The 71,897-nt window shown below is 45.5% G+C and overlaps 2 protein-coding genes across 2 annotated transcripts; one reads left to right on the forward strand and one right to left on the reverse strand.

Moving 5' to 3' along the window:
* The first annotated feature begins 2,592 nt into the window (after positions 1–2,592).
* Positions 2,593–6,358, forward strand: NUDT15 (nudix hydrolase 15). Its single transcript, XM_032788142.2, has 3 exons — positions 2,593–2,772; positions 2,951–3,147; positions 3,978–6,358. The coding sequence occupies exons 1-3, from the start codon at positions 2,621–2,623 to the stop codon at positions 4,115–4,117; spliced, it is 489 nt and encodes a 162-aa protein (XP_032644033.2). The 5' UTR covers positions 2,593–2,620; the 3' UTR covers positions 4,118–6,358.
* An 11,679-nt stretch (positions 6,359–18,037) lies between these two features.
* Positions 18,038–43,774, reverse strand: MED4 (mediator complex subunit 4). The gene is made up of 7 exons (XM_032788143.2): positions 43,679–43,774; positions 28,449–28,515; positions 24,365–24,535; positions 23,567–23,624; positions 21,325–21,411; positions 20,297–20,428; positions 18,038–18,815 (listed from the first exon to the last, which is right to left on the reverse strand). Exons 1-7 carry the CDS (start codon positions 43,753–43,755, stop codon positions 18,643–18,645), a joined length of 765 nt encoding a protein of 254 aa, XP_032644034.1. The 5' UTR covers positions 43,756–43,774; the 3' UTR covers positions 18,038–18,642.
* Between the last annotated feature and the right edge of the window lie 28,123 nt (positions 43,775–71,897).

Below are 71,897 nucleotides of genomic sequence, written 5' to 3' on the forward strand. Positions count from 1 at the left end.
AGGTGGGAGATCTGAGTTCAAGGGTCAACTGAGAGGTAGGAGACTTGGGTTCAAGTTAGGGTGGCCAATGACCTGTTCCTGCAGTACCAGACAGTCCAACACTTTCAAGAATGGCGTGGGTCTGCCCCTGCCAACGTGACTTCCTATGAATGGTGCAAGCAAGCTCATGCCACTTGGGGGATGCTATTTTCATAAGTGCACTCTTGCCCCAACCACCAGCCTGACCTTGCATGCATCATGTGAATGAAGTCATGCTGGTGGGGGCAGAGTGGCGTGTTGTTCAAAATGGCCCCCGTGCACACACACCCTACCATTTAGTGTGTTAACAATAGCTCATTGGCTTCAAATAATCTCATGATGTGGGGAGCCTGGTTCCCTCCTTGGGGCTAGCAGCCCTGCAGCAGGAGCCGCCCTAGCACTCCCTTCTCCAGTTTGTACCAGGAGACATCTGGTCACTGAGCAAGTAGGGCTGCCACCTTTCTAATAGCTGGTAACTGGACCCCAGAGGCCTCACTCCCTTTCTCCTCTTCTTTCCCCAGTCCCCAGCCTGTTCTCTGCTGTTTCCCCTCAAGGCCCCTACTCCTGCTCTGCCTGTTCCCCCTAAGACCACACCCCTATCGCTCACTCCTCTCCCTGTCTCTCGCTGGATTGTCTCCACCTTCCTCTCCCGTCCCAGCTGGGCTCCCTCTGCTCCAGGGCTGGGACAGGAGCAGGCTGACAAGGAGCCTCCTGCAGGTAGGAGGTGTCCCCAGATGAGCAGGGGCTGCTGTGAGTTAATGACCTGGGACCTTCCCTCACCCCGCAGCAACCAGACTTTTGGGGTCTGGTCAGTACATCTGACTTCCCGGTTGAAAACCGGGCACCTGGCAATCCTATGAGCACTGGGCCGGCACCTGTACTTGCTCAATGGCAGAGGGGGGCTGCACTGGGAGTGGCGGAGTGGAAGATTCTGGCCTGGGCGCTAGTTGTGTCCTGCCCCACTGACCTCAGTAACAGTAGGCCTTGCACCATCTCCTACAGTTGCCAACTTTCTAATCACACAAACTCAAACACACTTGCCCCTCTCCTTCCCTGAGGCCATGCCCCAGTCCTGCTCCTTCTCTGAGGCCCTACCCCCCACTCACTCTATCCCCCCTCCCTCCATCGCTTGCTCTTCCCCACCCTCACTCACTTTCACTTGGTTGGAGAAGAGGGTTGGGGTGCAGGAGGGGACGAGAGCTCCAGCACGGAGTACAGGCTCCAGGGTGGGGCCAGAAAAGAGGTTTTCTGGATGTGGGAGCAGGGCTCTGGGCTGGGACAGGGCTTGGGGTGCAGGTGGTGGCTCCTGGAAGTGGCCAGCGTGTCCAGCTCCCAGGGCAGAGGCATGAGCAGGGGGTCTGCACGCTGCCCCAGTTCTCAGGCACCACCCCCACAGCTATAGGCTGAGACTCCATGGATGCTCCAGGGGTGGAGCACCCATGGGGAGAAATTAGTGGGTCCTCTGCACCCACCAGCAACCAACTCACCTCACCTCCTACTCCCCCTGAGTGTAGTGTGTCCCCGCTCCTCTATTTTCCAGTGCTTCCCACCACGAAACAGCTGTTTGGCGGTAGGGCCGGCTCTAGGCCTATTCCACCAATTCCCCCGAATCGGGCCCCGCGCCTAAGAGGGCCCCACACCCAGCAAGAATCCCTTCCCTGGTTAGAGGTGCCTTTTTAATTTTTACTCACCTGGCGGCGTTTCAGGTCTTCAGTGGCACTTTGGCTGCAGGTCCTTCAGTGCCGCTGAAGACCTGGAGTGAGTGAAGGACCCGCTGCCAAAGACTCAGAGCACCGCCTGGTGAGTACAAGCCACACTTTTTTTTTAAGTCATCCCTGCCGGGGCCCCACCGAAACTGTTCAAATTGGGCCCCGCACTTCCTAAAGCCGGCCCTGTTTGGCGGCACTTAGGACTTTCCAGGATGAAGGGGGGAGGAGCAAGGACATGGCACAGTCAAGGGAGGAGGCAGAGAAGAGGTGGTGCAGGGGCGGGGCCCAGCACTCACCAGGAACAGTGGAAGTCGGCGCCTATTCCTGCAGCTCCCACTGACTGCGGTTCCTGACCAATGGGCGCTGCAGACTTGGTGCTCAGGGCAGCAATGTGCATGCAGAGACCCGCCCTGGCCATGCCTCCACCTGGGAGCTGGACATGCCAGTCAGCTCCTGGAGGCACAGGGAGCCTGCCTTATCTCTCCTGCGCAGCCGACCGGACTTTTACTGGACTGTTAAAATCTCCCGGTTTGGTTTGATTAGCCACCAGGAGATCGATACCGATACTGGGAGACTCCCGGCCAACCCGGGAGGCTTGGCAACCGTGCCCTATCCCACAGCCGTCGCCTGTAGCTTTGCGCTGCCACTATTGCGCATGCACTAGGACACAGCCGCCACGAGCGCTTCAGTCAATAACTGACTGCCGAACTCGTTCTCCGCGCATGCGCGGCTTCGAAACTGCCGGCAAATTCCGACGGCGGCATCGGGGCCTTCTGGATTGGCGGAGTCTCGCTGTAGGTCACTTCCTGACTGCTCGCCATAGGCTCCGAGCGGGGAACCGCATGGGGGGGGCGTGTCCCTCCGGTCACGTGGCCGTGATCGCCGGCGACAGCATGGAGGGTGTCCCGGTGCAAGCGCGTCCCGGGGTCGGCGTGGCGGTAGTGATTACCAGCCCCGCCCACCCCAAGTGCGTCCTCCTGGGCAAGAGGAAAGGCGCCGTCGGCGCCGGCACCTACCAGCTTCCCGGAGGACACCTGGAATTCGGGTAGGAGCCGCGCGCCGTCCTGCCCTTCCTCTTTCCGCCAGCGCGCGCGCGTGCGCTTCCCGGCGTCCCGCAGCGTCGGCGGTCGCGCGCCAGGCGAGCGGCGAGGTGAGCGCGACGCTGCGGGGAGGGAGGCTCTGTTGTGTCCGCGCTCACTGCCCCCTCCCCCCCCCGCTCGCAGGGAGAGCCTGGCGCAGTGCGCGCGGAGGGAGACCCTGGAGGAGGCCGCGCTGCACCTGAAGAACGTGCGCTTCGCCTCGGTGATGAACGCGGTCAGCGCCCCGGACCGGTACCACTATGTCACCATCCTCATGAAGGGGGACGTGGACACGGAGCGCGAGCCCGAGCCGAGGAACCGCGAGCCCGAGAAAAACGAGAGTAAGAGGGGCCAGGCCGGGAGCAGGGCAGCGCCCCAACCCCGCCCCCCAGCAGTAGGGGAAACGCTCCGCGCACCCACCGCTGAACCCAAGTGTTCAGAGCCCGGCCCGGTGTTAGCGCCGTTAGCCTCCCCGGGGAGACCCTTATACCGGGTCCTTCCCGCGCAGCCATGAAAGGGGTAAATCCTCTGCTCCATTTCCACCGCAAACACCAGAGCCAAGGGGCAGCCGCGTACATAAATAGATCCTGAAACGGATACTCCCAGGGTATCTGAGATCCTGAGCAGGAGGGAGCTCATCAGCTGAAAGGGAAACAAAGTCTCCTGCTGTGATCCATCTCAGTAGCTTCCCTGCCACTGGAGAATTGGATTCTGTCAGCTGAAGTAGGAGCACTGTAGCCTGGGTGGGCAGGCTGCCTACTGAGAGAGTCCCCATCTTCGTCCCAAAATCTATATACAAATCGCAGCTCTAGTTTTAGGAGATCTGCATTTAAGATCATATCCAAAGCAAGGCTCCCCATCTCATCTCACTTTGTGTTGAAGTATAAGCCCTAACAGAGAACTGTGCCAACATAGGCCCTGCAGGAGGGAGAGTGGGTAAATTATATCCACCCTGAATCACTTTCTTTGAATAAAGGACTAGATACACATCTCAGAAAATGTTGTGGATTTCTTGTGCCATTTTTTCTGATTGTTATAGTGCAGGATGTTACATTTATGTTGCAGATGTAATTTCTGCACTAGCACTGTCCTTGTAAATGTATTGGGATGGTATTGCCCCTCTCTAGTTGTTTTACAGGCTCTGACACTTTTTCCTCTTTCTTTTGTACAGGTTGGGAATGGGTTAAATGGGAAGAATTTCCTCCAGCAGATCAACTATTCTGGTCTTTACGCTGTTTAAAGGAACAAGGTTATAGTCCTTTTACAGAAGACTTGAATCATCTCAGGGGATACACAGGAAATCACCACTAGATGGTACAGTAAATTCATTGTATAGTGTGTAAAAGACAGGGATATCTTGTGCCCTCCCCCAGCATTCTGTCAATGCCAAAGTCAGAAAGATGTTGCAGTGCTTTATAATCTTTAACATCTGGAGTCTCTGTCACAGTCACCCTCCTTGTATCCCAGGAATATATGAGACTCTTTTTGGAGCCATTCAATGTTAAACATGTTCTCAAAGTAAAAAGATTAAATGTGCTATCTTATTTTACAGGATCATATGTATTTGTTAGCACTCTAGTGTCTTATCCCATCAGCTTTTATTTATGTCCCGTTGATGTCTGTGGAACTACTCATATAAAACTATTCATAAGGGAAGGGTGTACAGGAGCAAGCCCAGGAGAAACTTAGTTTCCTTTTCATTCAGCTTCTTGTTTTTTCGTTTTAAAGGAAAGAAGGCTTGTTTGGTGCCACTCTGCTGTCATAGTTGTGAGAACAACTTCTAGACCTTGACTGTAGCCTCACATCAGCCTGTATTATTTTAGTTGATGCCACCAGCCGCCACATGGAAAGTTTTTTTTGTTTGTGGGGGGAGGGTGTCATACTGAGTGTCTTGTACTGGCTGCAGAAGCATGCTAAGTGCTGAAGAGAAAAGCAGGAATAGAATGGGTGGGGAAAAGATATCCTAGCTTACAGGAATGGGGAAAAGTTCTAGGACCCCACATGATGGGAAGTCTTTTTGGTATGAAGCCTGATTTGTTAGTAAGCGTTCACTCTACTGTAAAATGTTAACACACAAACGAATTTTATATCATGCTAATCTCCCTTTGATGCCCATGCATTTAATATCTTTCTCACAAAGGAAAGTTGTGTGTATAAAAAGGCAAATAGAATATGTTAATGTTGCTAAACACATTGACCTCAAAATATTTATCACATTTAGCATGAGAATAAAATAAGCAAGGCATAGTGGCAGCAGACATGACTTTCTTTTGAGTCTTAATTCTGGTTCTAACATGGGAACTTTTCAGCACAGCGCGCTTAGTGTTTGTTGTGAATTATGTTGCTGTATATTTTAACTCTTTGAAGTGCTTGAATGCTATAGCCGACTGACACCATAAAACTTCTAAATCTTGTTCATGATCACTCCTACTGGGTAGACTGTTAATAATTCACTCTTTGGATAAGGAGTGCAGCCACCATTAAACTGGTCAGAAAGCTATGGCCCCTATGATTACACGGTGGTCAGATAACTCCTAATCACCAAACCATTTGACACTGAAAATTTACATGAATTGGCAGCATGTAACACTGCAAAAGGCAAAGATTTCATATGCACTGAGTTAAAGATTTCCATTCTATTTTACCCGTAAATAAGAATTCAGACTGGGCCAAATCCTGATCCCACTGAAATCAGTGGGAGTTTTTCCATTGACTGTGCATTTTTCAGAATTAATTATGATTTTAAATATCTGTTGGATAAAACTTCATAGAACTAGTTCAGTTTTTCCTCTTCAAGCATCGTCTTTAACAGTATATTTTGTAGCCACAAAATACATTTCAGAAAGAGGGATGGGGAAAGGGCGATAATATTGGTTGTACCACTTGCATAGAATGCCTGTAGAGGAAGAATGACAAATGCATTGATAATCATTTTCAGGTAAAACTCAATTTTAAAATGAACAGTGTTAAAGTATGCGAGTCACTTGCATACTTTATATGCAAAGCAAAGTCAGGTCCATTTACTTAGAAGATTCTTACTGCTTCTACTACTAAGTTGATGGCATGTGATTGGAAGGTGTTAAGGCACAATGGATTATAAGTAATCTCCCACTGGGAAATATTTTTTTTAATGTGCTGCTTAACTATATGTAACCTCTTGTAGAAAAAATGTTCATTCCATCAAGTGGTAAGATTATTTATTGCTAAAAATAGTTTTGCAATTTAAGACTCACTGAAACTTATCTTACTGTAGTGTATTTATGTATGAGTTATTTTCCTTTGCAGAAAGTTATTTAAGGTTATCTTCCTGATGGCAACACTTCATGTACACTGTGTAGGCAGTTTGAAATTATCTCATCCAGATGTTAAAAAACAAGGCTGTCAGAAGAGGTGACAGATGTCCTGTCCATCAGTCTAAAGGGTAATAAAGGAAGAGATTAAATTAAATTATTCAGTACTAACTTAGTTTCTGGAAGACACTGATCACTAATGTGAAGGGACAGGCCTAATTTAAAAATTGTTTTATGTTGCAATAAATGTTTTATACCTATGGATTAATTCATCAGGGATTAATTTTTTGTCTGCATTGCTAATGAGCAGAGAGCTACATGGTAAAATGTTGGGCACAAAATAACACATGTCCAGTTGAAATGTGTCAGAACTGTCCTATTGCATTCAGACTCACACAACATACAGAGTATGTAGACCAGGGGTTCCCAACACGGTGCCCACAGGGGCATCTAAATGCGCCCGCATCCTGGCCGGCGGTGGAGCATCCGCCGAAATGCCGCTGAATTTCTGCGGTGACGCCTCTTGATGATGTCACATGGCGGCAAGTGATGTCATCAAGAGGCATTGCCGCCAAAATGCTGCAGAAATTCAGTGGCATTTCGGCGGATGCTCCACCACCGCCACGGTCCTTTATCTGAAGAGGTTGGGGACCACTGATGTAGACCATCTAGTTCAGGGACTTTCAGGACAAAATTTTGGTGGCCTAAGAGTGTGGCCCCCAATGCTTTCTGGTGGCTGCTTTCACACTTTTTCCTAATATATTTGATTAGCTTTAGGAAAAACAAATAAATATGCACATGTACATGTCCAAATCATTGTAATTTATTTATTGTTAGCTAGTAAAGTGATATAAACAAATGTACAACTCTCACTTTTCACAGCATACTTACTCAGTCCCAGGAAAGCTGGGGACAAATTAAACCCTGGATGGATGGGTCGGGGGAGACAGTAGGAGCTAGGGATGATTGGGGTGGGGGGGTCCAGAGAAGACAGTGGGGAGCTAGAGCCTGATGTCTAAAGCCTGGTGGCCAGGAGATGGAGCCTGAAACTGCATAGCCAGATGCTGGGGCCTGCCGCCATGCAGCCAGACCCCAGGGCTGGAGCCTAAAGCCCAACAGCCAGAGCTTGCCACCTCAGGCGGGAAACACCAAAGCCTGAGACCCATCGCTCCTCAAAGGTGAGGAACTCACCAGCTGCCTGCTCTTCCAGCATTGTGCCCCAGCTGTCTCCGGAGAGGTCAGTGTCTGACCCAGAGGTTGGCAAACTATGACCTGAGGGACCATCCTGCCAGCCCCTGAGCTTCTGGCCAGGGAGGCTAGCCCCCAGCCCCTCCCCTGCTGTCCCCTTTCCCCTGCAGAGTCACACTGCTGTGTGGGCAGCAGCACTCTGGGCGGCAGAGTTGTGTGCTCCTGCAAAGCAGAGTGACAGCGTGTCTGGCTCTGGCCAGCACGGCAGCCAGACATGCTGGTCTGCATGTTCTGCTCGGCGTGGTAAGGGGGCTGGGGGGTTGTATAAGGGGCAGGGTGCCCTGGGAGGCAGTCAGGGGACAGGGAGCAGGGGATGGTTGGATGGGGTGGAAGTTTGTGGGAGGTGGGGCGGTCAGGGGACAGGGAAGGTTGGATAGGTGTGGGATCCCAGGGGGCTTGTGAGGGGATGGGGACAGTCAGAGGACTGGGAGTGGGGCAGGACAAGGAGCAGGGGCGGGGGTTGGCTGGGGCGGGGGCCAGGCTGTTTTGGGAGGCACAGCCTTCCCTCGCCAGCCCTCCATCCAGTTTTGCAACACCAATGTGACCCTCAGGCCAAAAAGTTTGCCTGCCCCTGGCCTGACCTCTACTTGCAGCCCTAGCAGCCAACACCTCCAGAAGCAACAGGGAAGGGCTGCTGCTTTGCGCCCCCCCCCCCCCCCCATATCAGAGTGCAGGAGGCTGTGGCTGCAAGAAAAGCCCCTGGTGTATTTGAAGAATGCTAATCTAGTTCCTTCTTTGCCTAGTTTTACTCTACCTTTCGCTGGCTAAACTGGTGTCTATCTCCCACCTTAGTCTTGGAGCAGGTGTAAATCTGTGGGTAAGTTAATGATAGAAAGGTAAGGCAGCCGTTACTAGTTTAGTAAAAATCTACTGAATCATAACTTCAGTAGTATCACTCTCTGCAGCATGGAGGGGGGGGGGGGGGGGGAATCATTGCACCACCTGGCTCCCAGCTCCATGTCGTCTGGTTGGCGGAAATTTTGATAATAAAGTGTCATTGGAAGTGGGTCAAGGTGGATATAATTCAGAAGCCCTTTCTTCCACAAACACAGTGGTACAAACATGACAAACTTAGAACAATTTTATGTAAATATATATATTTGAGAATGTTTAAAAGTTGTTTTTAATTATATTAAACAAAGGCATGTCAAACATGCTGCCCTTACAAAGTTAAATTTAGCCCTCGACTGACATACTTTTATCAGTTAGTGATCAGCGCGTGATACTGAATTAATTTTTTTAATGTTATACATTTGTATAAAGGGAAGGGTGTGCTTCACGTTGATTTGCCATCACTGACAAAAAAAAGTAGCTGTTGAGTGGTATTATCACCTTTGTTTATTAAGCCAAAAGTGTTTTAATGAGGTGCTGGTTGAGACATTCTTTAGTTAGAAATTACTGGAATCCACCCCCAAATGGTAAGCCTATAGTTACACAATATACCTTACATAACAATTAATTACTATCCCCAAGTAACTTATTACAACATCCTGATTTTACTCCTGGGGGACTTATGCACCACTTCGCAGTGCAGAATTTGCACAGAATTCCATGTTTCCCCCACAGAAGTGGGGCTGCAGAACTGCTGGCCACTAGTAGGGGCCACTGGACTCTGCAGAGCCCAGCTTGCAGTGAGTGGAGTGCTCAGCCCAGCCGGGATAGAGGATCTGCACATTCTGGCTGTTGGGCTTCATCATTTTCCCGGGGACAGGAGAGGGCTGGGGAGATCCTGCTCTGGCAAAGGTTGAGAAAGGGCATGGCCAGGCCGCACCACATCATGTTCCCCAACAGGACAGCAAGGAAGCTGGGTGGAGTAAAGGCTCTGGGGTTGCAGGTGTCTGGGCTGGGAGGATGGAGATGTACCGCAGCTGGGCTCTGGGGGGGCTGCCCTATAGCTGTGTTCTGAGAGGACAGGTGTGGGTGTCTTGGGTGTCCTGTGGCTGGGCTCTGGACGTGCCCCATGGCTGGGCCTCACAGGTGGCCTTTGGGGGGAGGGGAGTGCAGGTGTCTGGGGGCCCCATGAAGCACCCCCCCAACTGGAACTGGGTTGTCATAGGGGATTCCCTAACTCTCTACTCCTGGAGGAATCTTTGTTATTGTGTGTATTGTTTACATACTTGTTGACAGGTATTTTAAAATAAATTACTCAAAATGATTGAAACTGGAGTGATTATACTGTTATTTTGACAAAAATATAAAGGATTTTAAAATATCGTGTGCAGAACTTTTAATTTTTTGGTGCAGAATTCCTCCAGGAATATTATTTTTACTTTGGTCTTCGTCATTTTTAAGCATCAATGAGGAAATGAAGATACAAACTAGCAGCAACTGAATCTTTGGAGAATACCACAGAGGACCGGCACCTTACATGCTCTAAGAAGTGCACCCATAAACTGAATGTGGCAAGGTTGGAGATATCAGTAAAAAACTGATGCTGGGACAAGTGCCAGCTGTGAGCAAGATTCACCTTATATGAGGCCCCCTGGCATGTGTTTTGAAAAAACACCTGCTGCTTTTGGGGTAAGCTGGAAGCCCAAAGGCATCCATTAACTACAGTTTCAATACTTGAGACAGGAGAGAAACTGTATGAAGCGGTCACTGTTAGCGAGAACGTTGCATGAAAAGTAAAATGAAGTAGGTGTATTGTCCCAAAAGACCTCCACGCACACGACCCTGTGTATCACATTGAATGTTATAGCAGGAATGTATGTAATGTGTCAAAATGTAAAAGCAATGGAAACAAATACTGATTTTACTCCTGCAAGCTGTGCAAGTCAGCTGGAGTTTGTTCATAAATTGCCTCGCTGAGGCCCTAATGCAGGGGTTGGCAACCTTTCAGAAGTGCTGTGCTGAGTGAGTCTTCATTTATTCACTCTAATTTAAGGTTTTGCATGACAGTAATACATTTTAACGTTTTTAGAAGGTCTCTTTCTATAAGTCTATACTATATAACTAAACGATTGTTGTATGTAAAGTAAATAAGGTTTTTAAAATGTTTAAGAAGCTTCATTTAAAATTAAAATGTAGAGCCCCCCAGACCGGTGGCCAGGACCCAGGCAGTGTGAGTGCCACTGAAAATCAGCTTGCATGCCGCCTTCAGCACACATGCCATAAGTTGCCTACCCCTGCTCTAATGGATGGGAAAATAGTAGCAATGGCTGATGCAGAGGCTAAGTACAAGAAATATGTGCTTTGGATTGGACTGAAGAACAACATATGCTTAGCAGAAAGGCTCTCAAAGCACATGTTGAAGATTAGTGTGGGATATGGATGTAGTTTTTAGCAATCCTAGCTGCAGAAAAACCGCAAAAGATGTGGTGCTATCAAATGCCAAAGAAAGTGCTGACATCAACAGCAATATAAAGACCTTGCAGCTGCTACATTTTTAGGGTAAAACATTTTGTCCAGCAGTACATGAGTGTTTCAGGGATCCACAGCTGATGCCTAACCTGAAAAAACAATACCTCATGACTGTACTAGTGCTTTAAGAAGTGCATTGGTGCTTGCAGTGACTTTAGCACCAGAAAGTGAGACCGTAAGCAAATGTGGCACAAGGCTGCCATTTTATCAGAAAGCCTCATGTACAAATATGTGAATGAAAGGCAGGTTTCCAACACATACGTGACAACTGTAGGGCATATACTTAATGTACCATTACCAGTAGCTGTTTAACAGTTCATTCCAAAACCTGCAGTAAATTCCTCATGCAGATTATGCACAGCATTGGCTTCTCCACAGATTACAACAAAGTACTCCCCCTGGAGACTGCAGTTGCCACTGTGGTTCTCCACCACATAGAACGGATTTCCCCCAAGCCTCCTCAAGGGTAGGTTTATAGTTTGTGCTGCCAATATCTTAAGAGTTCTCTGAAGAAACAGCAGGCTGCAAAAGTACCTAAAGTTACACCTGCTATTATGACAAGGATTAGTCTGATATGTCTAGTAGTGGTGCCCAGGACAGAGACTACACTAATGGTAATACTGATGAATAAATATTTTCAGTTCTACATGTCAAGGCTAGTTTCCCTAGGATTACTAAAGCTCAGTCTTTTATATAAGCAATGCATTTGTGCAGGGGCAGCTCTAGACATCTTGCCACCCCAAGCACGGCGTCATGCCGCAGGGCGCGTTCTGCTGCTCACTGGTCCTGCGGCTCCAGTGGACCTCCTGCAGGCATGCCTGCGGAGGGTCTGCTGTTCCTGTGGCTTCGGTGGTCCCGGCGACCGGCAGAGTGCCCCCCGCGGCATGCCGCCCCAAGCACGTGCTTGGCGTGCTGGGGCCTGGAGCCGCCCCTGCATCTATGTTAGATTATAAAAAGTTAATTTTTAAACATTTTCTCAAATATATATGTACATAACTGTTCTAGGTTTGTCAAATTTGGTACCACTGCAGTGATGGGAGAAAGTGGCTTTCAAATGATACATAACTTGACCCATTTCTGATGCCACTGCATTATTAAAAGACTGAGCTGGGAGCCAGTGAGTCCCTGCTTACAAGATAGTTCAGCTGGTCTTAGTCACACTAGCAGCCCGCATAGAAACCAGCCCCTCAAATAGTCAGCTCTTCTGCATTTTCCCTACTGTGTGTTACCCAGACAGGAACACAGTATATGTGGTAGTTGTCCCTGCATGACCAAGGGAAGCTTTTGTTAACTGGATAAGTGATTGCCTACTTAGGTTCTTTACCCCATATCCACATTTTCTACTGAAACCTTCAGATTCTGGCCCAGATAGCCTACCATAGGTGAAGTTAGCTCTCTGGGAAGAAGTCTGAAAAGGTCAGCAACATTATTTCCAGAGACCTGGTATAGCCATAGTTTACTAGATGATTTGGAAGTAGGGGGTAGTGTAATTTCTGGGCATGTTCCCATCAATAAATTATTAGGATTTTCTGCTCAAGGCTTTAATGTGATACACTATCCAGGTTACATGCAACACTATGTGACAAGTTTATGCTTCTATCCTCACCTAGGATTTCCCCCTCCTATATGCCACTGAAGGGTATGTCTTCACTGCTAAGTTAGCTCAGGTGATCAGCACCCAGGTTAGCCTACCTCTGCTGTGAGCATTCCCCACTGCAAAACTGTACCTGGATAAATGCACTCACTGTTTCTGCATTCACTCGTGTGTCTGGGGACATATCTCTGTGCTGAGATGCTCTAGGATTCTTTCCCAAAGGGTGGGAGAATTTGAGAGACAAGGTGGGTCAGGTAATCTCTTTTAAAGGAGCAACTTGTGTTGGTGGGTGAGGCAAGATTTCAAGCTACAGAGCTCTTCTTCAGCTCTGGGAAAAGTACTCACAGGTAAACACAAGATTAAACAGTTTAGTGCAGGGGTTCTCAAACTGGGGGTCGGGACCCCTTAGGGGGTCATGAGGTTATTATATGGGGGGGGATCGCAAGCTGTCAACCTCTACCCCAAACCCCGCTTTGCCTCAAGCATTTATAATGGTGTTAAATATACTAAAAAGTGTGTTTATTGAGAGGGTCGCACTCAAAGGCTTGCTGTGTGAAAGGGTTGCCAGTAAAAAAGTTTGAGACCCACTGGTTTAGCATAAGGAGTTAGAATATGTGGTAAGTATCAGAGGGGTAGCCGTGTTAGTCTGGATTTAAGAAGCAAGCAAGATCCCTAGTGTACCTTTATACGATCATACAGACATTGGAGTCGTGAGCTTTCGTGGGTGATACCATTCGTCAGACCAGGTAGTTGAGAAATTCCAGGTAGGTTTTAGCTAGCAAGTCAAGCTAGAGATTAACGCGGTTAGTTTCAATCAGGGAGATGGGGCCTGTTTATGCGATGAGGTTGAAAACCAAGGGAAGGATGAACTGGTTTGTATTGGAAGCCATCTACAGTCTTTGTCAGTCGAGCTGATGGTCCATTTTGCAGATGAACTGAACGCTCAGCAGTTTCTTTGAAATGTTCTGGTCCTGAACGCTCTTTTTGCTGCAGGATGGCCATTAAGGTCTGTATAGTGGCAGTGTGTGCTGACAGGTGAGGTTTGGAAGTGCTCGATACCCCCTACCAGGCTATTAGTTTGTATAGTCAGCCATTGCCCCCTAGATTTGACATTTGTGTCTGCATCCGGTAACATTATTCTATACTCCGCGTTACGTGACTGTCGAGGTGGCCGAAGTATGTACATATACAATTAGCAGAGGTTGACGCATACTGATGCGATATTAATTGGTGACAGCTGTGCAGGGATCGAAACTAACGATCCCTTCTATGCGACTTCCTGCTATAAACTTCTCAAATACTCCTCCTTTCAAAAAGACTCGTTCTTCTGACTTTCAAAGTTCCCTATACAGTCTAAAAATGATGCTCCGTCCCATTTGATACATGATTTACCTCTAAAGAACTGAAAGACTTATTGGAAGCCATGTCTTACTCAAACTAATTGGGCAAATCCTACAGCTTTTTAATTTTCTTGTATAAAAATTCAATATCCCCATCTTTGGGGTTGTTCCAGCACATGCCACACGCTGCAGCGACCACAAATTCAGCCCTTGATGGCAGAAGAGCTATACGCTGCAATTCCCTGCTATGGGGGCCCCAGGTCTGAACGGGAGGGTTGGCCCAGAATGCAGCTCAATCAGCCCCTGTGCAGTAAAGGCCGCCTCAGGCGAGCGCATAAATTCGAATGGATAGCCTTGATGACTGCTCTGAATTGGTGCTGGAAAGTTGAAGCTGGCCCTCAGTTTGCTCTGAGGATGGCAGGAGGTGGCAAAAGTGACGGGTTCCAGGCACACATGGGGAATCAGGGCCCGATCGTCTGTTCTGCTCATCCAGCCGTATTTCCTGTATAAGGGAATTAGGGATAAGCGATGCATTGGTAAGCAGATTTTAAAGAGAAAAGGGTTAAACTGAAAAGTCATTGCAAAATGAATAGAAAGAGATTAGTCTACATTATTTTTCTTACACTCACTATATAAAAATGTCCCAAGAGTTTGCCCGCGTCGGACAGCACAACACATCGCGGCATGTCCCCGCCAGTGATGGTGTGGGCTGATCGGGTTAAAGGTCCGTATGGTGTAGATATGTGGGCAGAGTTGGCATCGAGGTTTGTTGCATGGATTGGTTCCTGAGGAAGAGTTACTATGGTACGGTGTGCAGTTGCTGGTGAGAATACGTTTCAGGTTGGCAGGTTGTCTGTGGGCAAGGATTGGCCTCCCACCCAAGACCTGTGATGTGGTAAGAGACCATTCACCTTGCTAACTACGATGCTAAACTATCTGTTTGATCTTGTATTTCACTGTGAGACTCTGAGGCTATGTCTACACTAGTACTTTTGTCAGTAATAACTTGTCACTCAGCAGTGTGAAAAAAACCACCCTCCCAAGCAACATAAGTTACACTGACAGAAGAACTGGTATGGACAGCACTATGTTGGTGGGAGATGCTCTCTCACTGACATAGCTACTGCCAGTTATTCGAGGTGGTTTAATTATGTCAACGGGAGAGCTCTCTCCCATCAGCATAGAGCGGCTACACTAGAGATCTTACAGCAGTGCAGCTCAATCGGTTCAGTGGTGCCACTGTAAACTCTCTAGTGTAGACGTGGCCTGATTTTCCCAGACCTGAAGATGAGCTCTGCGTAGCCCAAAAGCTTCTCTCTCACCAAGAGAAGTTGGTTCAATAAAAGATACTACCTCACTCACCTTGTCTAATATCCTGGGACAGACACAGCTACAACAACATTGCAAACGGAGAACTTGTTTGTCCTTCAGGGAGAATTACAGGAAGGGCATTGGAAGACTGTCAGCACTCGAGTGATTTAGCCTGCATCTTCACTGAGAAGTGGGCAGATTCAGCCTGAGTTAAAGCGGAGCTGAGGCTCTAATCTACACCCCCAGCCGAGTCAGCTATCATTGGCTGAAATCACCTTTAAACAGGGGGTGGGGTAGGCTAAAACTCATTAAGAGCTCAGCCTAACTGTACAGTGAAGATATATCCTAAGTATGTTTGTCCTGGTTGCTCCCTGTGTCTTTTTCCCATTCTCAGCTTCACACCTCTTCAAGCAATCCTTTTAAAGTCTTGTCTGTGCTATTTTCCCTGGAGAATGTTATGGAAAACTAGAAGGGACTGACATAAGTATCAAGAAAATTAAACCTGGGCAGCTGAAGGCAGGGAAATTGTAGTCAGGATGTTGAAATAGAGTTAATAGGTACCTCTTTCTGGGCAAAGAGTTGTTTGGGCTTCAAAGTCACTTCTACTTCCCTCCCACAATACATCAGCTGCTGAGAGCATTCTAAAAGCAAGATGTTCAGTCTCTGGAATACAAGCAGCAAATAACTTAGGCCACGTCTACACTACAGGATAATATCGAATTAGCTAAAATCGGTTTTATAAAACTGATATTATAAATTCGATTTTATGCGGCCACATTAGGCACAGTAATTCGGCGTTGTGCGTCCATGGTCCGAGGCTAACGTCCATTTCTGAAGCTACTGCCGGAGTAAACTGGCAATGAAATGACGGTTATCTCTCCCCCTCTGTACTGTCCGCTGCTATCATGAGTGCCCCTGGCTGAAATCGGCGGGGGCGCAACGCAAAAGCAAAATTGGGATTGACTCCCCGAGTCAATCCCTCCCTTATGGTTTCTAAAAATAGAGTCAGTCCTGCCTAGAATAAGGGGCAAGTGTATTAGAGGACCAGTGTATCAGAGAGCACAGCTGCTCCGTGTCAGTATTCACAGGGGGTGCCCCTGCAACAACCCCACCCCGTTGCTTCCCTTCTCCCCCAACCTTCCTGGGCTACCGTGGCAGTGTCCTGCCCATTTGTGTCATGAAGTAATAAAGAATGCAGGAATAAGAAACACTGATTAGTGACATAAATGAGGGGGAGGCAGCCTCCCGGCGCGATGATAGTCCAGGCAGGACATTAAGCGGTGTGGGGGAGAGGAGCACAGCATGCTGCTGCTATGACAGTCCAGGCAGTACAGAATCTTTTCTTTACACAGGAAAGGGAGGGGGCTGATTGAAGCTCAGCCCCCAGTTGCTATGATGAAGACTGTTATTAGCCGTTCTGTCCTATCTACTGGGAGTAACCAGGAATCATTCCTTTTTCCCAAGGCCCTCATGTCAACCAGCATTGAGCATCATGAAGGGTTCATGAGCGACGATGGTTACTCAGTCCTATTGCACCGTCTACCACCGGGGAGGGGAGAGAGAGGAGCGGATACTGCTCTTCACTGCTGCAGCATCGCGTCTACCAGCAGCATTCAGTACACATAGGGTGACATTGAAAGAAGTCAAGAAATGATTTCTTTCCCCTTTTCTTTCATGGTGGTGGGGGGGAGAAACTGAGGAGCTATTCCCTGAACCACGCCAGACACTGTGTTTGAACCTACAGACATTGGGAGCTCAGCCAAGAATGCAAATACTTTTCAGAGACTGCTGTGGACTGTGGATAGCTGGAGTCCTCAGTACCCCCTCCATCCATGAGCGTCCATTTGATTCTCTGGCTTCCCGTTACACTTGTCCAATGCAGCGCTGTGTATCCTGGAGATTTTTTTCAAAACGCTTTGGGCATTTCGTGTTCTGTAACGGAGCTCTGATACAACCAGATTTGTCTCCCCATACCAAGCGATCAGATCCAGTATCTCCCGTACGGTCCATGCTGGAGCTCTTTTTGGATTTGTGGACTGCATTGCCACCCGTGCTGATCAGAGCTCCACGCTGGGCAAACAGGAAATGTAATTCAAAAGTTCACGGGGCTTTTCCTGTTTACCTGCCCGCTGCATCCAAGTTCAGATTGCTGTCCAGAGCGTCAGTCAGTGGTGCACTGTGGGATACCGCCTGGAGGCCAATAATGTCGATTTCCGTCCACACTAACCGTAATCTGATATGTTAATATCGAATTTAGCGCTACTCCTCTTGTCGGGGAGTAGTACAGAAATCGATTTAAAGAGCCCTTTATATCGATATAAAGGGCGTTGTAGTGTGGACGGGTACAGCGTTAAATCGATTTAACGCTCTTTAAATCGATTTAAACGCGTAGTGTAGACCAGGCCTTAATAATCAAGATGTTAGAGTACACTGCAGGCTCAGGTGGGAGGAGTAAGTGAAAACGTCTGTCGGGGCTGGCTTTCCTCATGAAATTAGTGGTTTGAGTTTGAAAATCAGATGATGAAGTTATATTCGTGACAGAGAATGAAGAAGAGAAAACTTTTTTTAAATTGTACCTAAATATTTTCGTTAAGAATGACTTTCATTTAATACACTCATGCCAGTGAAAGAAAATTTTGTACTTTTTGGCTTATTTTTTGCACCTCTACCATTGCTTTACTTACCTTCCTATTTCCCTAGTGCCTATTGTAAAATTGAATTAGGGAAGAGGAAAGTGGATTACAAATATGCTTAGAATGATCATTGTCAAAATTACATCATATTTCATAGTGAGTAGTCTAAGTCACTCAGACTAGGGTCTGGGGAGTATCAGTTTTCAGCCCTGAAATGTTTTGAGATGCCTAAATGTTGGGGAGGAATGACTGAGCAAAGGGGAATTCTAACAGGAATACGCAGAATGGGGCAGGTTTAGTCAAAACTTTAGAAAACCATGAGTGAGGGTGAATGGAAACTGCAGAAACTACTTGTTCTGTGGTAACAACTGCATGGGGGTTTCCTACCGCGGAGACATGGTAGGCAGAGAAGTTAGTCAGTCCAAGATTAAATTCTGCAAATTGAAATGTAAAAGTACATCAAAGTTGAGTTTTTTATTTATAACAAATTCACTATATATTACAATAATTACAAAAATATTTTTGTATAACAGCTTATGGTCACATCACATTTTCGTTCTCATAACACATAAGATGACCAAACACTTGAGCTTTGGCAGTAGCTAACAAAGCAGCCAACTTTTAAAATCTACACAGCTGTACACATTTTTTGTGCCTTAACAGAAAGGCTATTATCAAAAGAGTGAAGTTATTAACAAACATCCAAGGGGATTCCCCTTACAGCTTCTTTTCCAGAAACTTATTTTGTCTAATGCATAGTAAAAAAAATATACAATTTACAAAAAACAGTCACTGGAAAACTGGCAAAGCTCTCCCCAGCAGAAAGTTATCACCAATTTTTGCTTGTTTTAATTGAGCATCTAGTGGATAATATCTAGAGCAACGAAGAGTTCACCATTTTAAAATCACCATTCTAGATCTAAACAGGCTGTGTCTTCTCACTGCACAATGAAGCCAACGTATCAGGCTGGTATTGCAGCTTTTGATGAACAGTGTTCAACTTGCCTTCACCAGAGGAAATAAAAGTCTATTTGGTTGGGATGTTGTCCCTTTTCGGTACTTAATCTGAGTCACTACTGCTGCTTGAGGAGTCTGTTGACATAACTTCTACATCATCTTCATTTTCTTTATTGTGTCCTGGAGGCTCCAACATAAAGTCATTGCTATGATTAGGAGGTAGCATGTTCATTGAGATATCACTTGACTGCCAGGGATATTGAGGAGCAAGCACATCTGAAAAATAAATACAATGATTTGGTAGCATAATCATTAGCTCAATATCTGCCTTTTAAATGGAGAAGCCCATGCATCTGAAAACAGGCACAGCTGCATGTCCTGTTAAAAACATTTTCAAAAGTTTTGTTTTCAGTGCCAAACTATTCTCCCAATCCTCATTCTTGAATTTTTAAACAAGTCAGCTGAAGTCACTTATAAATGAGCCATTTTAACACTGTAAGGCCTGTTCCATCAGAGGTATTACTTTGATAGAACAGAATCCACCCTTCTCTGCAGTGATCACACTAATTTAAAAATATCAAAATAATGTTTGCACAGTGCTTTATAGCTTCACAGCCTGTTCAAACATTAATTAACCTTCACAAGACTGCTGAGAAATAAGTGAATGTTATCACCTGCATTTCACCTTTCAGGACACAGGCCAAGTGACTTGCCCAAGACTTCACAGCCAGGAGCAGAACTGAATTTCTGGTTTCCAGCCCAGTATTTATACAAACACAGTTTCTTTAGAACACCTACAATAACACTATTGGTTTTAGAGGTGTCCCACGGTAACTATCTTAACTTTTGAAAATAAATTGTTCATTACTACAAATGGTTAGACAGACAGGAACCAAAAGATCTTTTTAACTTCAATATAGACATTTTGTTCTTTAGTCAACTCCTGGAAAAGTAAAGACCACCGATCACCTAGCATAACCGTATTCTTAGTTCACTAGTAATATTTTTAAACCAGAATATAGTTTAGCAATCATGACTGAATCCAAGTAAGATCACTGTTACTGGCCATTTCAATAATCAAGTATTAAGGAATTAATCCTTAATTCATACATACAAAACACCACAGTATTTAAATTGGTTTTGTCAATAAGAATTTATCTTAAGTGGTAAATATTAGTTCACCAGTTCTAGATCTGGAACTTCTAAACACATTTGTTATTCTATTGATATAGACTACAAATTAAAGAAGGGGAAAAAGTCTTCTGACTTCATACATATCTGAACTTCCCTTCCATGACTCAAGACAATATATTTGTTTTCACTGCTAAGAAAGTAGTAATTTGCTCTGAAAGTTTTCCATATTTTAATGTGTGATTTTAAAATAATCAGTTTACTAGAAATTACACAGAAATGGATCGGAAGCTGAAAGCCTACATATTTCTCCTTTCGTGAGTGAAATTTTTTCCACTGGTTTGCCAATATGATCCAGTTATCTCAATAAGATTTAGCAGTGGGACAAATAGAATACATTTTCTCTTGCTCTTCTACATCACCGTGCCAACTTTTCAAACTGCTTACTTTGTTACTAATCCCTTAATGCCAGGGAACTAATCCACTGCGCGTCAGCCAGAATTTGTAGCTGTTTTAGTTCTGTCTTGCCAACACTGAGGGACACTTTGGAGTGAATTAAATTCCTAATTGCTATGGTTATGACATTTCTTTTATTCATTGCATAAACATCTGAGTAGTTCCATCACCTGGCAGTCTGCCTGCTGCAAGTGCATCCCCTGGCAAGTGTCCATTAACTCCATTAGTGGATGGGTTGTTCATCTGACCCAAAAGGCCACTCCTCATCTCCAAATCTGTAGGATATGGCCTGCGTGGGTCCCCTTAAAAACAAATAGTTTTTTATATGATTAAAACAAAGCTAACATCTGCAAGATAACTACCAGCTATTTAGTGCTAGTCTTTTTCTTCAATGCTTTTTAACAGAAAACTGTGTTGATTGTTCATATCAGCAATGGGAAGCACACATGTTCTGTGAGAAATTAAACCCAAATACATTCTCCATTTACAATCTTCATTTACTCAAGGTTGGCAAAAAGAAGTACACAAAAAACTCACTGTAGCAGAAGATATCTCTCTGTTCTCATTGCTACTATTAGCAAGACTTCATTTCTGTTCTTCGCCTTGCTCTTTAGCTAAATAAATATTCTGATCTGCTGCAGGAGGACAGGGAGAGGATCTGCTGCAGGGGGGCTAGGACCCATCACTGAACATTCCTTGCCCCTGGCTCCCAATAATTTCTATTCACATCGTTTCCAAATCCCTGATGAGTGCAGTGGTGTCAGAGGAATGTGAATGAAGAGACAGTCCTTAATATAACCTGGTTCTGACCCATTAATGGCTTTAATTAGGACCAAGACCTTGAATTGGACCCCACACAAAACAAGGATTCAATGGAGGACATATAGTCCCAACTTATTAAAGGAGTCCAGGAGCTGTGAGTTTTGTAGCTATTTAAAGCCACATACAAAATTTCCACAAAATTTTACTCCAAGGTATTCAACAAGGAAAAAAATAAGTATCTCAAGAGGAAAAAAACTTTTTTTAATATTGGAAAGCTATATAAAATCCAAGCAAAATACCATTTGTCATGACACAAATACTAAATGGTGGTGTTTAATTATTGCTCCTATATTAACATGAAAGCACATTTCCATGTCATGCCATCAATGAAAGTACAACAAACTCATATAGCTTATTTGTCAAACATGAAATTTACCTGGTACCCATGTCAGAGGAGCACAAACAGCGTTGCTGGCACTAATCCTGTGGGCATATTTAATTATTTCTTCAGATGAAATAGCACCTGTGAAAGGGGAAAAGAAGTTAACAAGGGAAATGCGCCCTGATGGGCATACTCTCAAGAGATTGCCTGATTTGATAGTTTTAGATTATTTAACACTTTGATATTCCAAATAGAGATCAACAATGTAAAATTTTAACAGAACTTCAAGGGTATCCTCAATATGCAGGCATTGCAGAGGACAGTGTCACAGTTCAGGGCAAATGCACCTGTATTTCCCCTCTGTGGCCCAGCAAGGGCAACCAACTCAAGACTTCATGCTCCTCTGGCCATCACCTCTTGAGTGGAGATACCCTGGTCAGAAGGGAGAGAGATGAGTATGTCCAGGCTGAACAGTTCCCTGCCTTTACGGTATTATTCCCAGCAGAGAGACAGGTTGCCTAAGCTGGCCTGCTGGCTTTCTTTTCAGATACTAACAGAGTAATTGCCCACAGTTTTAAGGTATCACAGAGTTCTTCCTATGCAAGCCTATTTTATTCTTGTTAAAAGTACTACAGAGAAAACAACCACAACCATAAAAGAACCTACGCACATGGCAATAAGCTTACCAGATCATCCGAACCCTAACAAGGGCTCTGATAGGAGCAGTCCTTCAGTACCCAACCCAAGGGTTTCCTTGTGGTTTCAAGTTCATCAGGGCTTCAGCTCAGAACAAGCACACTGTCTTATGGGGCCTCAGCAGGCTAAGTCTTTTCAATCCATCCCTAAGGAATGGGGCCCTCCATACAGCAGAGGTCCTGTCCATCTGCTGGCTCAGGAAGAAGGCTATAAGCCTATTTTAAACCAGGCTCTTTATCCAAAAACCCTTTCTTTGTCTGTTGGTCCCCAGAGAATCCAGTTTGAACTAGTACATGTGCACCTCTCCAGGGGGTGGCTTCATAGGGCTGATAACCTGAAGAATTGCATTATCATCCCCCTCCTTCTCCTAGAGGAGCTACATACAATTCCACAATAACACACACACACACACTTGCGTTTTTAATACATTGGATCCCAAAGGTATTAAACCTAATTCAATAAGGTTTAACCTAATTCAATAAAGTTTATCTTAATTCCAGGAAGTTTGTCCAGGACATTACAGGATACTGTCAGTCTGTCACAAACAGCTTAACAGAAGGACCTGGTTTGCAATATATTGACTCCAAAACTACAGATTCAAATATCACAAAAGTCAGCTAAGTTTTTCAGCCTTGTGAGGTAGACTGATTTCCACGCAGTCTACTCTGTAAAGTACACTGAGATCTTCTGATTAAAAAAGTCTGTATAAGAGCTAGGTGGATCTTTCATAGGAGACTTTTAGTACCCATACAGAAGCTGGTTGTAAGATGCCATAGCATTTTTTGTTATAGTAGGGACTTGCCCCCTAGTATACTTAATAAACTTCTCTCTCCTTTTCTCCTACTGTCATGCAGTGTACACGTTCCAGATGGCAGTCACTCTCTACTCCATAAGGGACTACATTTCAAGCAATGTATAATTTGTGAAATGCCCTGAGATCATTTTAAATGAAAAAGTCACAAATAACTATAAAGATATTATAAATACCTATAAAATACCTTCCCACCTATTTTGTAAAAACGACTAGCTTAGCTGTGCAAGTACTACAGGTTTACTGCAAGTACTATACAAGTACTGAGGCAAGACACAGATTTTAGTAAGTAATATTGTTCATATTTATTTAAAAAAAACAAAACAAAACGCCATGCTCTCCCCTCCCCCTCCAAAAAAAGACTGGATACAAACTGTAGACCAGCATATTAGGGGAAGTGCCTTGTGTGACAAACTAAGCTAACCATATGCATTACTACTAAAGCAAAACGAGCACAGAAATTTATACTACGTGGAAATGTATTTGAGCTACACCTTAAAACTATGATATAACGTTTCCACACCACACACACACACACACACACCCCCTTTCAAAATAAAACCTCACACAACTCCAGCCTTTCAAAATCCTCTAAGATTTAGAGGTTCCAAACTGAATGGAAAACTCTTACACACATGCAACATTTTACACAGATTTTAAGTCTTAAACTATTATGTGATACAATTAAAAGAAAACAACCTACATGCTTACATAGAACTCCAGATAAATTACTTACAGCTATATCGTTTTCAAAGCATCAGAATATTGTAATAAACTATTGATACTCACCCTTTCTTGCTTTTTCTATTGATTTTAGTTTTTCCTTTGCTTGATAAACAGCTGTTGCCTAGTTATTAAAGAAAAAATGCTTCATTAATTTGTAACCTTAAGCTCAAAGGGGCCCTGTGAATTTGTCCACTTATCCTATTAAAAACTACCTCTAAAACAAAGATCAGATCAACATCTTATTATACAGTGAATGTTTTCAAAATATACCAGTGTTTTAAATAAAGTTCTTCTTACTATGTGAGCACATAGCACAGTAATGCCTCTAGAATGTCAGATAAATTAAATAACTACCATCCTCTATCAGTTGTGATGCTCACAGATATCCAGGAAGGGCTCCTATTGCTTTCACTAGTCCAAGTTGCTCAAAGGGTCGCCTATTTTCTCAAGGGATTAGGCCAAAATGTGAAGTCCAAAATTCATCTGCTCCTTCTATTCTTTCCTCATTTAATCAGCACTCATCTTCAGTGGTTTGATTTTCCACACTTCACCTATTATTTACAATAACTGTTATTTTCACTACAAATCTTTCAAATTGTGAAAACAGACTGGGTGGAGTGTAAAATTATTAAGAAGGAAGAGTAATATAGATTGAATGAAAATTACCATTACAGCCTTTCCAAAAAGCAAGTAACTTTAATTAACTCTGGCTACCGAAAGCATAATTTCCAAGCTTTCAAGAAGAAATCATATATTTAATCTTCTTAAACTAAAATTTTTGTTTTTTCCACAACTGCGTGTTATGCACAACCACTCCCAATCAGCAACTCTCAAAAGCAAACACTTCACCTATAGACTTACCAGTATATGCTCTGCTTCTTTCAGCTGTTTTTGTAGCTGCTGAATATCACTGTCCCTCTTTTCGACTACTTTTTCTAATAGCTGCATTTCATGATGAATTTTCCCCTGATCAAGTGCCAGTTTCATTAATTCCTGAAACTCTCCATCTCTCTGAATGAGCAACTCAAGGATCTGTCAGATAAAGTATTTATGTAACTTATTTAGCTTGATTTATTACAAAATCCACAACTGCACTATGAAGAGAAATCCAATAGTAGGAGGGACAGCAGAAGTCAGTTTTGGGGTATTCACACTGATTTTGTTGTATTCTCCAAGACAAAACATATTTAAAATAAAATGAAGTTTCTGACTCTTCTACTTGGGAAGAATTCAGATAGCCCAAACTGCAACTTGAAGGTAGGTCAAGTATGCCATGTGCTAACATGTACCTAATAAAGTATTTATTTGTACCAAAGCTGGTATGCTGGAGGATTTTATTGATGAATGCAAACTAGAACTTTCCATTCATCTGTCAAGGAAGATACAAGTTTCAATATTAAATCTGAACATGCAGATCTGAAAAGCATGTGTGTTTCTTGGATTCCAGAGAAGCTACCAATTTGGCTCTCAGTTTAGCAAAATTAGGGTACAACAACCCATGCAACTGATGGACTTATCTTGATGGGACTGCTGCCAAAAACATGGAAACAAGAGTACTAAGAAAGATGCCAGTTTTCCTCATTCATCTAATAAATCATTAATTCTTAATGCTGGTTATGAACATTTCAGCCCCAGCACTGTTAATTATGCCACTGCTGAATATACGAAACTCAGCCCTGAACGTACTAGCTCATCACCTGAGTATTAACTAGAACACCCTAAATGTAGTACATTCTTAGAAAAAATATTTTACCTCTAGCAAACTGACATGACAGGTATACTCCAGTCACAGTGAAGCTGACAATTCTAGACATTTAGATTTAAAAAGCGCAGTCTGAAACAGTTTGTGCCAAGTGCATCACTTTTAAAAGTGGAGGAATCTGTGTTTTAAGCAGTAAAATCTCTGCAGATCTGGAATGTGCTCATTTCATCACTACTAGCACAACTGTTAGTAGGTTTCACACATACGTAGATTAGTGATAACTAAACCAAAGCTAGCAAATTTAATACATTTATTTTTGGTCCAAAACCATAAGGTTTATTTTAGAAGTACAAGGAAATGCCAAATGAAAATAATGGTTCTTTTGGGTGGACTAGGGGAGTCCTTGACTTATGTTACATCAAGCTCACATCTCTTCCAGAGCTTATCAACAGTGTTCCTTCAGTCAGCATGAGTACTGTGTCTATTCCATGGAGAGCTTCCTGTGCTATCTCTGTGGCACTCCAAATTCTGCTGATTCAGAAGCTGAGATTTAGAACTCTGATTCCATGTGCCACTCTAGATTGACTAAGTCAGGGGTCTCAAACTCAAATGACCACGAGGGCCACATGAGGACTAGTACAATGGCCCGAGGGCTGCATTACTGACACCTCCCCCGCCACCACCCTCGGCCCCACCCCTGCCCCACCTCTTCTCACCCCTTCCCTGCCCCCATTTCAATCCTTTCCCTGAAATCCCCACCTCTTCCCTCCCCCCAGGTGGTGCAGGAGGGGTGTGGGGTGTGGCAGGGGCTCAGGGTAGTGGGTTTGGGTTAAGGAGAGGTGCGGGGTGTGGCAGTGGGTTCAGGGCAGGGGGTCGGGTTCACGGAAGGGGGCTGGGATGCAGGAGGGGTGTGGGGTGCAGTGGGGGTTCAGGGCAGGGGGGTCAGGTGCAGGGGGCGGCAGGCAGCTCAGGGAAGGGGATTGGGGTGCAAGAGGGGTGCACGGTGCAGCAGAGGGGTCAGGGAAGGGGGTCAGGGTGCAGGATACAGTAGGGGTTGGGGTGCGGCATGGGGCTCAGGGCAGTGGGTTGGTGTGCAGGAGGGGTGTGGCAGGAGGTCGGGGTGCAGGGTGCGGCGGGGGGTCAGGGCAGGTGGTCAGGGCAGGTGGTTTGACTGCAGGATGGGCTCGGGGGGGCGGGCTCTGGCCCAGCGTGCACTGGGAGCAGGGCAGGCTCCCTCCCTGCCTGCCCGCCCTGCCCCTGTGCTGCTCTGGGAAGCAGCTGGAATGTGGAGGAGCAAGGGCACAGGGGTGTGTTGCTGTTGCTTCAGGCACCGCCCCCAGCATCTCCCATTGGCCGGGAATGGGGAACCACACCCAGTGGGAGCTGCTGGAGGCAGTGCCTGAAGCAACATCGACACATGCCCCTGCGCGCCTCTTCCCCCATGTTCTTTCCGCTTCCTGGAGCGGCGCGGGGGCAGGGAAGACAGTCAAGAAGGGAGCTTGCCCTGCCCCTGATGCACACCAGGCCAGAGCCACTCTAGGTAAATGCTGGAGGATGGTGGCGGGGCTGTGAGGAGCTCGCGGGCCACAGAAAATAACTTTGCGGGCTGTGTGTTTGAGACCCCTGGATTAAGTATTTCTGTTGCCAACAAAGAAAGTAGGAAGTTTCTGGTGAACAGTAAGAATGACCCACTGTGTTGTATGATTATGAGAGGGAACCAAGCTCCCTTACACTATGGGCACTGACTGTCCAAAGCTAAATGCCCACTAGTAGGCTGTTTTAACACAAGCAGCCCAAGCTGGCACCAACTCCAGCAGTGCACAGCCATCAACTCATTGCTAAAAAAGATTTACAACCAAACTAGAAGTTACTATGCCCTCAAATGTAATATGGTATGACTAGCCCTCTCACTAAATATGCTGGACCTCAGAGCCATCTTCCTTCATTTTCAGAAGAGTTACTTTGCAAGACATAGTAGTGAGGGCAGTTCACAGCAGGGCCACTGGTTTCATCTAAAGCTTAGCTGTAATCCACAAACTGTACAGAAGTATCCCTTTAGTCAAGGTATGTTCTTTGTGAGTCCTCTAGCTGTGTCTGTTTACTCTTTTGATAAAGTCTTTACTTCTGTTCAGCACCACAGAGCCAATGCAATGGAGTTTATTCTGCTTCATACATCTACACAATTTTCAGTTAAACTCTGCTTACAAAATCTTTGTTACAAGCAAGGATGTACAATCCTTAGAGAACACAGCTTGATTTTTCAGAGCACAAATTGGATTCATAGCATGTCCCATTACAAATACATCTTTGGATTTGTAAGAGTAAAAGTTTGATCTGGAAGCTATTGTGACAGAATAAATTACAGTAGATAATAAGGGAAAGATTAACTGTATGTAAATAACTGAAACTAGTACTACATGTATTCACATATTTAATCTTTGCTGATTTCAATCTCGATGGCCCCTTCGAGAAAAATCTTCTGATACTGTCAGCTACCTTAGGTGGCCTGTTTTAAGTGGCCGGGAAAGATGTAATTCAGTCTCCTTTCTCTATGTAGCAGGGGTTTATTTCCATAAAGATATCAAATAATTGGACAGTCCAACACACACAAAAATCCACCCTCAAACCGCAGAGGGACAGAACTGGCTGAGATTTTGACGAAGTGCCAGACCAAGAGCGAATGAAGATCATCAGGACTAAGGATCACAAAAGGAAATAGTCTAGCTACAATTTTCTTCAGAACTCTACAGACCAGCACTTGACAAACCATCTAATAAGCTCCTTATCCAGAATATTTATGCTGCTTGCCGCCAGTGCTCAAGGCACATGCAGTGTTTAAGGAGTGTACGTGGACTGGGACAGGGGTTAGCAAGAAGCTGCTCTTCAGCCCTTGAAGTACATACAAGCACAGCAGGAGACTGAATAAAACCCTGGAAACGCAACATACTGAACAGTCTGTTAAACCACTGCTCTCACATTTCATAGGATTTCAGTCCTATTGAACACAACTAGCATTTACAAACTCAGGGCAAAGTCCTTGGCTCACTGGGTGGGAGAGGGAAGGGGCATTGTCACTGACTTCCCTGGAAGCAGGATTGGGCCCTCACCACTAAACTTTTCAAATATTAGTGTTGCTAAAAATTTCATACCACACAGTTAGCCTGAATGCTAGGCCTCGTAGGGAGAAAAAGGCTGAATATGGAGGTTAACTACCTAGAGAAATATTTAAGAAAATTTGTTTACCTGGCTCTCCTCTCCTGGTTGTGGGAGTTTCTGGTTTCTTGAAATTGCCAAAATTTCAATCAGTTCCCTGAAATGAAATTTGCATTGTAAACAAGATTCTAAACTACTGTTTAGAAATTAGGTGAGATTGTCCCCAATGAGTTTCAAAAGTATACTAGTGACATTGTATTTTTATTAGGGCTGCCGATTGATTGGAGTTAACTCAGGCAATTAACTAAAAAAATTAATCATGATTAATCACACTTTTAATCGCACTGTTAAACAACAGAATACCAATTGTAATTTACTAAATATTTGTGGATGTTTTTCTACATATATTGATTTGAATTACAACACAGAATAAAAATGTACAGTGCTCACTTTATATTATTATTTTTAATACAAATATTTGCACTGTAAAAATGATAAACAGTATTTTTCAATTAATCTCATACAAGTACTGTAGTGCAATCTCTTTCTGGTGAAAGTGCAACTTACAAATGTAGATTTTCCTACTTCTTGTTCAGCTAATTGCTCAGACAAACAAGTTTGTTCACATTTACGGGACATAATGCTGCCTGCTTCTTCACAGACACATAGAAGATTAGGGCTGGAAGAGACCTCAGGAGGTCACCTAGTCCAACCGCCTGCTACGGGAGGGACCATACCCCAATTAAGTCGATGGCTACTCCAGCGAGGGGAGTGTGATGTCGAATCCGACTTAATAACCCATCTAAGGATCGGAGATTCCCAGCCTTCCTAGGTACGCCATTCCAGCTGGCTTCACCATCCTCCTATGAAAGTATCTCCTAATATCCAAGCTAGACCTCCCCCACTACAACTTGAGACCATATGCTCCTGTTCGTCATTCTGCCACACTGAGAACAGCCTAGTCCTGTTCTTTGGAGTCTCCCTATAGGTAGTTGAAGGCTGCTATCAAATCCACCATCACTCTTCTTTTCTAAGACTAAATAAGCTCAGTTTCCTAGCCTCTCCTATAAATCATGTGCCCCAGCCCCTAATCATTTTCATGCCTCCTCCGCTGGTCTCCCAATTGTTCTACATCCTTTCTGTAGCAGGAGGCCCAAAACTGGATGCAATACTCCAAATTGGCCTCACCAGCACCGAATAGAGGAAATAATCACTTCTCGATCTGCTGGCAATGCTCACTAATGCAGCCCAATATTAGCCTTCCTGGCACAAGGGCAACTGTTGACTCATATCCTGCTTCCGTTCACTGTAATCCCAGGTCCTTTTCTGTAGAACTGTCACTTAGTCAGTCGGTCCCAGCTTGTAGCAGTGCTGGGATTCTTCATCCTAAGTGCAGGACTCTGCATTTGTCCTTGTTGAACTCAACAGATTTCCTTTTGGCACAATCTTCTAATTGTCTAGATCCCTCTGTATTCCCTATCCCTACCTTTCAGCGTATCTACCACTCTCCCAGTTTAGTGTCATCTGCAAACTTCTGGAGGGTGGCAACCCATCTCATCATCCAGGATCATAGTGAAATTATTACTGTCACCTGAAAGTGAGAACAGGCGTTCACATGACACTTTTGAAGCTGGCATTGCAAGGTATTTACGTACAAATATGCTAAAATTCGTTTGCCCCTTCATGCTTCGTCACCATTCCTGAGAACATGCGTCCATTGCTGATGATGCTCGTTAAAAAAAATGTGTTAATTAATTTGTGACTGAACTCCTTGGAGTGAATGTATGTCTTCTGCTTTTTACCTGCATTCTGCCATATATTTCATTGAGTATTATGCATGATCATATGGTATGGGAGATGATACCAGTACATCAGAGGCCGGCTCCATGGTTCTTTAGCACGTCTCAAGGCGTGACAAAAAACAAAATAGATAGACTGCGAATTGCGATCGCGCGGCAGCTCCTACTGCAGCACACCTTTTCCATTCGAAAGCGAGCATTCGCGCGAGCAGGTCCTTCCCTCTCAGAGGGACCGAGGGACCTGCCGCCGAAGAGCCCAACGTGCTGCCCCTTCCCCTTGGCCGCCCCAAGCACTGCTTGCTGAGCTGGTGCCTGGAGCCGGCCCTGCAGTACATGTTGTTTATTTTAAGAACACTTTCACTGCAGATCTGACAAAACGCAAAGGAGGTATCAATGTGAGATTTCCAAAGATAGCTATAGTGCTCGATCCAAGGTTTGAGAATCTGAAGTGCCTTCCAAAGTCTGACAGGGCCAAGGTGTGGAGCATGCTTTCAGAAGTCTCAAAAGAGCAACACTTCAATGTGGAAACTACAGAACCCGAACTACCAAAAAACAAACTCAATCTTCTGCTGGTGGCATCTGACTCAGATGATTAAAATGAACATGCGTCGGTCCACACTGCTTTGGGTTATCATCAGCATGGACGCATGTCCTCTGGAAGAGTGGCTAAAGCATGAAGGGATGTATGAATCTTTAGCGCATCTGGCACGTAAATATCTTGCGACATAGGCTACAACAGTGCCATGCGAACACCTGTTCTCACTTTCAGGTGACATTGTAAACAAGATGCGGGCAGCATTATCTCCTGCAAATGTAAACAAACTTGTTTGAGCAATTGGCTGAGCAAGAAGAAGGAGTGAGGGGACTCCAGTTTTACATTGTTTTATTTTTGAGTGCAGTTATTATTTTGTACATAATTCTACATTTGTAAGTTCAACTTACATGATAAAGAGATTGTACTACAGTACTGGTATTAGGTGAACTGAAATATACTATTTCTTTTGTTTTTTACTGTGCAAATATTTGTAATCAAAAATAATAAATATAAAGTAAGCACTGTACACTTTATATTCTGTGTGGTAACTGAAATCAATATATTTGAAAATGTAGAAAACATCCAAAAATATTTAAATAAATGGATTCCATTATTCTTTAAAAGTGTGATTAATCACGCGACAGCCCTAATTTTTATCTTAAGTATTTCAGTATTTAAGACAACCCCTTGAAAAACCTAAAAGTATCTAAGTCTTTATTTTTGAGTAAAAAAACTAATTAGATTTTACAAACATATGAGGAAAGATCAATGTAAATTTGGACTTAAAAACTTTGGCACAGGGCTTTCAATTTAAGAATGTGAATAAGACAATTTCAGAAGTACTTTCTGTTATTTTAAGTGACATTTGTATTTATGAAAGGTGCCAGGCTGACATCCTCTCGGCATAAGTATGACACCAGTAGAAAGAGTTCCAAGGGACATCATCAACCTTAAAAATCATAAATTGTAACACAGGTAAAGAAATATGTTTACGAACACCATGTCAAATCCAAAGCCCAATTAAATCAATGGAAGACTTTCCATTGATTTCCATGGACTCTGGATAAGATTCTCAGTTCTTAGCATCTCCAAGTCTGCCAAGCCTCTTGCCAATTGTTATGGTGGTTTACAAGACACGGGTATGAATTCAATAAGAACTGACCTGCCATCAATTAATTTCTCAGATCACTAAATAGCCAAAATGCAGTTAATTCCAGTCTACCACAATGGGTTCAATTTGAGCCGGAGACTGTTTATGAGTAGTGGAGTCTTAGCTCTAAGAGTATGTCTACACTGGCAAAGTTACGTCACCACTCAGAGAGCGCTGAAGGCAAACTGCTGTTGTGTGTTCACACTGTCAGCTGCCTGCGAAATAGCGTGTTCACACTTGCATCACTTGCATCAGTACTGGGAGCACTGCGCTCTGGGCAGCTATCCCACATAGCATCTCTTCCTCTTCTGCCATTAAGAGTTGTGGGAAGGCGGAGGAGGTCCCAATGCCCTGTGATGCAATGCTTCGCATCCCAGCAATCCCTGTGCTTCTGTCTGCATTTGGCACCATCTTTCAATGATTTGTGTACAGTGCACTCTGCCTCTTTGATCTACAGGAATGGATCCCGCATTGCTGACCAATATGCTGCTCGCTCTTACTAACATATCACAAGTGGCAGTGGAGGTGTTCCTTAAACTACCAAGGCAAGAGAAGTGCGACAGTGATCTCACCACGCATAGTAGCTATGACAAGAGATTGCTTGTGGCATTCACAGACATGCTGACCACAGTGGAATGCCGCTTTTTGGCTCAGGTAACAAGCACTGACTAGTGGGATCACATCATCATGCACACCTGGGATGACAAGCAGTGGCTGCAGAACTTTCGGATGAGGAAAGCCACATTCATGGGACTGTGTGATGAGCTTGCCCCAGCCCTGTGGCGCAAGAACACGAGAATGAGAGTTACTGTGTCGTTTGAGAAGTGCATGGCGACTAGATTGTGGAAGCTGGCTACTCCAGACTGCTACCAATTGGTCGCTAACCATTTCGGAGTGGGGAAGTTGACCGTTGGATTCGTGTTGACAGAAGTGTGCAGGGCCATTAATCACATCCTGCTCCGAAAGACCATGACTCTGGGCAACATGTGTGACATTGTGAACGGCTGTGCACAAATGGGCTTCCCTAACTGCGGGCAGCCAGAAGGGGAAAGGGGGAGGATAGATGGCACACATATTCCAATTCTGGCACCAGACCACCTACCCACTGAGTACATTAATTGGAAAGTGTATTTCTCTATGGTTCTTCAGGCGCTTGTGGATCACCGTGGACATTTCACGGCCATTAATGGAGGCGGGTCCAGAAAGATGCATGACACATGCATCTTTCAGAACACTGGCCTGTTCAAGAAGCTGCAAGCAGGGACTTTCTTCCCAGGCCAGAAAATCACTGTAAGGGAAGTCAAAATGCCCACTGTGATCCTGGGAGACCCTGCCTACCCTTTAATGCCGTAGCTTAAGAAGCCATACATGAGGAACCTCGACAGCAGCAAGGAGTGGTTTAATAACAGGCTGAGCAAGTGCAGAATGACTGTTGAGTGTGCTTTTGACCATTTAAAGACCCGCTGATGCTGCCTATATGGGAGGTTGGACCTGGCCGATGACAATATTCCTATGCTTATAGCCGCGTGCTGTATGCTCCATAATATTTGTGAAGGGAAGGGCGAAAGCTTCACTCAGGGGCTGGACCACTGAAGCTCAGCACCTGGAGGCTGAATTTGAACAGTCAGAGACCAGGGCTATTAGAGGGGCGGAGCACTGGACCACAGGGATCTGGGATGCCTTCAGGCGCAATCTGAAGCGGAAAGCCACTAATATTTGTTACTATGCTCGGGAGTGCAGTGCTTGTAATGCTAGGAGGTAACTGTGATTGCACAGTGAAGCTTTAAGAAAATTGCCTGTTGCTTTGCAGGGCTCTGTTTGCTTTCAATTAATGGAATAAACATTGCTTTCAAACCAAAGCAATTATTTTATTGAAAAACAACTGGAGGAGAGAGACAAACAAAAAAAAACACATTGGCACAGGGCGGGAGGGCGGTGTCCCCAGGAGGAGGTTGGATCCCGGGACAGTTAAAGATTTGTGTATGTTCAAGTATCATATGCAACCTTATCCTTTCGAGTACAGTGCAGCAGGTACTGTACTTCAGCAGGGCTAAACTGCAGAAGGTTGAGTGTTGAGTGCAATAGGTACTGGGAGTCCACAGGGCTGGACTGTGATGCGACAAGAGTGAAATGCAGTGGGTACAGACTGGAGCCAGGAGATTGATAAGAGTGTGTTGGCCGTGTCTGGCGGGCGCATGGGAGAATTTTGCAACAGCGGCTGCGGGGGAAGGCGGGCGCAGAGCTGCTCAGTTTGAATTGCTAGTATCGCCTGGATCATGTCTGCTTGGCGCTCCATAACCTTTAAGAGCCGCTCCGTGGCTTCATTCTGGCATGCCACATTCTGCTTTCAGTCCCTTTTCTTGATGTCCCGCCACTCCTTCAAATTCTTGTTTTTCAGCCGCAGACTGCATCATGGTATCACACAAAGTCCTCTTTAGTTCTTCATGGCTGCTTTCTAATTCTGCGCAGCTGTTCAGCCGGCAATAACAAAGAGGGAGGCTGGGCTCCCAAGGTCGTATTTGTGAAGCCAAAATGCAACAATTTACAGAAGCAGTACTGTCTGCAACACACAGACCACTGATTCAGTGATTTAAAACGCAGCCACTATTCACATATATGTCACTAACTGGCTGACACCAGGCAAGCACATGTGAGCCACAAGAGCCTCAAAATGGTGAGTAACCACAAGGGCAGGGGAAATCAGTGTTCTGGGACCATACTGTACACTAGACACATGGCTCTTGGGGAGAACCAGCACTGTATTGGAGGGGGAGGGGAAGCTTATAATCATTACTGTCCCCACATTTTCCACAGGCTTTGTTCATTATGGAAGATATCTCACTGCTAAAGGTGAACAGGGATTCAAGGGAGTGTCTTCTCCAAGACTATGGTTTCTGCCCTGGGTCTTATGTGGCTCGCCTGTGTGCAGCAATGGTCTCCCCCCACTCACCCCCAATGATGGCACCGTGGCATGGGAAAGTTACCCTTAATGGGGAAAGAAACAAAAAGTAGCTCTGCCAAAGAATTTGCAGCGGCGGATTGCCTAGTATCTCCATGAGAGTGTCGTGAAGATTTCTGAGGCAGATTCCCGTAAAGTGAGGGAGTCAATCAACACCCTGTTCTGCCACTCAGACTAGGTATGTGGTGGTATGTGCATCATACAGACACAAGCCTGCTTTCTGCAACCCTCCTGCCCCCAACAACTCGCTTCAGCAATTCCCAAAATCAAAACCACTTATCAGGGGCCTCCTCTTCTGTTTGCACTTTGCCAAGCTCCAACAACTGAGACTGTCTAGCATCCTCCAGGGTAGAGAAGAGCTCCTGGCTGTATGCATCTCTGACCTCCGACTCATCCTCTGCCTCTGGATCCCCCTCCCTGCCCACATCCTCATCCAAGATTTCCTCCTGCTGGCTCCGTCCACTCTTGACTAGCACACAAGCCACCAAAGTATCCACAGTGGCCTTTGCAGTGGAGGTGTGGTCACCACTGAGTATTGTGTCCAGCTCTTGGTAGAACCGACAGATAGTGGGTGCAGCCCCCGAGCAGCGGTCTGCCTCCCATGCCTTGTGGTAGGCGTTCTGCAGATCCTTCACTTTGACTTTGCATTGCAGTGTGTCCTGATCATGGCCGCTCTCTGTCATGCATCGTGAAATCTGTCCTTAGGTATCATAATTCCTACAGCTGGAGCGCAGGTGGGACTGGACAGCCTTCTCTCCACAAATGCTGATGAGGTCCAGCAGCTTGGCATTGCTCCAACTGGGGGAACACCTGGTGCATGAAGCAGGAATGGTCACCTGGAAAAATGCGCTGAGACCACTGCACGTATCACCAAGCAAACGGGAAGGAGACTTTCAAAATTCTCAAAGCATTTAAGGGATGGAACCACAGTTGGGTCACCTGAAGGCAGGACAGTAGAGTTCAAACCGATGACCAGAGAGGAGAGAACAGGCATTGTCAGACACCTTCCAGAGGCCAATTGCAGCGCTGTAATCAACCAGGGGTCTACACTCGTACTGTGGCGCTGTAGCCCCGGCACAGAAACCTGTACGCCTCTCATCAGGGTGGTCTGTTTTTTGTTGTTTTTTTGTTTTTTTTTTACAGTGCTGCAACTGCACAGTTTATATGCACTAAGTGGCTTGGCAGTGTGCACACCTTGGGAGTTACAGAGCAGAAAGCTGCTTTACTGCACAGAAACTTGCCAGAGTAGACAAGGCCTAAGTCTCCCGATCCAGACAGACCCCTTTCCAACCAAATCAGCTCTTCCATTACCGATCTGTAGCGCTTTCACATGGAGGGATTTTTTTGTTGTTTTCAGTTCATTTTGGCTCTCATCTAATATTTCACTACCAGACTTCACTGCTGCAAAGACGACCATTTAACTTTTCTTCCTTCACTGCTGCTGTTTCAAGTTACATAGAAATCCAACATAAATTGTGCAAGTCATAGGAGTTCAGCCCTTTTAACCAGGCAGCCACATGAACAATTTTACCTTGATTTTTTTTTTATAAAGAATAGCAGTATATATGTGTGTGTGTATATCTATCTATACATAAACAAAATACTATCTGCAAATTCAAAATTCCTATGGTACATCTTTACAACGAGAAAAATAAGAAAAGACCAACATATTCAGCAACTCTGAAGTTGGATGGTAGCTGGATGTTTCTGGTAAAATAATCAGCAGCATGTTTAACAATGTTTGTATTTAAGGTGAAATCCATGTTTAATGGCTCTCTATTTTCATACCAAAGGTCCTCGGTCTGTAACTAAGACTACCAAGTCCACACAATCAACCTAAATTCAGGGTCAAACAGTGTGAGAAGAAAGGAACCCAGGTTCTGTCAGTCAAATCTGTGCAACCCCATTTCCTTCAATGAATTTACACAAGTGTGTTGATGGAACCTTTAAAAGCTTTGAGGTAACCTTGAAAGAAGGCCAAATTCTATACTATTTATACATCCTACCTCCAATGGATTTGCATAGGGTAAGTCGACAAAGAACTTGGCAATAAAGTTTCTCTTAAACAAACCGTACCAAAATCAAAAAGTTGAATAAACTGAACAAAAAATTGACTCATCTTCTCACAGATCCACATAGAAAGTTTGTCAATCTATTCTGTGAATAAATCCCTTGAATAAATGTTGTTACCCTACTTAACAAAAAGAAATGTGCAAGATGAAGAACTGGTAACATTACATTTCCAGTAAAAAAAATGACTCTAGAGACTGACTCTCTTGATTATTTGAATTGAATTAAAAAATCAGAAATCAGCTTATTTATAAAAATAAAGGATTCTACATTCAAAGAACTAGTAGCTCTGAATGGCTAAAAGAACAAACATATTTTATACTTCAGCCCCCCAGACTGCAGCAGATCAACAGCAGTATATAAAAGGTAGGTAGGACGGACTCAAACGCTGAGTAACTAGTTGGATGCCATATTAGCAGGAGATGTTACAGGTCCATGTCTCACTTATTTGTAAGTGTTTTTTTTAACTCCAAGCCAAATTACAAGGACTCCCTCTGTTCCTAGCTGGCAGAGAAGTGTCCTAATCTGATTTACTATGCTACTTGGAGAGATGAAAGACTTTCAGAAAATACATTAAGAGGCACATATGAATTCACTAAAAAAAAAAAAAAAGGTTAACTGAAGGAAAAATAAAGAACACCAGGGTACCCAAAATCATAGCACACGAGCATCTGAACACAGAAGAGTCCTATTACCAATTTGTTACCAAGCTCAGTGATGATGACAACATATTAAGGAGAAACAAACATTCTTCGTGTTCCTGGAAAAAGGACAGAGGAGAGTTAGAGCAGTTTCTAAATGTCACTAACAAAACCTGCTGAACAGAGAAAATGGGAGAGAGATTTTAAAGATTCTGAGCTTCTAGAGGAAAGCTTAAGTGAATTCTCTATTTGCATGGAAAAATACTTGTCATCACATATGAAATGTTACCTTTTACATTTAGACTTGAAATTAACACAATACACAACATCTGAAGCTCTTTATGAAGCATATGCAGGCACATCAAGTTTGGGTACTAACAGAAATCCTGCAGGACACAGACAAAGGCCAGAGACAGTCCAGTGTCCAAACAAACCAGAAGCGGGACCTCAAGAGATATGAGCAATAAAGCTACGTTGACAAGTGGTGGCAGGCTCAGGAACAGAGAAGCAAGAGGAGTAATAAGACCAGAAACTATCATATGCAATGATTCTTGCACTAGCACTACCCTTAATTTTACACAAGATAGGGAAGCGCAAGAAAGAATTACATTATAATTCCACAAGAATAGAACTAAAAGTTACGCACTGAGGAGAGTAAGCAAGAGAGTACTTATTCAAAGATTAAGATCCATTCAAAACTATTCACCATTACAGTGCCAGGAAAGTGCTATTTCTGAAGGTCATTACAACAGACCTATGGAAGGACCAGGGGAAAAACAAGGCATGGGCTCATATCTCAGCTTTCTTCAGAGAAGAGATGAACAAATAGCAACCAGGCTCCAAAATTTTCAAATTAGTCATCTTTAAAGAACAACGGTGGAAGAGAAGAAATAAAATGGACTCCATACTATTGTTCATAGAATATCAGGGTTGGAAGCAACCTCAGGAAGTCATCTAGTCCAACCCCCTGCTCAGAGCAGGACCAATCCCCAGATGGATTTTTGCCCCAAATTCCTAAATGGCCCCCTCAGGGACTGAACTCACAACCCTGGGTTTAGCAGGCCAATGCTCAAACCACTGAGCTATGAACAAGCTTAAACTGAGAAGAAATAATAGACTGGGACGGTATTTCTAGTACAACTAGTTTTAAACTAATAGTGACAGATAATATCAGTACTTCTGAAAGTTATGGAGGCTCTTCAGTTAACTATTTCATGTTCAGATACACATTTATTTCAAAACCATTTGGTAACACTTCTTGGGCTTTCAGAGACTGGGTTTAGCGAACCCTTGTCAGTTACTCTAAGGGTATGTCTACACTGCCCACGTTACAGTACAGCCGCAGGGGCAGTGTAGACATGCTTTATTTCTGGGGGACAGCTCTCCCGGCAATTAAAAAAAACCACCCACCCCGAATAAGCAGTGCTAGCTTTATTGCCAGGAGCACGGCTCCCAGCAATAAACGCTGTCTATACTGGCACTTTTCAATGCGAAAACTTTTGTCCTTCGGGGGAGCATTTTTTCACAGCCCTGAATGACTAAAGTTTTAGTGCTGAAAGTGGCAGTGTAGACACAGCCTAAGTTAGTTCTTCAGCAGATCACTGAGAAGCAAGATTTTTAAGAGACACACAATTCTATCTGGAAATAATCTGGGGCTGCGGCTCACATTTATGAGATGTCAATTCAGGTGTAAATAACTTGCACACAGGTAATGTCAGCAGTGAACTAAGTGATCCCTCAATTAGAAATACATAGGATGAAAATTTCAGCAATGAAACAAATGAAGAAAGAACCCAGCCTTTCATCTACAGTAATAGAAATCAAGAGAGTAAGTGTGACAATCAGTATCTCAAAATAGCACCCTGGAATCCCCGTATTCACCACTGTGATATGATTATAGTATGCTTTGTACAATGCATGGCTTTGTGAGGTATCGTTTAAAAAGTCTTGATCTACTGAACATTAATATCCTGTTGAATTGCATGTTCTGTCATTGTATGTGAAGTTATGAAGTATTGCTATATGCTTGTTACTGAAGTATGTGCTGAGCTGAAAACACTCACAGCTAGCCTTTCAGTGGCAACAAAAGAGCAATTAACACTGACAAGACAGATTAGAATTAGGCCAGCCTGATGTGTTGATGGCCCATCAAGAAGAATCCACTCTCTCAGACACTCTTCAGAGAGGGTACGTACACAACAGGGGCTACTGAACCCCCACATCACAGTAAGGATCTTTCTAGCAGATGAGTGGGCAAACTTTCTGAGGGCCACATCTGGGTATAGAAATTGTACGGCAAGCCTTGACAGCTCACAAAATTGGGAGTTGGGGTGCGGGAGGGGGGGTGAGAGCTCTGAGGTGGAGCCAAAATGAGGAGTTCAGGGTGCAGGGGGAGGGCTCCAGCTGGGGGTGCAGGCTCTGGGGTGGGGCTGAGGATGAGGTGTTTGGGGTGTAGGAGGGTGCTCCAGGCTGGGACTGAGGGGTTTGGAGGGGAATCAGGGCTAGGGCAGGGGCACGGGGGGGTTGAGAGCTCCAGCTGGCGGTGCAGGCTCTGGGGTGGGGCTGAGGATGAGGTGTCTGGGGTGCAGGAGGGTGCTCTGGGCTGAGACCGAGGCATTCAGAGGGTGGAAAGGGGATCAGAGCTGGGGCAGAGGGTTGGGGTGCTGGCTCCAGGTGGCACTTTCTGGAAGCAGCAGCATGTCCCCCCCTCTGGCTCTTAAATGGAGGCACAGCCAGGCAGCTCTGCGTGCTGCCCTGTCCGCAGACACCATCCCTGCAGCTCCCATAGGCCACAGTTCTCAGCCAATGGGAATTGTGGGGGGCGGGGTTTGGGGTGGAGGCTGCGTGCAGAGCTCCTTGACCCTGGCTGCCCCTATGCTTAGGAGCCAGAGGGGAAACACGCTGCTACTTCCAAGAGCCACGCGGAAAGCCCCTAGCCCCCCGCTGGAGCGCAGCAAACCCACGACTCTGCTCCCTGGCAGGAACTCAAGGGCCAAATTAGAAGGTTCGATGGGCCGGACGTGGCTCGTGGGCTGTAGTTTGCCCACCCGTTCTAGCATCTGGCAAGAAAGTATAAATGAGGGTCAATGACATCACCATTTGGCCTTCCTCCTCCCCCATCTCAATACCTGGAAGAGCATTTAGAAGACAAAGACTTTGAACTGAGGAGATTTGTCCCAGGCTGAAAAGCAAATTCAGGCTGTGTATTAAGAACTGTAAACTGCCTGGAACACCCAATGGGATGAGAAAAGCTGTTTAATTCCAAATCTTGCTTAGTTTGTTAAAGTTAGAATTTAGATTGTGATTGTATTTTTATTTCTTATGTAACCAACCTTTGTGCCTAACACTTATAATCACTTACAATCTATCTTTCTGTAGTTAATAAACTTATTTTAATGTTTTATCCTTATCAGTGACTTTGTCTAAAGCCCTTGGGGGAATCTGCTTGTATTACAAAGGCTGGTGCATGTCCACTATTCTTTGATAAAGAGGCAAATTAATTAATCAGCATGTCTTGAGCAGTGTAAGATGGGACATCACTGGGGTGCAAGGCTGGGAAGATTTACTGGTGTCTCTCCCTGTATAACTCATGAGTAGCTTATAAACCATTCATGCAAATTAGCTGGGTGTGTTCCTGCATGTTGTTGGCTCAGTGATCCCAGCACCTGGAGGGGTTTTGCTGCTTGTCACTAGCATAGCATTTTAAGAGAGAGTCCGGGGAGGAGAATTAAGGGGGCACAGCAGTCCCACAGTTCCAGACTGTATCCCGGGGGTATATCACAGTCAGTTTTAAAGATATACCAATTTTGACTGGAAATGTAATGTTGCCAGTTCTCAATCTTGCATGTTTCTTTATGTTAAGTGAAAGTGACAACATTTATTCAAAGAGTTTAACCACAGAACTGACAATCTTTCTATATGCATCTATGGGAAAACAAAGGGCAAGAAGGCAGTAATGTGTAGTATTTGCATCAATGCATATGAACCAAGGATCAGACTAAAGCAGTTATCTTGCACGTGAGCATTTCACATTCACTCTATCAATCACTGGCTGATTTAAAACTCCACTTTGACTATTTGTCATCAACCTGAATTTGAATTTCCACACAGTTCCCAACAGATAAATGTTAGCTTATTCAAATTCTTTGTATTGGATAGTATTTTTTTTTTTAAAAAATAGCAACTTAAATTTGGTTTACATTTTTAAGAGTGTGAATAATTACTTTGTAATTACATCTTTACAGAACCTAATCATTATCTGATCTTGGTAGGAACCATTTTAAATGTTTAGTATAACCTTTCCATAAAGGGCATGAGGCAATAGTTAAAGATAAGCAGGCTGGCAATTTCTGTATAATAGTTTCATGTAGACTCTGATAATACAATCTGATCCATGTTGGCAGACCCTTATTCTCATAAAGCGTGCAGCTGATGGCATGTGTTTCACATGGTTGCTAGGATGTGCCCAGACAGATCACAGATTGCAGCATGGGGGCCTAGTTACTTCAAATAAATGTTTGCAGGAAGTGAACAAGTTCAGAATGGTTTGTCTTGATTAAAAAAAAAAAGTATCTTCTGCTGATGTTTGCTAAATTATTCTGAAACAATTATCTCACATCAAATTTTGCCCAAAATTTAGGCTTGTAAAAGCAAGCAATTATAGAATCTGAGGCCAAAATAAGTGATTAAACACAAAATGGAAAGCATAGTTTTATACAAGGACATTCCCTGTAATACTTTCAACCCAGATATTGTGACAGAATATGATAATCTGAAAAAGAAACTGACTAAAAACAAAAGTGAAACTGACCAGTGCATTTTCATACTCCTAGCAACTGAGAAATATACAAAGATTAAATCATCCGTGTAAACAGGAAAATACATTAGGTTACCAATTTACTTTGAGGAGGCAATCTACAGAAAGCCCCTGCTTCTCTGGAAGGAGAGACTACATCAAAGGACACTACTTGCGACCCTTTGGCATCAGCAAACTTTCAATTAATAATTAACATCTCAAGAAGTGGGAAAAATTTCTGTGGCATGGAAGAGAGATAGAAGAAAAATAGATAGAAGAAAAATAAAGAACTTCAAGAGTAAATGGGTGAGTTAATGGAGGAAAGTGTTGCTGAGGGTTTGTTTCAAATCGTACTTCACTAAGTACATTAGGGAAACTTTAGTGCAGACCAGCACGATATACACAGACCAACTGATGTGCACACTACTCCAAGAAATAGACAAGCCACAGGAAGACAAACAGAAAAGGAGACACAGCTGTATTTTGAACACTAAAAACAAACAAACAAACAAAAAGGCTTTGGACAAGGATCAATAAAATACACAAGATGTTAAAAAAAAGTTTGTTCTATCCCTTCCTCTCAGTCCTTAGTCTACATCTTGTCTATATATTGTAAGCGTTACAAATCAAAGAAATGTCTTAGATGTCTGTAAAGTGTCTAACATACTTTGGAGTATTATATGAGCAACACATGTTTAAAATTTTCATTTTTAACTAGCTACCTTACTAGTAATTTGGGAAATAACATATCTTTATTACAACTCCCCCCCCACGTCATACTTTAATGTTTGTTTGCATACAGATGCTCATGTGACACTGATTTGATTCTATGTCAGGGGTTCTCAAACTGGGGATCAGGACCCCTCAGGGGGTCACGAGGTTATTACAAGGGAGGTCACCAGCTGGCAGCCTCCACCCCAAATCCTGCTTTGCCTCCAGCATTTATAAGGGTGTTAAATATATTTAGAAGTGTTTTTCATTTATAAGGGGGGTGTTGCACTCAGACCTTGGTATGTGAAAAGGGTCACCTGTACAAAAGTTTGAGAACCCCTGTTCCAGGTAGACCTGACAGAGAATTCTGCATGTTAGTTTTACGCACAGGAAGCAGATAAAGAAACATTTCAAGCCCATGCCCGGGGAAAGGGCTTTCAGTTACCCGCACCCTTCCTCCGGCTGACCTGGTTGGATTGCTGGCTCTGTAGGGCAGGGCCCCCCGCCCTCGGGACAGAGCCCCCATCCCTGGGGCTCCCCCACCTCCATCTGCACCGGGGCCTCTCGGCGCTGCCCTGCCGCACAGGAACCACCGGCCCCTCCACGCGGCGGCGCGAGTCAGGCCGTAACGAGTCCAGCCGGCCCGGGGCGCGCGGGTACCTGGCCAGCAGCTCCAGATCCTCCAGCGCCGCCAGCAGCCTGTCCCGCGTGCTGCTCCGCTCCCCGCCCGCCGCCATCGCCGCGCCCGAGCAGCCACCCGCCCCGGCCAGCAGCAGCGAGACTGCAGCAGGCCCCGCGCCGAACTGCAGAGGCGAGCCACAGCGCCGTCTGGCGGAGGAGGTCTGAACCGCAGCGCCTGCCCCAGGGCTTCCGCGCCTCCCGCGGTGCCCCCGCTGTCCGGGCCACTCGTTCGCCTCCCGGCTCCCAGGCTTGGGGCGGGGGCGCTGGGGCCGCCTGACAGGAGCGCGAGGCAGCGGGGATGGGGCGGGAGACAACAGAGCAGGCACGAAAAAGCCTTGAGATGCCTAGTGTGAGGGGAGGTGGCGGGGCCACCCTGACGAGCAGGGCCGCAGCCCCTTGGCTTGGGGGCAGGGCCGGCTTTAGGAAGCGCGGGGCCCAATTCGAACATTTTCGACGAGGCCCTGGCAGGGATGACCAAAAAAAAAAAAAAGGGTAAAAAAGGTCTTTCATTTTTTCCATGTATTATTTACTTTTCATAATATATAATTTTATTATTTATATAGTTATGTACATTGCATCATATGTGCTGTTGATTGGTTATTAATGACGGCTGGTTCACGTGTGGGTCCCGGCCACTCCCTGGGGGTGTGCACATGTGTGGGTCCCCGCTGCTCCCTTACTGAAGCAGGTGTGCAGGGTTACTGCCCTGGGAACTGCAGGGCAGCAGTGGACATGGGGCTAGTTGGAGGCAGGGCAGGGGCTGACTGGAGGTAGGGTCTGGCTGCAGGCAGGGCAAGGGGTGCGGGGCTGGCTGGAGATGGGGGTGTGGGGCGGGCTGGCTTCAGGCAGGGCTGCAGGGGGGGTGCAGCAGGGGTTGGCAGGGCTGGAGACAGAGGAGTGCGGGACTGGCTGGCTTCAGGCAGGGGGGGGTGCAGCAGGGGTTGGCTGGAGACAGGGCAGGGGGTGCAGGCAGGGCAGGGGGTGCTGGGCTGATGCGGGCAGGGGTGTGGGGGGGGCTGGCTGGCTTTGGGCAGGCCCGCAGGGGTGTGTGGCAGGGGTTAGCTGAAGACAGGACAGGGTTTGGCAAGGGCTGGCTGTGGGCACGGGGTGCAGAGCTGGCTGCAGGCATGGGGGGTGGGGCTGGTGCGGGCAGGGCAGGGGGTGCAGCAGAGGCAGCTGGAGCCCCAGCCCTTTAAATAACCCCCAAGCCGCCCGCTTTCCCAGGGCTCTGGGGCTATTTAAAGGGCCCGGAGCTCCAGCCGGGAGAGCGGGGCTGCAGAGTAGGGTTTGCAGCGCTTCAGCTGGGGCCATGCGGCTTGCCGCACTCCGACCGGAGCTCCAGCCGGGAGAGCAGAGCCTCGGGGCTTGCCGCGCTCCAGCCGGATCTCCAACCGGGGCCGCGGGGCTTGCCACGCTCCGGCTGGAGCTGCAGCTGGGAGAGCGGGGCTATGGGGCAGCCGTGCTCCCGCCGGCGCTTGGGTCAGGGAAACGGGGCCACGGAAGACCCCGGAGCAGACCGCAGCCAGGGTAAGTAAAAAAAGTTAAAAAAGTGCCTAAGGCGCGGGCCCCGAGTCCCGGGAACTGGCCGAATCGGCCTATAACCGGCCCTGCTTCTGGGGCTGCTCCCCTGGGCTTTGCTGCTTTCACCCAGCGACTGGAGAGATAAAAGTAATTTAAAAAAAAAAAAACCGTGGCATTGCAGATGCCTGCTGTTGGCTTTGTGCCAGCCGCTGGATTTGCAGGACCCAACGCTTGGAGTCTGCTGAGGAGACGCTCCGCTTCCATCTTTTCAAAAAGTGCCTTTCTAACCCTGGCTGTCGCACAGAAAAGCCCGAGAACATGGCTCAGCTGGACCATGAAGACTTGTGCCAGGCCTGAGCTGTGCCGCAGAGTTAGGGTGATGAAAGCTGCCTTGCATCAACCTGGGTGTGCAAGTGTCTGTGCTCAAATTTGTCTTCAGCAGTGTAAGCGCCCTGCTATGGCAGTGCTGTAAAAAAACCTCCTTGGACAGCATAGAACTATGGTCAATCTATTGAGGTCACTGCAGAATGAGTATAGACCTCATCAACTGTGTCAACCTAACCGTCATCCAGTAGCTGCAATAGTGTCTGCTCTGCTCACAACTTTAAATTCCACTGCACAGAAGTCACAGAGATGGGAAGTCACCATCCCCCTACATGTATTTTTTAAATACCTTTTCCTTATTGCACACCTAGCAGCGCTCCCTTGTTATGTGCAGCTGCCCAACCAACTACGCTGATGTCACACATTAGTCGCATTCTTACCTGAAGTAGACAGAAGGTACTGGATCTCCTAAGCCTATGCAGAGAAGTAGCACAAACACAAATACAGACCACTTACAGACACATGGATGGCTATGAAAAAATTGCACAGGGAACACAGGTGAAGGGGAATTACAGGCAGGGCCAGCTCTAGCCATTTCGCTGCCCCAAGCACAGCAGCACGCCGCGGGGGGCGTTCTGCCGCTCGCCGGTCCTGCGGCTCAGGTGGATCTCCCGCATGCGTGCCTGCGGATGCTCCACCAGAGCTGCGGGACCAGCGGACCCTCCTCAGGCACGCCTGCGGGAGGTCCACCGGAGCCGCCTGCCGCCCTCCGGGCAACCGGCAGAGTGCCCCCCGCAGCATGCCGCCCCAAGCACGCGCTTGGCGCGCTGTGGCTTGGAGCCAGCCCTGATTACAGGGATCAACAGCAGTGCCATGTGAAATCATAGTAACTGTGCCAGGAATCCCACAAGACCAGGGAAACCTACAATTGATCTGAGCTGCAAAGCTACAACTGATCTCAGCTTTGCTGAGCTGCAAAACTATTACTTTGACAACAAGCTGCATGCTATAGTTGGTGGTGACTCCTCAGACCACCATGGATACCACAGAGGAGCTAAGATAGAGATCCATGCTGTGAACAACAAAAAGGAAGAGGGGGACATGCAGCAAGGAGCTCCAGCCATTTCCCAAGCCAGGACCTATTGAGACTCTACCACTTTCTAGCCAGTCCACCATCCAAGCACAGATGGACCTGATGAGGTAAAGGGACTTCAACTAAATGTGTGCACACATTTTTCCTTACAGTGCTCAAATTCAAGAATGGCACCTGTCTCTGTGTCAAGACACTGGTTTAGACTTTTCATTATTTTACTCAAACAAGGAGAAGCAGAGCTGACATGTACTTTTCATTTCCCTGTTGGGTTAAGCAGAGGAGGAGGGCATGCAGAACAGTTTGTTTATGGACATAGGATGCCCCTTTTATCCTCTATGAAACATTTGTGGAGATATGCTGCAATCCTTTCACAGAACATTCTAGGAATGGCTGCCTTATTTCTTCCTCCGCAGTAGGACAGTTTCTCACACCACTCTGCAATGAGTTCGGCTGGAACTATTGCAGTAAATAGGTTAGTGGCATTTGTTCCAAGGCATCTTCATGACACCAGTAGCAGCTGAGCTCTCTGTGCCTTTATTGCCCTCAGGAATGAGATATCAGCTACAGTCATAACCCCCTGGGGAAAATAGTGCTAATATTCAGTGCTATGCCCAATACCCGTAGAATATGGACTGAAATTTTATTGTTTCATGCAACTGAAATTCCTTCCCCCGGCCCAGGCCATATTCACCAGGGCTACGGCTGGACATCAGTGCTGTGCTAAAGTATTCCAAAGCTGAAGTGTCAATAAGTATGTCTTGTTACAAGTTTTTAAGGGAATAAGGGAAGGGAGTTTTGAAACATATGTTTCCCTTTGTGACTGTACATCAATAATATATCCATTTTTTAACAGCAGCTGCTGCCATTGCAGCCTTGAGGGGTGCCCTATCCACACCTGGAGCCTGATGAGGAGGAGAAAGAAGAGAACTATAGAGGACATGTTCACTGAGATCATGTAAGCCAATACTGCATCAGACTGTGAATAAAGGACCTGGAGGGCCAATATGGCAGATAGCATAGAGAAAGGCCCAGGAATCCCAGCAAGAAAACAAGAGGGAGATGCACCAGGATGTAATGGGTCTTCTCAGGCAACAAACCTAGATGTCACAGGCCTTGGTTGACTTTTCTGTCCAGAAATCCCAGATTCACCACCTTTTGCAGTTCTTGGAGAACTCCATGCTACTAGCTTCCTACACTGCTTCCCCATCCCCCAAAATTCCATGTGGTATCCCAGGCCATATCCTTACCCCAACCACTCCATGCCAGAGACAACAAGGACAACCACAGCTTTACGTACATTCACTGACATAAGCACTCGTGTGCTCAGCGCTGTGTTCATGGGAGAGTTTCTCCCACTGACAGAGCTTATGCCACTTGCGGAGGTGGGTTTTTTTAAGCCGATGGGAGAGCTTTCCCCCATTGGCATAGAGTGTCTTCACAACAGGCAGTAGCACAGTTGTATTGGTACAGCTGCCCTGCTGCAGCACCGTACACATGGACATACCCTTATTTTTATATCGTCTTCCTCCTCCTCTCTGTGAAAATTACCCTCTGCCATGGTGTAGGCAAACAGGCGCCTGTGTATGTGAGGTTCCAACAGGATCTGGGATGCAGGGCCATCCTTAGGCATACATGGCTGTGTAGGGCACCTGAAAATTTGGGGCAGCCCTGGGTCTTAGTGTCCCCCCGGCCACCTCTTCCTATCCCTGTTCTGACCCTTCCTGCAAGCTCCTATCACAGCTGGCTGCTGCAGCCTGGTTAGTCTTCCTCTGGAGGGGATCTAGTACTTAAAAAAGTAAAAAAGCCTCCCAGCCTTCCAGACCTATTAGCACAACACTGAAACTGTTAAAGAGCCATTCAAGTGGTAATGAAGCCATTTAACAGGCATTTGCCAACCCCGAGGTATATACTGTCAGTTTCTGAATTTACTGACACAAACAGTTATGCATTACTGTAATATTTACTCATAACATGTTAGTATACTGGACCTTAGTTTAAAATTTGCTTTAAAAATATTTCATTAGTGTGTTGCTGAAGATTATAAAATCACATCTCTAAAATATCCTTGCATAGATTTTTAGATGCACAATCTGAGTATTAATCTTTAGCCTTAAATGTTTGGATTTTCAGACATATAGTTTTTTTAAATAAATCCTTCAAAAGACTATCCTTATCTAAAATACATATGCGAGCCCCACCTGCAGTAGGACATAGGGGCACTAGTTTAATAATACTGCATAAGGCCCCATAAATCCTAAGAAAGGCCCTGCTGGGATGAAATGTAAATTTCTTGTTTACATCTCCCCATTGCTGAAGAAAGGCTGCTTAAGTAAGTGCCCACTTGACTTTGTCACTTGTCTGGGATTACCAGTGTGTCTTTGTCTCAAAAACTGGTTTGTGAGCTTTACCCAGACTTACAAAATATTTCAGTAACAGTTATCTAGAAGAATCTCATAACTTCACATATAATGTTGATACACCCATTTCAACAGGATAATATTCAGCAGATTATGAGTTTTGCAAATGATACTTCTCAAGGCATACTTTGTACAAACTATATCAAAATCATATAAAAGTGGTGAACAGGGGTCGCACATAGCTACATTGATCAGGGATGTGAAAAATTCATATCCCTGAGTGCTATAGCAACATAACCCCCAGGGTAGATGCAGCTATGGTCAATGGAAGAATGCTTCCATCAAACTAGCTACCGCTTCTCGGGGAGGAGGATTACCTACGGTGATGGAAAAATCATTCAGTAACATAGCTGTAGCATCCATAGTGCAGATATGGCCAGAGTTTTAAACCTAAAAGTAACTTATTTGTTCAGGGTTCCAAACAAAAGTATCTTTCAGGGTTTATCACAGAAGGAAACTAAAACAGGCACTGCAAAATTCTTTATAGATAAGGTTACCATATTTCAAGTTCCCAAATAGAGGACCCTGCTGGGGGGAGGGGAAGCAGGAGAGGGAGATAAAGTGGGAGGGCTGCTGGAGGAGGTATTTGAGGAGTATTGGAGGGATGTGTGTGTACTGGGAAGGAGTATTTGGTAGGGGTGCTGGTGGCCTGTGTACATAAGGGAGGGTTATTTGGGCAGGTGCTGAAGGGGGTATTTGCAGGGTGATGGAGGAGGTACCTGCAGCCTCACTCGAGGTAGGGGGCAATTTCATGTTCCCTGTTATGGTGGCAGGGTGAGTGGTGCAGGTACAGGATGCAGCACCAGCCCATCTGTCAGGACATCCCTGCGGCCTCTCTCCCTCCTCAGGGTGGGGAGCTGAGGTTTGGCCCTGTCACCTCTCCCAGCAGAGCTCTGAGGCAGGGCAGGCAGTCTGGCTAAGAGGTGATTGGAGGCTCCACTTATCTGATGGGATGGGCCAGACCAGCTGAGATCCGGTAGCTGTGGATGCAGGAACCAAGCAATGGAGAAGGCTCTTTTTGAGCTGCAATGTCTTCTCCACAAGGAAAATCCAGGACATCTCGTCTTATTTGAAAAATCTGCCTGGATGGAGATCAGGAGACCAAAAAAGAGGTCGTGTCCAGGAAAACCCGGATGTATGGTAACCCTATTTATAGACTGTCTAGAAACTCTGAATTTTCTCCTTCCATATAGTAGTTTAGATGAAACTTGTATCCTGGAAAACTTTTTTCTTAACAAGGTATTTTAAAGAGTCTTGTTCCTCTCTCAGTCCAAAGTCCATCCTACTCCCTGCACTCCTGACACATTCCCAGCATCTGATTTCGTCTTTTTCTAGGACATCAGATGCCTATTGAGAAAGTCCCATGCAGACATCCTCCCATACAAGTTTGTTCTCTCTTCCTTTGGTTCTGTCATCTTCCTGGTCAAGCAGCACTCCTCCTTCTCCCTCACTGACACCCACAATCCCCATTGGCTCGCACCTGTAAACTCTCTCCACGCAGGATCTTGCCAACTTCTATAAAGGCAAAGTTAACAAGATCTGCTTTGACTTCTCTTCTTTTCCTTCCCCACATTCTTCTGACTTCAAAGTCGTGTAAGTGAAGGCATGAAGTGGCCCGGAGTTATGGTGCAAAGGTGCCAAATTAAATGGTAGCGTAATGCATTAAAAGAAATACTTTTTGTAAAAATATGAGGGGTAAGAAGGAAACCAGGAAAGGAGTTAAACCTATTACAAAATAGGCAGAGTAGCTAAGTAATCTAATTGACATATTTAACCACCATTTTGCCTCAATGACTGAAACAAATTGAAGTTCACATACCAAGCTGACAATAGGGTTGCACTTATCAGCTTTGACTGCGCATCTCTAAAATATAAACAGCTGTTCTACAATGTGGGCTGTAACACTGAACTGATTATTCTTCCATATTCCAAACATGAGACTGGGGCAGCATGCGGGTAACTGAAAGCAGACTTTGGGGCTTATTGGCCCTAAATCTTGCTGATTCCCTGTTTTTTCTAAATAGCACTCCGTTTTAGTCTTTAGTACTTAGCATACCTTATTATATGGCTATGCTTGTTTCTTATTCCTCTTTGGCCATAGAAGAGCTATCCTTTGTGCATCAATTATGTCCCATAGTATCCGCCTGTGAGGAATTAGGGCTAGATCTGTACAATTTACGAATTCTGATTGATATTGTGAAGTTGATTATGCAAACCTACTGTCTTATGAATGCCTCTCTATAAGTGACAGGTTTCAGAGTAGCATCCGTGTTAGTCTGTATCCGCAAAAAGAACAGGAGTACTTGTGGCACCTTTGAGACTAACAAATTTATTTGAGCATAAGCTTTCATGGGCTACAGCCCACTTCATCAGATGCATAGAATGGAAAATATACTAAGAAGATATATATGCATACAGAGAACATGAAAAGGTGGAAGTAGCCATACCAACTCTAAGAGGCTAATTAATTAAGCTGAGCTATTATCAGCAGAAGAAAAAAAAACTTTTGTAGTGATAATCAAGATGGCTCATTCCAGACAGTTGACAAGAAGGTGTGAGGATACTTAACATGGAGAAATAGATTCAATTTGTGTAATGACCCAGCCAGTTCCAGTCTCTATTCAAGCCCAAGTTAATGGTATCTAGTTTGCAAATTAATTGTAGTTCAGCAGTTTCTCATTGGAGTCTGTTTTTGAAGCTTTACTGTTGCAAAATTGCCACCTTTAAGTTTGTTACTGAGTGACCAGAGAGGTTGTAGTGTTCTCTTACTGTTTTTTGAATGTTATGATTCCTGATGTCCATTTATTCTTTTGCATAGAGACTGTCCGGTTTGGCCATGGCAGAGGGCACAGCTATGGGTACCCACATGGCCCCAAACTATGCCAACATCTTTATGGCTGACTTAGAGCAATGCTTCCTTAGCTCTCAACCCTAACATCCCTAGTCTACTTGCGCTACATTGATGACATCTTCATAGAATATCAGGGTTGGAAGGAGGTCATCTAGTCCAACTCCCTGCTCAAAGCAGGACAAATCCCTTGACAGACTTTTACCCCAGTCCCCTAAATGGCCCCCCACAAGGATTGAGCTCACAACCCTGGGTTTAGCAGGCCAATGCTCAAACCACTGAGCTATCCTGCCTATCATTATCTGGGCTTATGGAAAAGAAGCTCTTGAGGAATTCCACCATGATTTCAACAATTTCCATCCTACCATCAACCTCAGCCTGGACCAATCCACACAAGCGGTCCATTTCCTGGACACTACTGTGCTAATAAGTGATGGTCACATAAACACCACCCTATACCAGAAACCTACTCACCACTATACTTACCTACATGCCTCCAGCTTCCATCCAGGACATACCACACGATCATTGTCTACAGACAAGCTCTAAGATACAACCGCATTTGCTCCAATCCCTCAGACAGAGAGAAACACCTACAAGATCTCTATCAAGCATTCTTAAAACTACAATACCCACCTGCTGAAGTGAAAAAAAAGAAACCAGATTGACAGAGCCAGAAGAGTACTCAGAAGTCACCTACTACAGGACAGGCCTAACAAAGAAAGTAACAGAACGCCACTAGCCCAGAGAATGCCCTGAAGCACTGAAGAATATGAGTTTAGTATTTATTGTTTTGTATGATTTGCGCTCTCCTGTGCTCTACATGATTAAGTGTAAAAGTGTATTAATGTGTTAGACTCTGAGGAAAGTATCTCGTTCTTCACAACTTTTGCATGCCCCTGAGGGGTTAAATGTTAAAAGTGAAGCATCACACATTTTGGAGTTCTGGGAGAGAGATGTGTTTAAATATCACAAAGTCAGAGGGGTTAGGGATGCAACCAGAGGGACTAGGTAGCTGTATAGCAGCTTCCAACATGCACCAAGGTCTGTGCCCTACGAGCGAGCCTAGGGATCCCTGAGACTGGGGCAGTGTCTGGATTCTGTTCACGTACCAGAAGCTTAACACATCCCATGGATAAAAAGCTCATAGGCTTGAATGCCCCTCACAGCAATCTTAGCGGGTGGCCAGCAGAGGGCACTTACAAGCATATGACACAGGTCCGTCATCATAGTACTTTGTACTTATGCTTCTCTGAGCATCTTGAAGCATTTCAGAAATATTACTGACGTAAGCTTCACAATACCACTGTGAGCTGGGTATTAATTCTCCCTGCCTGCTAATTCACTTGGCATGTTTCAGAACAGAATATATTTGCACAGCTGCTAATAATAATGTGGTATAACTGCACAGCATTACTGAGCAAGGAGATGGGATGAAACCCCTGTAATTCTTAGAAAATACGTGTGTAATCATAACAAAGAAGGCTGCAAGCATTTATGCCTAAGTGTCAATTACTTCAATTTCACCGCACAAGTATTCACATTGGTGGAGGTGCAGACTGTAACAGTCCTTTGTTCATAACTGGCTTAGTCAGATGACTTTATAGTTAAAGTTGCATTCACAAGCTTTGTTTGACTAGAACCTGGGAAATCACATTGATGAAATTGGTCATTCATGCAAATATGTGAAATTTCAGACTGGCAGGGACTTGTACAAACCCTCCTCCGGTTAGGGCTAGTCTACACTGGCAATGCTAAAGCGCTGCCATGGCCGCACTTTAACATGGCTTGTATGGTCGCGACGGAATGCTCTAAAAAAGCACTTCCACTAGGGGCGCAGCTACTAGTGCTGGGGGCGCAGCTTCCAGCACTGGTACACTGTTTACTTGAGCGCTTTAAAGCGCTGAAACTTGCTGCACTCGGGGTGTGTATGTGTGTTTTTTCACAGCCCTGAGTGAGAAAGTTGCAGCGCTGTAAAGTGCCAGTGTAGACAAGCCCTTAGTAAATGGGTAAATGTTTTACCCACCCGGGTAAAAGAAGCAATAGGACATAACTAAGTCATACAGGATAAATAGCAAATATTTGAATTAATAGTTTCAACAAACAATCCATGAGCCAAGCTAGTCTTTAAAGATCTTTTACTTGTGGGGAAAATAAATTAAAAATGGAAAAAAGAACCTTGGCTTTCACTTCTGAAAAAGGAAGTCAGAATTTATCTTTGACTTACACCTTATATTACCCATACAAGTCAGATCAGAATTTCTAGGCCTTTTCCTTTCAAAAATAGCATTGAGAACATAAATCTACACAAACCAATTACTAGGGCTGAACAAAGTGTGCTGCTGTGCTCTCCCTTTGTTGCCAGCTTTTGGAGTCTTCTCATGAGTCTAGCAATTACTGGTGTTTTTCTTTGTTTCATGGAGCCAAGTGATTGGGTGAGAATCTCAGCTTTAATTTCTAGGAAAATATTTAGGCACAGCAGCCAGGTACACAGGAAACAACTCCTCCCCTCTTAAAGCCCCAGGAAGTTTTGAATTCTCATTTCTTGTTGGATCAGCAAGGAAAGCTCGCCAGCCCAGCTCATGGCAACTCTATGCCCCAAACGTGCTCCAGCCTGGATTACATGGGAGGTGGTGGACCTTATTGGTCTGTGGGGAGAAGAGCTGTCCAGGCATAACTCCAATGCAGCAGAAGAAATGTAGACATCTACGAGAAGATTGCACGGGAAATGGTGGAGAAGGGCTACAGCAGCAACTCGCAGCAGGGACACATGAAAATCAAAGAACTTCTACAGATGTACCAGAAGACAAGGGAGACAAACAGTCAATCTGGTTCTGCACCACAGATATGTCACTTCTGCAATGACCTGCATGCAGTTCTTGGTGGACACCCCACCACTACCCCCCAAACACAGTGTGGATATCTCCCAGGAGTCTCCCAGGGCCACCTCAGGCAATAACGAGGAGGACATTCTGGAGGAGGAGGAGGGGCAGGAGAATTTAAGCCAGGTGAGTGGTGGATCCATTCTCCCTAAGAGCCAGGAGCTGTTTTTAAGCCCAGAGCCCAACTGATTGCAGGACAGCATGATTGCCAAGTGTGATGCCAGGGAAGGTAAGTATGCAATTCCAATCAAAGTGCTCTTATGAATAATTTGAAAAAAAAGTGAGGTGCAGTGGGTGTTTGCTTCCCAGTGGGTGCTCCACCTACACAGAGGGTGCCCCATGGAAAAGACTGTTTATGTACACAAGGATATCTGGGAATCCTCCATGGAGATCTCTAGGAAACTTTCATGGAGATACACTGCAATCCTTTGGGAAGGGCTGCCTTATTTCTTATACAGCATAAGGATCAGGTCTGTACCCAGACATCAGCATCTGCTCCCTTGCCACCTTTGTTGCTCTCAGTAGACTGATATCACATAGCGTCACCTAGGGGAAAAGGGGGAAATTTTCATTACGAGCGCTCATATCACAAACAGTTGAGCATGTGATCCACACCCCATGGTGACTTCCGGATCCCCCAACCATGCTTTCCCTAACACGCTGGTGGTTAGGTTGGCAGGGATCACCATTGACTCCAGATTCTGCAAGTCTAAGGTGACTATTGCCAGCAGCATTAAGGGAAGACAGTGGGTGGGCTTCTTGTGTTCTCTCGTGGACCCAACCCTACGCTGGAGCTGCCTGGGACAAACACATCAATTTAGGAGTCTTAATGCTGGTCCCTAGTCTCAAAGCAATGTCCATGTTGCTAGCGGGAGGGGGCATTGTCCACCTGCCCACCTGTGCTCCCAACATGGTTTTGCCATAAGTTGTTGCACAGCCATACTCACCATGGCTGGAACAGCATACCAGTTCATTGAATAGCTAGGGGATTCTGATTATGTTCTGGCTTGCACTTTAGTGTAATAAGGGGAGTGTTTTTCTAAATAGCAACATTTGCATTAGACTCAGGGTATGCTCTGACAATGGCTGCCTTGTGCTTTGCATGCCTTACAGCAGAAAGCTTTTCCTTCAGCATATTCTCCACAACACCACAGAAGCTTTTACAGATTAGAAGGCAGAAAAAGAGGACGCGTGATGACATGTTCACTGAGATAATGAAGCCTCCAGAACAGTTGAAACGGGGTTAAGAGCTGGAGGATTTAATTGTCTGAAAAACTGGACACGGACATGGAGAGCAGGAGAGCATCCCAGGAGCATGAGCATGCCATGCAGGACAAGATGCTACAGATTTTGAAGGATCAATCAGACGTGTTGCGGCATCTGGTTGACCTTCAAGAAAAGCAGCTGGAGGCTAGACTTCCTCTACAGCCCCTCTGGAACTGCCTGCTGCAAGCATCACGTTGTTTCCAATTCCCTTCACACAGACTTTCCAGAAGGCAAGGCAGAAAGTTCAGTATCCCTTCCACTCAACACCCAGGAGAGGGTACCAAAAACAAAAGGCAGCCATTCGAAGACCTTTGATTGGCAAGACTACTGTGCTTTCACAGATAAGCTGACTTGGTTTCTCCTCTCCCAATTTTATCATATGTTTGCCCAAGTTTAAATTATTTTACTGTTCTTCAAGTGTCTTCATAGGTGCGTAATAAAAGTAAAAGTTTTGAGAATGAAATGCTGTCTATTTTTTCCAAACATGAGGGCTTGGGGGGAAGATGGGGGGGGGGGTACAGGAAAACTGATGCAATGGAGGGGATGGAATGGGAAGGCACAAGGCAGATAAGCAACACACATTACTGTGGCTCGTTACTGAAATGGGTTTTCAAAGCCTCCCGGAGATGTATAGCTCCTCTCTGGATTCCTCTTATTGGCCTGGTATCTTGCTGCTCAAAATTAGCTGCCAGTCTCTTTGTCTCCACACCCTACCCCTGCAGAAACTTCTCTCCCTTTCACAGATATTATGGTCCACACAGCAGGCAGTGATAACAGTGGAGATATTGCTTTCAATGAGGTCTAACTTAGTAGGCAAACTGTGCCAGTGACCCTTCAAACATCCAAAGGCGCATTCCACACCATGCTGCACTGCTGTCTAGGTGGCTGGTATACAGCTTCATAAACCATGGGATCAAGGGGTAGGCTGGGTCTCCCAGGATCATGATTGGCATTTCAACATCACCAACAGTTATTTTGCAGTCTGGAAAGAAAGTCCCTGACTCCAGCTTTCTGAACAAACCTGTGTTTCTAAAGATGTGCACGTCATATTCCTTTCCTTACTATCCCATGTTATATTGGTGAAACGTTCCCTGTGATCCACCAGCATTTGCAACACGATTAAGAAGTACCCTTTTTAGTTTATGTACTCTTTGGCAAGGTGGTTTGGTGCCACGATAGGGATATATGTGCTATCTGTTGCCCCACCATAGCTAGAGAACCCCATTGTGGCAAAACTATCCACTATGTCCTGCACATTGCTCAGAGTCACTACCCTTCTTAGCAGAAGTCAATTAATGGCCCTGCACACTTGGATCACAACAGCTGCCACAGTAGATCTTCCAACTCTGAATTGATTCCCTGCTGATTCGTAGCAATCTGGCATTGTAAGATTCCACAGTGATAGCCACCTGCTTCTCTGCTGTCAGAACAGGTCTCATTTTAGTGTTGCTGTACTTCAGGGCTGGGGAAAGCTCTGCACAACGTTCCTAGAAAATGGCCTTGTGCATTCAAAAGTTCTGCAGTCACTGCTCGTCATCCCATAGCTGCATAACAATGTCATCCCATCAGTCAGTACTTGTTTCCCAGGACCAGAAACAGTGTTCCACCATGTTCAGCTATTGCACAACTGCCAGCAGCAACCAGGAATTGTTTGTTCTGCAGCTTGTAGCAGGGCTGCTTGCATGACATCTCAGTATTCTGCTTGGCGACTCCTGTCTCGGCTCTCGAAATGCTGCAGGATAAAGCATGATATGATTGTAATGCTCACAACAAGAATACACAGCCGAGAGGGATCCATGCTTCTCAGGCTATGACATATGTGTGGCTAAGCCAGGCTTTTGAAAAAAGGCATAAGAAAGTATGGATTGTTTGCCGTTCATATCAGAGAAGAGAGGGAGGGAAGAAACTGCATCATGGGAGGATAAAGCCATGTTCCCATTCCACCCTGTGACAGTGTTTTGGTCCCATGAGACATTGTAAACCCTACCCAAAACACCCTGTGGCTAGTTGCGTTGTGGGATAGCTACCCACAGTGCACTGTTCTGTGCATTGATGCAAGTGCTGTTAATAAGGATACACTCCACCAACTCAATAAGCAAGCTGTAGAGACACGCATGGCCAACTTAATTACTTAAGCAGCTGGATGTCGACTTGACTTAACTTTAGTGTGGACATGGCCCGGTCCTTATGGTTGCAGAAATGAGCTTGAAAGTGGGACTCAAGTGCACCTCAAAGGGCCAGATACCAGAAGGCAAAGAAAATGAACCATGAATTAATTTTTTTAAATCTCATGATTTTTTGAGACCTGGATTCAGTTTTTGAATGCTTGAGGTTGGCTCTACTGCTCTCTTTCTGCTGCAGGAGGTTGAAGAAGAATCCTATCTCTATGACAAGCTGGAAAGGTGCTCCTTACATCTCAGCATGTAATGGGTTACAAGTAGAATCCAGGTTTCCTATCTATCTCATGATGGATCTGGTGATCGGGCTTAAAGACAAAGTAGCAGCTGCTAGGATGCTAATTACGTGGAAAGGTGTTTCTTTTCCCCTACTAAGGGCATGTCTATAGCATAAACGCTACAGAGGTTCAGCTGTAGCTACGCCACTGTAGCATAGACAGTGACAGAAACACCCAAATCCATCCCCTTGAAAGGCAGTAGGTAGGTCGATAGAAATTTTTTTCCATCCATCTAGCTACATCTATAGTGAGAGTTAGGTTGAGCTAACTGTCTCTCGCAGGGCATGGTATTTTTCATAGCCCTGAGTAATATAACTAGGTCAACCTAAGTTTTAGGTCTAGATGAGGTCTAACTTGCTGAAACTGGAAAGGTCTCCGGTGGTTGTTACCAAGCATCCTGACTTGTTTCGGATCTTCTTTATATTTATAAAGCCATGCCAGAGGAAAAGGAGTTGAACTGGGATTTTATCTGCCCACTAACTTGCACTCATTCCCACTTTATGTAAAATAAGTCTGTTTAAAGTTGTGGTATATTCTAAACAATTTTCACTAAGATCTCATCTACACTAGGGTTTTCACTGGTGTAAAAAACAGTAGTATAAACAGGGCATAACTATCCTAAGGCCATGTCTACAGTATGGGTGCTTCAGCGGCATAGCTATAGCACCATACCGATGCTGCTATAACAGCGGTACTCAAACTTTTTCAGTTGTACCACCCCTTACCAGTAACAGCATCTGTGCATGCCCCTCTCCATTACTGCCCAGCCAAGGCTTCCTCAGCAGGGGATCTTGGGCTGAAGGCAAAACTGGGAGTGGAACTGGGGATGGGGGAGGATGGGCCTATGACAGAACTCTAAGGCTTTTCTATGCCATGTGTTGGATAGCATGTCCTTGGGGCAAAGAAAGTGGAGACCATATGGCAAGAAACTATACAAGGTTAATGCCTCATCTCCATCTAGTCTTCAATCCTGCTTGTTACCCCTGGACGGACTTTGCTACAAACTGAAGCTCTGAACAAAGGACTGAATGACCCATCGCAGCTGTGATGTACTCCAGACACTTGATTTAAGTCTGCAGTTTATTCCATCACTGCTACAAGCCTGAACCAAGAACTTTGCCATTACTGTGTCAAAGTTAGACTCAGGACTCACAGTCTGTCAGACCACTCTGTTTTATTAGCACAGCACTCTGCTAATAACATCCAGATAATGTGAGCCCCATGCAAGACACAAACTATCTTATTTATACAGATAAAAGGGCAAGCACTTAGCAAGATAACAAAGGCAGCAGAATCTGATAAGTTTACCTGGGCTAGGCATCCATATCTTATTTCCTTACTAACTATTACCGATCTTCTGTTAATATTTCTCCATTAACACCCTTTTTTATGCCTAACGTTTCTTTTCCTGGCACCTGTATTTCAACATTTCTTATTTCTGCTTAAAGGTACATACAACATTTCTTTAATCCATTCTTATTTTTACAATATAATTCATTCTACTTTCACAACTGTATGTAATTGATTCCATTTAACCAATTCTAGCTCTCATCTATATCTTTTTCCTTTTCTGAATAAATCTTTAGATTTTAGATTCTAAAGGATTGGCAACAGTGTGATTTGTGAGTAAGATCTGATTTGTATATTGACCTGGTTCTGGGGCTTGGTCCTTTGGGATCGAGAGAACCTTTTTTCTTTTATTGGGATATTGGTTTTCATAAGCATTTGTCCCCATAACGAGTGGCACTAGTGGTGATACTGGGAAACTGGAGTGTCTGAGAGAATTGCTTGTATGACGTATAGTTAGCCAGTGGGGTAAAACCAAAGTCTTCTCTGTTTAGCTGGTTTGGTTTGCCTTGATGTGCATAGGAACCCCAGCCTGGGGCTGTAACTGCCCTGCTTTAAGCAATTTGTCCTAAATTGGCAATCCCAGTTGTGTCCCACCAGAACCAGCATCGTTACAACATGTAACTCATGCGCTGAAGCCTCTGCTAATCAGTGATTATTGCTCCAGCAGATTATGGGCCAAATTAATTCCTAACTCCATTAACCCATCTTCCCACACAAAGCATTAGAGACTACAACATTCTGTGATCTGAATATCTGAGAGATGAAAAGAATGTCATACAGCTACTTTTAGTCAGGCATTTCTACGAACATTTAAACCAGGGGACTATTAACGTAAGTGCCTCAGCATCTCTCAAATCCTGTGGTATAAAATATCACTGGGCAGCGAGAGCTCTCAGGTAGCCAGTACTCAATTCAATCAGGTCAAAGGCAAAGGCCCTGCAGAAAGAAATACCATTGTTCAAGCTGATGAGAGCCATTCACTGCTGATGACTCCTGGCCCCTGTCACACCTTTCCAGACAGGGTCTGTTCACTGCATGCCAGGACACTGCTGACAATTGAATGATCTAATTCGCAACTGTTACAATGATAAATGATATTTCACAAAACAAAAAGGAATTAATAAATTGCCACAGATATATTTCTCAGACTGTCATAATTAGCGCCTTCAGTTCCCACTGAAGTCAGTAGGGATTTTAAGATGATGAGCGCCTCCCAGGAGGCACTCAGCACTGTGAGCCAGATGCTGCATCTATTGAAGCTGATGGTAAAGCTCCCATTGACATCAATGGTGTAGCATCAGGCCCAAAGTCATAAGGGCGGTCCATGGCAAAGATGGGCACAGAATGCAGATACTCTGACTTCCAGTTCTGTGATTAACTACAAGAGCATTCTTTCTCACATTCCTGTTTATTCCTCATTCTACAGCAGAAAATACAATGTATAGTATTAAGTATTCACTGTCTAACCACACTTAAAATTATATTCTTAACACCATTATCCTGAATTGAATTAAAGGAGCAAAGGCATTATAAAGAAGTGAAATTGTAAGAGGTGTCTAAGGAGGTATAATTATACAAATAAAATTACTTTTGAAGCTCTTGTAGCATAAGTACATGAGAAAGAAATTGGTGTTAACAGGAGATGAGGCAGACAAACATATCAATTAATCTTGTCTTTGCAGATTATTTTGGATGATAATTTGTGCTGTTAGATATACAGATGTCCAGCTAATTGCTCTTTTTGGTAAATTCCTCTTATTTTCTGTTAATTAAAGCCCTTTTTTGTAATCACATCTCTCTCTTCCTGTTATTGTTTCTACAGATCTTAGCTTGTTCCGTGTTTTTTCAAATGAAGTATTTGCATGTGGTATAATTTACATGAGTGAATTTAAAGACGCTAAGTCAAGCATATTACAACAAAGTTCACAGATTCAGTATGTGCTACGTACATGTTTTGTGTAATTGCATTTGCAGCTTGATCACCCCTCTCCTTTTGTTTACCTATATCCTCTCTTATTTGTGTACCCTTTGCATAAGTGGGAGTGGCCTACCACATATGGGATTTATGCAATGGGGAATTACATCAGGGGATGTAATAAACATGTGCATAGCTTTCCTGACATCCCAAGAAAAGGTAGTTTCCTCCCTGAGTGACTGGCAGTTACTGATGGAGAGAGTAAAACAGTTTCCAAGTTGACAAGCCTGAGCTTTCAGATAAGAAAAGAACTGTGGAACCAAATCGGCTGTTTTCCACCCAAAATATTTAGGAGGGGAACCTCCACTACCCACTTCCCAAAGTAAAAAACTGTGTTTTAGGTAAAGAACATAAGACCGGCCATACTGGGTCAGACCAAAGGTCCATCTAGCCTAGTATCTTGTCTTCCAACAGTGGCCAATGCCAGGTGCCCCAGAGGAAACGAACAGAGCAGGCAATCATCAAGGATCCATCCCGTCGCTCATTCCCAGCTTCTGGTAAACAGAGGCTAGGGACTCCATCCCTGTCCATCCTGGACAGGCTGGATTAACTTTTTGTGGGCCCAGCGCCAAACATATTTGTGGGCCCCCCTGGGGAATGATTGTAAAAGGGGCCAAGGGTAAAAGCACAGTGGGGCAGGAGCTAGGGTTGGTCTCTTTAGCAAGGGAGGGATGAGGGGTAAACTGCAAGCGCAGCAGGGCTGGGGAGGGGGTAAATGGCCACTCCCTCCCCTACCCCTGCCCACATAGAGGGGGTTCTAGCCCATTCTCTTTGTCTCTCTCTGCACTGAGCTGCCCCTCCTCCCACAGTAACAGGACAGGTTCTCTTCCAGCCCTCTGGGGTGGGCGTTGGGCATGGGAGGAGCGGAGACTAATGTGGTTACTCCTACAACTGGACATTTAGTTTCCAGTCAGCACTGCTAACTGGACACTCAGGTCCCATTTTCTACTGGAGTTTCCAGTCTAAAACTGGATACCTAGCAATAGAGCTGCTGGAAAAGCCTGAGGGCGGGAGAGGGGCAAGCAATCATTTTTAAAAGTAAGAGGTCTAAGCCTTAAGGAGGGCAAGTGGTGTGGGCTAGGAAGTGGAGTGGAGCTAGTGGGCAGGGCCACATCTGCTGTACTGCCCAGGTAGGCTGGAAACTGTGGGAATCAGCTGACACAGTATCCAGGGCCAGTGCAAGGATATTTTGCACCCTAGGTGAAACTTCCACTTTGTGCGCGCGCGCACGCACGCGCACACACACACACAAATGGAGCATTGCTTATTATAAATTTTCAAAAATGAATACAGGGGTTAGGTTCTAAGGTCAGCATATAAGAGGAAAATTGAATATAGTGAAAATTACCATAAAGGGCAGTACACACAGTATACACTAGAACAGGGGTCCTCAACCTACGGCATGCTTGCCAAAGGTGGCATGCGAGCTGATTCTTTTTTTAATGGCAGGCTGCGGGTCCCAGCCACCGCTGAACCTGCTGCCGGACTGGGGTTCCATTGACGGAATGGAACCCCAGGCCAGTAGGAGGCTGAGCAGGGCCGGGGCCCGGGACTCCAACTGGGAAGGGACCAGCAGCAGAAACCCCAGACAGGGACCGGGCTGAGCGGGGCTGGCGGCTGGGACCTCAGCCCGCTGCCAGCCACAGTCCCAGCCGCCAGCTCCGCTCAGCCTCCTGCTGGCCTGGGTGAACAGAACCCCAGACCATTCACCCAGGCCAGCAGGAGGCTGAGCAGAGCTGGCTGGGACCTGAGTGGGCCTGGCAGCTGAGACGTGACTGACAGGAACTGGCCCACTGCCGGCCTTGCTCAGCCCACTGCCAGCTAAGTGAACAAAACCCCAGTTTGGCAGCAGGTTCAGTGGTGGCCGGGACCCACAGCCTGCCATTAAAAAAAAATGGGCTTGCGTGTCACCTTTGGCATGCATACTGCAGATTGAGGATCCCTGTTCTATTGTATACTGTACTTTATGGTAATTTTCACTATATGCGATTTTCCTCTTACACAGTGGCTTTAGAACCTGACCCTTGTGTAAGATATGACCCCACTGTAGTGTAAAAAAAAATTTTTGGGCACCGCCTTTTGGCACCCCCAAATCTTGGTGCCCTAGGCAGCTCCCTAGTTGGCCTAGTGGTTATACCAGCCCTGACAGTATCCCCAGCCCAGATGATGTGACAGCCAGTGGTGGATTTAGAGTTAGTGGGGTCCCCCAGACCTGTGCTCAGCTTCATTTTGGGGGCTTCTCCTTGGGACACAGCCAAGAAAAAGAACATTCTCTCTTATCTCCCCCTACCCTCATTTTTCATTCTTTTTTCCTTCATCCTCCTCCTATAAGTAATAGCAAGTAAATGTAAATAAAGTGAGGTACCTTGATTGTTCTTGTAGTCTAAGTTATTTTTCCACAGACCACTTGAAAATCACGGAGAGTCTTCACAGACCACTTAATGATCTTTCCAAATATTGTAAAAAAATGTTCGGGTGTGGGGTCTGGCCAGGAACTAGGGTGAGAGAGGGGGCTCAGGGTTGGGGCAAGAGGTTGGGGTGTGGAGCACTTACCTGGGGCAGCTCCTGTTTGGTTCTCAGGATGGGGGTGGGGATGTGGGTGTGTGTGCAGGAGTCAGGGCAGGAGGCTGAGAGTGTGAGACGGGGGGTGCAGGTTTCAGGGCAGGGGCTAGGGGGGCATGAGGGGGGATGCAGGAGTCAGGGCTGGGGAGGTGAGGAGGGGCACAGGGGTCAGGGCTGGAAAGGTGTGAGGGGAGTGCAGGGGTCAGGACAGGGGGCTGGATGTGTTTGGGGGGGTGCAGGAGTCAGGGCAGGGGGCTCGGGGGATGTGAGGGGGTGCAACGGTCAGGGTGGGGAGATGTCTATGGGTGTGGACTTGGGTCATGGGGTTGCTGACGCAGGGGGCTGGAGGGGGTATGCCCCAATTCCAGCCCCTTCCCCTAGGCCTCACCCCTGCCTCTTCTCCTCCTTCTCCCCGGAGCAGCATGCTGCAGCTCAGACCTCTTCCTGCCTCCTGCTGGCAAGCAGCTGATCCAGCTGATCAGTGGCAGGGATGGAGGGGGAGGGAATGTAGCATGCTGGGGAAAGAGGTAGGGGAGGAGCCAGGCTGCCGGCAGAGGCTTCCATGGAGCCCCAGCAGCCGGCAGCATCAAGCATCTGACCCCACAGGAGAGAACTGGGGGTGGAGAAGAGCAGGTCTGGGCCCCTTTCGACCGTAGGCCCGGCACCAGTAGCACCAGTGGCACCACTGTAAATCCAGTACTGATCCTGGAAAATAGAAATCTGAGCCATGTGTATCTTTGCCTCCACTCCCATCACAGAATCATAGAATATCAGGGTTGGAAGGAACCTCAGGAAGTCATGTTGTCCAACCCCCTGCTCAAAGCAGGACCAATCCCCAACTAAATCATCCCAGCCAGGGCTTTGTCAAGCCTGACTTTAAAAACCTCTAAGGAAGGAGATCCCACCACCTCCCTAGGTAACCCATTCCAGTGTTTCACCACCCTCGCTAGTTGAAAGAGTTTTTCCGTAATAATCCAACCTAAACCTCCCCCACCTGCAACTTGAGCCATACTCCTTGTTCTGTCATCTGGTACCACTGAGAGCAGTCTAGATCCATCCTCTTTGGAACCCCCTTTCAGATAGTTGAAAGCAGCTATCATATCTCCCCTCATTCTCTTCTGCAGACTAAACAATCCCAGTTCCCTCAGTGTCTCCTCATAAGTCATGTGCAACAGCCCCCCATCTGGACTTGCACAGAGGTTCAGCTGCCACAGAGCCACTCAATATCATGCTGGTGGGTGCAGTATGACAACTTGAATAGAATAATATATCCTCAGCAGAGGAAGTTGGTTGTGATATGTAGGGCTGCTTTGGCATGGGGAGTGGAGAACTCATTTACATATGTTTTTCTTCCCAAAATCAGCTCCGCACCTCTGAATTACACAGTACAGCTTCTCTTCTTCCCTCTTTCCCCCATTGTGGGTAACAGACGGACCTCCTCTTGGATTCGAAGGCCCACTGTGAGGCAGTTCAATAAAGCCTTCTGGAGCTTATGCAGCTGAGATCAATGTACAGGTTGAGGGGACTGGGACTTGTAATTTACTAGGGACGCCATCCCTGCCCATCCTGGATAATGGAAGTCTGGGCCATGTGTATCTTTGCCTCCTCTCCCATCACAGAATCTCAGGGTTGGAAGGGACCTCAGGAGGTCATCTAGTCCAACCCCCTGCTCATTTTCATTGCTTTATGCCTAACTGTTCATTTTTTAAATGGATTATGTCACAGTTTGGAAGCTTTTAAAAATTTGTCTCAACTTTATAATAATTTCAGACAACAGATATTTGGGGGAAAAACCAAAATGAAATGTCATTCATCTGAATGGATGCTGTCAGTGCACCCCTTGTCACTATTTGTACGGGAAAGTCAGGGAAAAGTTATTCATTACGCATGATGCCATCCTCCATCACCACCTTGTTACATTTTCAAAGAAGCACCTTTGTATTTTCTCCCATGCTGCCTCACACTTGGGAGAAGCTCCCTATAAACATCCATAAATCTAACTTATTCTCCTTCAAAACCCTCCGTAAAGCTCTCCTTTCCCATGTTGCCTATAAAAAGCCTCACAACGGTTAGGCCTATAGAGACCACTGCCCATCAGGCTGACCAATATTGTCCCACAGTTTCCTTACCTATCTCATAGAAGTGGAAGGGACCCTGAAAGGTCATTAACCCCAGCCACCTGCCTTCACTAGCAGGATCTGCTACTGATTTTTGACTCACATCCCTAAGTGGCCTCCTCAAGGATTGCACTCATAACCCTGGGTTTAGTGGGCCAATGCTCAAACCACTGAGCTATTCCTTCCTTGTACTTCTTGCTCTCTCTGAATCTATCTGTTGTCTCTCGCTTTACTTTTAAATGTAACCACTTTGAGACATAGAATGTCTTTTTGTTCTAGGTCTGTAGAGTGTCTAGCACAATGGGGTCCTGGTCCCAGGGCCGGCTTGAGGCCCCAGCACGCCAAGCGCATGCTTAGGGCGGCCTGCCTCAGGGGGTGCTCTGCTGGTTGCCAGGAGGGCTGCAGGCGGCTCCAGTGGACCTCCCGCAGGCGTCCCTGCGGACGGTCCGCTGGTCCCGCGGCTCCGGTGGAGCATTGGCAGGCGTGCCTGCGGGAGGTCCACCAGAGCTGTGGGACCAGTGGACCCTCCGCAGCCACAGTCTGCGGGAGATCCACCGGAGCCACAGGATCGGCGAGCTTCAGGTGACGAAATGGCTAGAGCCAGCCCTGCCAGGTCCATGACAGGTTTCTTAGGGTATGTCTACACTGAACGCTAAGTCCAGGTCTCTGGGACTTGGGCTTGTGAAATTGGTGTCTCTAAGCCTGTGCTGGAGCATCCACACTGCATTGTAAACACAGGTTTAAAATTCCTGGACCTGGGTCTCACAGCCTTGCTAACACATCCATACCGCACTACAGAGAACTTCTGATTTGGGTCTGCAGCTTGTGCTGCATCCACACTGTCAGATGACAGGGCTTAGATCCAAGTCAAAGCAGGACTTCGGTTCTGATCCACCTCCCTAGCAGGATCTTAGGATTCAGCATAGGCACTGAGTTACTAATTTGCCAGGGGGTGTTCCTTCCCCTGGCTCTGCCCAGGCCCAGCCCCCACTCCACCCCTTCCCCCCAGTGCTCCACCCCTGACCTGTTTCTTCCCACTCCTGCTCTGCCCCCACCCCACCTCTTCCCTACCTGGTTCTGCCCCTTCCCCAGAGCACGCTGCACCCTTGCTCCTCCCGTCCCTCCCGTGTTTCACAGCAGGCAGGCGGGTGGTGCTGGGAGGGAGGTGGAGGTGCTGATCAACAGGGTCCATGGGGGGGGGGGAAGAGGCACTGGAGAGAGGGAGAGCTGTTGATAGGGGGCTGCTGGTGGGTGCTCAGTATCCACCATTTTTTTCCGTGGGTGCTCCAATCCCGGAGCACCCACAGAGTCGGCGCCTATGGGATTCAGGTTCTGAGTGTGTACTGATCCAAGTCAGACTGATATGTGTGTGGATGATAGAGGAGCATGGGCTCAAACCTGAATCAGACTTAGGATGTAGTGTAGCCATAACCTTAGGCACTATGGTAATTCAAATAATAATGCAACAACACACAGCAACATTGCAGGGTTTAAGTCGTGTGGAGAACATAGCATAGCCCCTCAACTCCAGGGTGAATTACACACTATGTTCTAAGGTTCAGAGCCAAGCATAGACACCTCTGTCAGACAGATAGATAGATAAGGTAATGGAGATGTAAACACCATGAAAAAAAAAGGATCGACACATTGCTACATATTTGAAAAATTACTCAGTAGTCCAGTTAGAGCTGTCTGAAACCCTGCAGTTCAAGACATGTTTCAGTAAATGCAAATACAGACACAAGTTGGCTGTGTTGCCATAGAAAAATCCAGGAAAAGATGTATATAGATAATATGGTAAAAGGAAAAGATGCAGTTGTTAATGTCTTCAGACAGGCACAGGTGCGAAAAATAGTGTATGGATTCTGTTGTGCTGGAATTTGGAGGGATAATGCATATGTGAAGGAGTGATGATTTGTAAGGATACTCATAAACAGCAGCCTTTAAACTGTATTTAAATATCTGTTGTTGTAGTGTTAGTGAAAGGTGCTAGATTGAGTGCACTGGAAACTACCTTGACCCCTCCCATTGCCGGGCCATGACCTAGAGAGAGCACCTCCAGAAGATGAGTACTTCTGTCTCTTTGCCCAGTCAATTCTTGGCCTCTCTGCAGAGCTTGCCATCAAGGAGGCAAATTAATGTCAATTGTGGTGGTGGTGGTGGTAATAGAGTTTGGGGATGTGAGCATTTCCCTACTAGGGATGAGACTGGAACTAACTCATTTCACACAGGGCACTGAAGAGTCATCAGATGGTAACAGCTTCTGCTGTATCCCATCAATCAAATAATGGAAGCAGGCACTAATTAATGGTAAATCATATTGGAATATGTTGTAATGGGCTGAGCTGGCGCTAAAACGAAAGCGTAAAACACTATTACACAGGGCATCACAGGTCAAGGTTCAGATTCAGTATCTCGGCTTGCAGGAGCTGGAATGAAGCACCTTGCATGGTCTCTAACCCTTCCAATTACTCAAGAGCAGCACTGAGAGATTCAAAGAACATCACAGCCAGCCTTCATCAGCTAGAAAGGAGGGCGGTATGGCATGATGTTGAGGGCAGCACTTAAGTGGGGACAATCATGGGGGCTCAGAGGAACCTCTTAATTAAGTTTCATATTTTTCTTTCTCCATAATACAAAATATTGAATTTTATTTTGTAAAACTGTTCCCCCTCATGAACCAACTGAATGAATCACAATGCAGACATAATTGAGTCAGTTTGCTTCTCAGACTTTGAGCTTCCATTGCCAAGTATGAAAACTAGAGAGAGAAACAAACCAGCAGCCTAGCAAGTAAGAATGTGATTTATTCAGAGATGGTTTCACTTCACAGAGGGACTCTTTAGGCTCCATTAGAGCAAAACCAGGCAATGTTGTCCTGTGGGTGTTGATGAAAGTGCAAGATGACAAAACAGATCTGCCCATTTTACTTCTTATAAAATGGTTATTCATTTTATGCCTAATTTGGCTTTCAGAATAGCAAGGAACTTGACTTGATCTCTATTCTCACCATTCCATTAAGCTGTCTGCCTCCCTTGCTTGTTTTCTTTTAAACTATTTTTGGTGATGGCTCTTTTATTTCTGGTTCCCAATATTTATTTTCACAGTTTTGTTTTTTTAAATATGGGACCTACTTCTACAATTCTGAGTCAAAACTTCCACTGAAAGTAAATGGTTTTGCTTGAGAAAGGAATGCAGGATTGGGATCATCATTGTCATTTTTAAGGCCTCAGTCCTGCAACTGGCCCCAGGGTGGTGTAGCAAACTGTCCAAACACAACATGGTGCAAGATTTGGGCCTAAAAGACTGATTAAATAACTGTTTCCAGACATTTACAATCTTTATACTGTATTTACTGTTTATATATACTAAGTTTTGCCTTTTTAGATTTTTTTTTTAAAACGGCCTCCAACTTAATACTAGACACAACATTATTTAGATGTTTAAATGCTGTGTACTCAGTTATTAGTGAATGTAAAGACTGAAGTAAGACAGAAAGGCTGGTTTTCAGGCCAGGCATGTACAGCAATGGTCTCTTGTCAATCAGCTTAGTGAGGCACACCCATTACCTTGGCATTAGTCATTTTATCTGACAAATTTGCATCATCCTGTACTTCCTCTAAGTAAAGCTGGGTGTTTTTTGGCATGCACGTTTTCCTGTTTTTTTTAGTGCAGACTGGGAACTGCTTTTTCAGCACAGTGGCGGTGAATGGTACAGAGATCACTTTCTGGTACAAAACAAGAGCTTATTGGCTTTGGGCCTAGCATGAGGTGAAGTATGTTTCCAGAGCATTTAAGGTCCATCCTGCACCACTGAAGTCAATGGGAGTTGCATCACTGACTAGAACAAATGCAGAACCAAGCCCACAGGCAGGAGGTGAGACTGCATCCTGCACCTTGCAGTCACCACTAGAGTATCTGGGATGTTGCTGAGACTGGCACTGATCCAGCTGTTTTCTCTCCAAGTCTTTGAGCTTCCTGACAGACTGTCTTTGTTTTTCCTTTCATTAAATTTCTTTTTCCTTGGTGCAGTGTTCGAGCCTGTCTTGAAGGTGTTTGGCAGTCACTTTTCTACGGCATTGTTATTTTATCATTTGTTGGTGCTGATACCACAATGAGGTGTTCTGTTGCGAACATTCTCCAATCCTTGACTTTGGGAGCCAGCCATAGCCTGCTCTGCTGTGAGAACCCCCACTCCTGAGCTGTTCACACACAGCCTCTGGCATGTAAGCTGCTCCCAACTACTTGCAAGCAAATAACACTAGCCAATATCTCCGATCCCGGACACAACGCTAGGAACCTCCATCTTGCAGTGTCCGGTAATGCCTGCTGGACACTGCAAGTTTATATAGGTTCTTCAATTTAACAAAGAAATTGATATGTACCAGGCTTGTTATCCCAAGGGGAGTCTCTGACACATTTCAAAACAAACGCACTGCTTCAGGTAGAATAAACTAACAGACGTATTAACTATAAAGATAGAATTTAAGTGATTATAAGTTAAAGCATAACACGTCAGATTTGGTCAAATGAAATAAAAGAAAAATAAAAGCATTCTAAGCTGATCTTAACACTTTCAAAGTCCTTCAAAACTTAGATGCTTCTCACCAAAGGCTGGCTGGTTACTTTTCAGTCAGGCTCTCTCATTTGATCAGCATTTCAGATGCTTGGTGGTGGTGTCTGTATATGTAGGTGGAAGAGAGAGAGCATGGCAAAATGTCTCTCCCATGTATCATGTCCTTTTTTTCCTGTTGGCTTTGTCCCCCCCTCACCCCCTCTTCAGAGTCAGGTGAGCATTACCTCCCTCGAGGGTCTAACAGAATCTTTTGTTGCTGCCTAAGCCGGTGTCCATTGTTCCTGTGAGGCTGGGCTGGGTTTGTCCCATCCATGCCCTGACGAGATGTGAACTGCCTTTCTGTTCTTGGAGAGTTTTTGCATGGTCTTGCTTTAAGCCATGAAAATACATTTTCAGTCTCATAACTATATACATGAAATTATAACCTATGACCTGACTATAACATTACTGTAACAATTATTATAACATCACTATAACAACTATGCTCAGTGAATTAGTCTTCCGAAGACACCCAACATGACAAACTTTGTATACTACAGAATCATTTTATAAAGATGAACATGGGGTGAAGGGTGTTTCCCTGAGGTACAGAGCATCACAGATACAAAACTACTCAAGACAGTTAAGTCCCAGGCAGACTGCAAAGAGCTACAAAAGAATCTCACACAGCTGGGTGACTGGGCAACAAAATGGCAGATGAAAGTCAATATTGATAAATGCAAAGTAATACACATGGGAAAACATAATTTCAACACTATATATAAAACGATTGGGTCTAAATTAGCTGTTACCACTCAAGAAAGAGATCTTGG

The sequence above is a fragment of the Chelonoidis abingdonii genome, chromosome 1, assembly GCF_003597395.2.
Source record: "Chelonoidis abingdonii isolate Lonesome George chromosome 1, CheloAbing_2.0, whole genome shotgun sequence".
NCBI classification, from domain to species: Eukaryota; Metazoa; Chordata; order Testudines; family Testudinidae; genus Chelonoidis; species Chelonoidis abingdonii.

Excerpts from the sequence above, each read along its gene's own strand:
- NUDT15 (XM_032788142.2), top strand. The coding sequence starts at position 2,621 with ATGGAGGGTGTCCCGGTGCAAGCGCGTCCCGGGGTCGGCGTGGCGGTA. Across the intron at positions 2,773-2,950 it reads GGAGGACACCTGGAATTCGG|GGAGAGCCTGGCGCAGTGCG; the intron begins GTAGGAGCCGCG and ends CCCCGCTCGCAG. Across the intron at positions 3,148-3,977 it reads CGAGCCCGAGAAAAACGAGA|GTTGGGAATGGGTTAAATGG; the intron begins GTAAGAGGGGCC and ends TCTTTTGTACAG.
- MED4 (XM_032788143.2), bottom strand. The coding sequence starts at position 43,755 with ATGGCGGCGGGCGGGGAGCGGAGCAGCACGCGGGACAGGCTGCTGGCG. Across the intron at positions 24,536-28,448 it reads AACCAGGAGAGGAGAGCCAG|ATCCTTGAGTTGCTCATTCA; the intron begins GTAAACAAATTT and ends TTTATCTGACAG. Across the intron at positions 18,816-20,296 it reads TGCAGCAGGCAGACTGCCAG|ATGTGCTTGCTCCTCAATAT; the intron begins GTGATGGAACTA and ends TTTATTTTTCAG.